Genomic DNA, 70994 nt, shown 5'->3' with positions numbered 1-70994 from the left:
TCCAAGACAGGAGGCCTCTTTAGAGGCTAGTACCTCCAGAAAAGCCAAGCAAAGTGAGTGAGCCTTACACTCACCCATGTGACAATCCAAAAGGAAGCAGTCTGAGATCTCAAACATGAGCTCCTCCAAGGCCAAGTTCAACAGGCAAAATCCCCCTCACAGGAAGTTACCATCATATTTAAAAGATAGTTCTTTGTGTGACTTCCTGTGTCCACCATCCAGTTCTATGTGGACAAATGGCAACTTTAACCTTCCTTTGGATTGCCCAGGGGGCAGTGAGTTGTTTTTGATTTGTCACTCACTAGCACATGTGGGTCATAGACCTCCCCCCTCACCACTTAATCCTGAGTGGGATGAGGTGTACACATTCCTGATGACTAAAGTCTAAAGAATAAATAGGGGAGAGCTAATTCCATCTTTGAACCATCCACAAACTTCAGGTCAGGTGGAGCATATGAATAGGGAACTCAAGACTATGGTGGGAAAGTTTGTGCTGAAACTCATCAAAAATGGCCAGATATCCTTCCCATAGCTTTGTTTTTCCTGTGTATAAGACCAAGAGTAGATTTGCATATATCATCTTATGAAATGCTATCTGAGTCATCTGTCCATGAGAACCTCTTCCTGGCTTCCCTGTCCTGTTTATCTGCCAAACTCAATACCTTTGTTACCATCCAAGAGGGGTTTGGGTTAGAGGAGTTTATTTATATTAAAGACTGGGTCTTCATGTTAGATAGGTAAGGCCCAGTGTAGCTCAATCTTTCTGAAGGCTTCCCATGAGGGAACAACTGTAGATTTGTGGGGGAGGGCTAGGTAGTGAATATTAGATAAGGTTATCTAAATTCCCTTTCCTACCTTCCCTTACTTTAATAAACCAAACTGTCCCTGTTTTTGTTACCTCTGCCTGGACTGCATCTGGTAGCCTGTCACCTACATTCTGTTGGCCTTCCCAAAACTGTGTTATCTGGTCATGAGTAATCATTTAGACCTATTCCCTGAACCCACCAATATCCCACCCTGGCATTTCTGGCAGTACCAGATTTTAAACTGGCCAGAAAGTGATCTTAAACTGCTCTATAAAGCAGTAATCCTCAAAATCGTCTGATACTGGTAAGGGGTAAAATAGTAAAGGGTTGGACTAAATTTATGAGTGTGGTCACCAGAAATTATTACTCAAGTCAGAATGACTTTTTATGGTAGTTTATTTACAAAATGAGAAAGAGTGAAAATGAGGAAATCAGAGAGAGTATAGATCAGGGGTCGGCAACGTATGGCTCTGGAGCCATATCAGGCTCTACCTCCCAACAGGCCAGTCCGGACAGAGCCCCAGGATGTGCCCCAGGGGACCCTTCAGCTCCCGCCCCATATTCCAGCTCCTTCTGCCTCCATCCTCCTCCTTCCCCAGGCGTTTATGGCTCTCACTTCCAAAAAGGTTGCTGACAATTGGGATAGATAATTACTCTGGCTTGGTCTAAAAACAGGCAAGGCTAGAGTTAATCCTATCTTCACATACTGGCTAAGAAATAGAAGGGTGGGTAAATGGAATAAATTGGGAGGAAATGACCTCAGCAATCTAGTGTTTGATAAACACAAAGACCCCAGCTTTTGGTATGAGAACTCACTACTTGACAAAAACTGCTGGGTGAATTGGAAAATAATATGGCAAAAATTATGTATAGAACAATATCTCAGCCTCTATATCAAGATAAGGTCAAAATGGATATATGACAGGCATAATGGGTGATAGTATGTATAAATTAGGGGACCATAGAATAATTTACATGTCAGATCTATGGAGAAGGGAAGAATTAATTACCAAACAAAGGATAGTGAATATTACAAAATGTAAAATGAATAACTTTGGTTAAATTAAATTAAAAAGGTTTTATACAAACAAAACCAATACAACCAAGATTAGAAGGCGAACAACAAATTGGGGATTTTTTTTTGTTACAAATTTCTCTGATAAAAGTCTCATTTTACAAATATATAAAGAACTAAGTCAAATTTATGCAAATAAAAGCAATTCCCAAAATTACAAATGGACAAAGGATATGAATAAGCAATTTTCAAAGGAGAAAATCAAACTATCAATAATCACATGAAAAAAATGTTCTAAATCCCTCTTTATTAAATAAATGCACATTAAAACAGCTCTGAGGTACCACCTTGTGGGAAGCCATTAAGAGAATAGATAAAAATCTAAGACTCCTCTTTTGACCCCTTTTTGTAATCCTTGTAATTTCTTGTTGAAAAGTATTGTGGCCTTATTGAAAAACTTTAAGTTCCTAGCAAACCAGCATTTAAGAGGTTAGCATTCTTCCCCTTTGGTCAGAAATGCAGTCAAGGCTGAAACCTTAGTTTAGCTGGGGAATTTGCCCCTAAAAAAAGTATTCTAAGACTTGGCTTAGTGTTAACAAATATAGCTGAAAGTCCAGCCTGGTTCTTATCTTCACCTTCAAGCTTCTAAGCCTGTTGTATTGTCTATGTTAAAACTACAGCTCTGTGTAGTTGTGGGAAACTATCCTTGTGCTTTTGGGTGAAAGGGAGTTTGAATTTCTTACATAATAAACTTGTGATTCAATGGCACTTCAAAGAAGCAGCTATGAGTTAACAGTCAAGATCATCTCCTGTGTCCCGTTATTTCCTTATCAACTAAGCCATCCTCATCAGATTATTAGAGATGATAAATAGATCTCAAGGCCACCTCATACTTATCAGATTGGCCAATATGACAGTAAAGGAAAATGATAAATGTTGGAGGGGATGTGGAAAAATTTGGACACTCATGCCTTATTGGTGGAATTGTGAATTGATCAAACCATTCTGGGGAGCAATTTGGAATTATGCTCAAAGGGCTATAAAACAAGTCCTATCTTTTGATCCAATAATAACATGACTATGTTGATTTCCTAGAGAGATAAAAATAAGTTGGGGAAGGATCTATGTGCACAGAAATATTTATAGCTGCTCTTTTTGTAGTGACAAAGAATTGGAAATTAAGGGGATTTCCATGAATTGGAGAATGGCTGAACACATTTTGGTATAGGATGGTGATGGAATACTACTGTGTTGTAAGGCATGATAAACAGAATAATTTCAAAAAGGGCTAGGAAGACCTACATGAACTAATGCAAAGTAAAATAAGTAGAATCAGGAGAACATTGTACACAGTATCAGCAATGTTGTGGGATGATCAACTATGATAGGTTTAATTATTATTTGCAATACAATGATCAAGGACAATTCTCAGGCACTTATGAAAAAGAATGCTTTCCATCTCCAGAGAAAGAACTGTTGGATTAAAGAACTTATTAGGATTAATTAAGCCATAGGGCTAATGAGGACCATTTGGAGTAATTGAGATTTTAGCAGCTAAGGAAAGGGTACAAAATAGTGGGTAAGATTTCTTTAAGGTCAGACAGGATCTTGGGAAGGGTGCCTGTTGGAATTCTGCGTAGCCTGTGTCAGTTGGTTTTCCAACTGCCAACAGACTCCTGGAGGGTTTTTCCCTAGGAAGAGTGCTAGTGTTTCTCTTCCCTGGAACACTGAAAAACCCAGTGGCTGGTGAAGGGGGAGAATTGGTTAGAGTTTTTGGAATAAGTTTGTGTGGGAGAAATCAACAGAAAAGATAAAGAGAAAGACTGTTTTTCCTTTATTGTTTGTTGTTTGTTCCTTGACTGCTGAGAGGGACAAGCCATTTTGTGGTCTGCTTAGCCCAAAAAGACTTGCTAGGCCTGTAAGGCCTAGCGGTGGGCAGAGAGAGTGAATAACTGAACAGATCTAAAGCAAAAAGAGATCTAAAGTAATAGTAAACTTACTAATATATAACTGAGAGGATAAGTCATTAGCATAACTTCTTTAGTATAGACCCTGGGTTTTTCATGATAGTTTTAAGGAGGCTCGAGTTTCTCGAGCAAGAAGCAAGTTCTTGAGAACTAGAAGAGAGTGGGTAAAAGTTTAGATCCCCTTTAAAACTAGGGAATCAATCCTAATCCTCAAACCTTTTTCAATATTTATTAAATAGAGGTTTTTTACATCTTTCTCCAGCAGTTATCCTTGCATAGGCACAAACCAATTACAAGGAGCTTCAGTAGCCACAAGCTATTAGGTACCTGCCCAATCTATTACAAGCAGTAAAAGATACTATATTCAACCCCCTCCCCCACTCCCCTAACATTCCTATATTAACATTCCTAGATGTTTCTATTTGCAACATTTTTGGTGATAGATTACATTTAACACTATTATTGGCAATAAAATGATCCAGGACAATTCTGAGGCTTACAAAAAAAAATGCTATCCACCTATATGTATAAAAAAATGGAGTAGTATTTAAATATATAAGTATAAACTGAATTGCAGTTTGAAACAGATAGCAAAACTAGTAGTTGGGAATATTAATATATCTGTTTCAGACCTAGAGAAATCTAACAGCAATAACAAAGCCAGAAGAAAGTTATGCATCTGAGAGAATTTTAGAAAAGTCAAATATGATAGCACTCTGACAATTACTGAATGGGAATTGAAAAGAGTATATATCATTATTTTATCAACATACCCTTTTTTCTGAGCCATTTTATTTTGTAAAATTTTAATATATTTTACTTTCCCCAAAATTACATATAAAAGCAATTTTTAATATTATTAAAAACATTTTTTAATCTGAAATTCTCTTCCTCATTCTTTCCTCTTACTCCTCAGTGAGATGGTAAACAATCTGTTATGGATTTTACACAAACACGATACCCTTACAATGTGTTATGGCAAAAAAACCTTATAAACAAATATAGAAAACAGAAATATTAAATTCAACCTTTGTTGAGCACAACAGAATAAAAATTTTAACCAGTAAAGTGCTTTTGAAAAAGTATTCTGAATTTAAATAGGCTAAATAATTTAATCCTAAAACCATGTTGTGTCAATGAACAAATAGTAGGAATAATAGATAATTTTATTAAAGATAAAGTCATGTGGTGGGGTGGGGTACCTGGGTAGCTCAGTCGACTGAGAATCAGGCCTAGAGATTGGAGGTCCTAGGTTCAAATCTGGTCTCAGCCACTTCCCAGCTGTGTGACCTTGAGCAAGTCACTTAACCCCCATTGCCTAGTTCTTACCACTCTTCTGTTAATACACAGTATTGACTCCAAGACAGAAGGTAAGGGTTTAAAAAAATGAAAATAAATAAAAGATAGGGATAGAGTCAATATCTTAAAGATAAAGACAAAATTAAACAATATACCAAATCGTTGGGATGTAGCCAAAGAATTCCTTGAAGGAAACTTTATGCCTCTCAAAGACTTTTATCAATTAAAAGAGAAAAATAACATAATGAATTGAGTATTTGAATAAAAACAACAAATCAAAACTTCCTAACTAAACACTAAAAATTAACCCTTCTCTCAACTAAACCCAAAAATAGAAATTCTAATATAATAGACATCTAGACATGTCCTGAAATGGTATACCTCTCCATTTAGAAAATGACAGGGAGCTCTTCTAGAAAACTATGATGACATGCAAGGAAAACATTTTGGAAAAAAAAGACTGTGGAACACTTGAAAAAGAACTCTATCTCCAACAGGAGATAGATTAATTGGGAAGGAACAAGAAGGACTGAAAATGGAAAAACCAAACTACAAACCTCCCCAGGGCCAGTAAAGTACAACCCCTTGAAATTATAGAAAACCAAGTTCATTGAGTTATGAAAATGGTAGATAAGGTCTTAAATCTATACACTTCTAACTCCACCAACCTTTCTATGTCCCCCTCATGAGGATGGCCTTCTTGTCTTCTTAAGCCCTTCTTACCAGCTCCCTGATCTTATGTAGACCCCCAAACTATCTGACTACCTTATTTAACCTAAAATATTATAGATTGCCTCTAAAAGGCTAAGGATACAAGACTCATAGATAGACTGAGTCCTTACCCAAAGCCTGGGGTTGGCTTCCTAGGCAAACCCTAAGTTCCAGGTGAAAAATCCTTGGGTTTACCTTAACCAAGTTGTCTCAGCACTTCAGAGAAACACAGATCTCCTCCAAGGCAGTTCTCCAAATCCAGGAATTTCATAATTTTTCCACAAGATTACTCTGTTCCTAGGAGATGATAGAGCAAATGTCCTTCCTTCTAGCTCAGAGAGAAGCCAGGTAAGGAGTGACCATTAATCTCAGTTAATTCCCAAGATCATCCTCTCCCAAGCTTCTCCTTCCAGAATCTTCTCTCCCAGGGTTTGTGTCTAAATTCTCCTCCTTTCCTCTTAAAGACAAGTTGGTCCAATATATTTCTTCACAACTGAAGTTCCTGGAAGAACTCACTAATGGGTAAAAAGGAGTAACAGAGCAGAGAGAGGAGGCAGGTAAGTCATGATGGATTTGTTGACTGGAATGTTTAGTAAAATGGAATCAGAAGATCCATTCCTCTTTGCCAGCTTTTCACTAAGTTTTCTCTTAGTTATTTTTCCTGTTTTCTCTTGCAATCTTTCTTCAAGAGTTAGGGTTGAGAGAAGCAGATGAAAGCGTCACATTTCTCTGTTCCATGCTATTGGTTATTTGGGCCATTGCTAATAGAGTCATGTGTGAGGAAAGGCAATTAGATCAGTTAACCCTGTGATTGAATTAAGAACTACTCAAGATAAGGGGGATTTGCAATCTGAGGGATGACACCTGGCTTCTGGAAGACCTGTCCCTGATCTGGACTGAGGACAAAGCCTGCCTGATCAGAGGGACTCAGAAAAATGACATCACAAGAAGCATAAAATTCAATTGGAGAAGGAAAGTAATTCTCTTTTGCTGAAGAATCATGGTGAGAAGAGGTGGCTAGGTGAGCACTAGCTCACCCATAGACTGACTCTGGGTGTTTCTGAGGTAAGGGTGCCAGAATGGCTGAGGACCTCTGGGTAGGGGAGCCTTGTGACAGGAATAGTTAGTCACATGTGGAAGATCCCTTTTCTTTCTCAGATCTGTTTTTAAGATTAATTGATACATATACATTAAAATACAGTCTCCAGAGAATTTTAATCTTAACACATGTAAGTGTAAGAAGACTAGAAAATGATGAAGAATTTGGGTTATAAAGGACTTTAAAAGTCAAATGACTTTATCTAATCATTCTTAGGGAAAAAGAAACCATTGGAATGAACATGATGATTTCAGAAAGAGTTGGAAAGATCTACATAATCTGATACAGAGTGAAATAAGCAGAACTAGGAGAATATTGTACACAGTTACAGTAATATTGTGGAATGATCAAATGTGATAGCCTTAGTTCCTATTAGCAATACAATGATTCAGAACATTTCTGAGGAACTAATGAAAAAGAATGTTATCTACCTCCAGAGAAAGAACTATTGGAGTAGGAATGGAGTTGAAAGCATGTAATATTTCACTTGCTTATTTGGGATTTTGTTTGGGGGTTTGATTTTATAAGATTAATCACTTACAAAAATGAATAATAAGGAAATCTGTTTTGCCTGCCTGATAATACATGTGTCCCCTATGATTTTGGAACCCCCAAGTTTGCCCTGTCCCTTAGGAAATTGCCTTAAGGGATGTCCCAAATTGACCTTGTGTCAGACTGAACAATAAACATTAAAGTACCTAATGATCTCAGTTTAGGTAGAGTTGGAAAATCTAAAGTGTAAAAAGAGAAAAAGGAGGTTTTTGGTTGGAGTAAATATTTAAATGAGTGATTGCCAATAATTGAATAATTATCAATTCTAAAAATGAATTTTAGTAATTTATTTTTAAAATGTAGGAGATAGGGAAAGTAGAGAAATGAGAAGAAGGTAGAGTAAGAGATCTAGATTAATGAGCTAGACAATGTGCTCAATCCCTGAGTTTACTTTGGCAGGGAACCAGAGGTCCAAGCCAGAGAAACTAAAAGTCAATTAACAAGGGTTTTATCCACAATGGCCTTCCTCCCAATCAAGGGGCCCTAGGCGGCTAGTACCTCCAGGGAAGCTAAGGGAGTCAGCCTTTTTCACTCATTACATGTAGTTCTAAGGGAGAGATTTAAGAACAGTCTAACCAAGTCCAAGGTCCCAGCTAGAGATCCTCCAGTTCCAGTTCCCGTTCCAGGGTGAAGAGAGGAGCAGAACACCCACTTGAACTCCAGCTCCAGAAACTGGATTAGAACTGTCCTACAGGAAGTTGTCCCCCCCTTTTAAATGAGCTTCTTTTGCATCACTTCCTGTGCCTTCCTCTTAGTTTATGTGTCCAATCACAACAAACACTTTGCTAAGGACTGTCCAGGGGGGCAGTCAGTCAATTCTAATTCATCACCCACTTTCCCACAGTGGTTTACAGACTTCCCCACTCATGAATTAAGTGATGGTGTTTATACATTTGGTGATAAAATCTAAAAATGGGCAGGGTATGTTTAATCTCATTATTACATGAGTACCCTTTTGTAAAAGTTCAGAGTTAACTTAAAGAATCCCTCTCATGAGTTCATATGTTGCCTTAAGAACTTTTTATTCTATTTTGAAAATTGTATACAACCTTTAGAGAATTTAATGAGGGGCAGCTGGGTAGCTCAGTGTATTCAGAGCCAAGCCTAGAGACGGGAGGTCCTGGGTTCAAATCCGGCCTCAGACACTTCCCAGCTGTGTGACTCTGGGCAAGTCACTTGACCCCCATTGCCCACCCTTACCACTCTTGCACCTATAAGCCAATATACAGAAGTTAAGGGTTTAAATTTTAAAAAAAAGAATAAAAAAAAAAAGAATTTAATGAGCTAAATATCTCAATTGATTTTAAGGAGTCTTCAGAAGGAATTTTTAGATACCTAGTAGCATCCCTGCTTCTGAGTTGTTTGTAACAAGAGGTAAGGGTCCATTTGTAGTTGAAGAGAAGTGAAATGGTACTATATTATTTCCCATTTCTGCATTTGTTAAAAATATAATGCATGAGAAATCTAAAGTTATTTTCACGATTTAGTCCTTGGCTCCACGTGAAATGGGTGGGACATTTTGGAGACAGGTCTGTAAACTGTTACCGTCCCATACCAGAGGGAGTGAGGTGCCCAAGAGGCTTAGTTACCCTGTAATGGTTTTTAATCTCATCCAGGATGTATGAAGGATTTTATATTCATAATTCTTCAGCTAACTCTAGACCCCAAAATTTTTTCATCAGCTTTGTGTTTTTTTTGGGCTCCCTTGCCCCATTTGGATGATGGCAGTAATGGATTTTGTTAAAATTTCTCAGCCAAGGAGGCAGCTGGGTAGCTCAGTGGAATGAGAGCTTGACCTAGAGATGGTAGGTCCTAGGTTCAAATCTAGTCTCAGACACTTCCCAGCTGTGTGACCATGGGCAAGTCGCTTAACACCCATTGCTTAGCCCTTACTACTCTTCTGCCTTGGAGCCAATACACAGAATTGATTCTAAGATGGAAGGTAAGGGTTTTTTAAAAAGATCTCAGCCAAGATTGAAATATTTGCTATATGTAAAAAAATTTATTTCATACCCATCAGTTCATAGATTTTTAAAATATCACACAGCAAGGGGCTATATATAAACTTATGTGAATCCTATAAAATAATAGGTTTGTTTACTATTGTCATTAAATGTATTAATCTAATTCTGGGGAATTTTGGAACTTCTTTGGATGTGCATTACCTGTTTGTTATGCTACTGTTTTATAAAATTCTTTGTGAAAAATCATTTCCACTCACAGATGTTCGTGGCCAAGTTTTTTTTAAAACCCTTACCTTCCATCTTGGAGTCAATACTGTGTATTGGCTCCAAGGCAGAAGAGTGGTAAGGGCTAGGTAATGGGGGTTAAGTGACTTGCCCAGGATCACACAGCTGGGAAGTGTCTGAGGCCAAATTTGAACCTAGGACCTCCAGTCTCTAGGTTTGGCTCTCAATCCACTGAGCCACCCAGCTGTCCCATATGGCCAAGTTTTAAAAGGAAATGGATCTCATTTTTTGGTGAGAAACCTTTGTGTTCTGCCACTCTTTGGCTGAGACAGTGTGCCACTCATTCTAAGCTATATATTTTCTTGATTTTTAAAACATTCTTTTTATTATTCTTTTTCCTTGCATGTGCAATACAGTTTGGGGTTTCTTTTTTCTCTCATTTTTATACTTGAAACACATTATCTATATTAATCCTTTTCTGATTTTGCAGTAATATAAGTTTAATATAAATATATATTTGCTATAATATTATTGCTTACCCAAAAGCTTTAGACTATGGAAACCTGCCATTTATTGATAAAAATTATGGTAGTTTGCTTAATGATTCTGTCTGATTGCAGGAGAAGGAAATATAAAAAGAGCCACTGCACAGTGCCAAAGAAGCACAAATCTACCTGCATAGTATCAATCGAGCACAAGGTCAAAGAGACCAACCAATTCTAATGGGATCGATGTAATTTTCAGCTAAGATAAGAGAATTTGAACTTGTTTTAGTGTTTAAGGTTGTAGTTGTTTTGGCATTTGCCAGAGGCAGGTCTTCCTCTGAGCCCCATGAAGCATCTCACTTTGCCTGCTATTCTAGCTCCTATAATCTGGTCCCTTTTCTGTCTTTCATAGTGTGGCTAACTTTCTATAGTCCTGGCTATTGACTGGGTAAGTGGACAATTGCTGAAATTACTTTAGTTGGTCCCTCATTCAAGAACCTGCTATAAGTTTAATTTTTCTTTATTTACTTTTTACACAGAAGTCTTTGACATTTCATCCATAAGTTATTTTTTTCTCTTTAATTTCAATTTTTTGATGTTTTTGGATTCCTTTTGCCAATTGATTCATACACCCCCATAACTCAACAATGCATTCTTTTTTTAAAACATTTATTAATATTCGTTTTTAACATAGTTACATGATTCATGCTCCTACTTTCCCCTTCACCCCCTGCATTCCCCCCAATAGCCGACACACATTTCCACTGGTTTGATCATGTGTTGTTGATCAAAACCTATTTCCAAATTGTTGTTAGTTGCATTGGTGTGGTGGTTTCGAGTCTACATCCTCAATCATGTACACCCCAACCCATGCGTTCAAGCAGTTGTTTTTCCTTATATGTTTCCTCTCCTGCAGTCCTTCCTCTGAATGTGGGTAGCATTCTTTTCCATACATCCTTCAGAGCTGTCCTGTGTCATTGCATTACTGCTGGTACAGAAGTCCATTACATTCGATTTTACCATAGTATATCAGTCTCTGTGTACAATGTTCTTCTGGCTCTTCTCCTTTCATGCTGCATCAGTTCCCGGAGGTCTCTCCAGTTCACCTGGAACTCTTCCAGTTTATTATTCCTTTGAGCGCAATAATATTCCATCACCAGCATATACCACAATTTGTTCAGCCATTCCCCAATTGAAGGACATACCCTCCTTTTCCAGTTTTTTGCCACCACAAAAAGCTCAAATATAAAAATTTTCATACGAGTCTGTTTATGATCTCTTTGGGGTACAAACCCAACAATGGTATGGCTGGATCAAAGGGCAGGCATTTTTTATAGCCCTTTGAGCAGAGTTCCAAATTGCCAGCCAGAATGGTTGGATCAGTTCACAACTCCACGAGAAATGCATTAATGTCCTAATTTTGCCACATCCCCTCCAGCATTCATTACTCTCCCCTTCTTTCATTTTAGCCAATCTGCTAGGTGTGAGGTGATACCTCAGAGTTATTTTGATTTGCATTTCTCTAATTATTAGAGATTTAGAACACTTTCTCATGTGCTTATTGATATCTTTGATTTCTTTACCTGAAAATTGCCTATTCATGTCTCTTGCCCAGTTATCAATTGGGGAATGGCTTGATTTTTTATACAATTGCTTTAACTCCTTGTATATTTGAGTAATTAGACCCCTGTCAGAGTGTTTTGTTATAAAGATTTTTTCCCAATTTGTTGTTTCCCTTCTGATTTTGACTACATTGTTTTTGTTTGTACAAAAGCTTTTTAGTTTAATATAATAAAAACTATTTAATTTACATTTTGTAATTTTCTCTAACTCTTGCTTGGTTTTAAAATCTTTCCTTTCCCAGAGATCTGACAAGTATACTATTCTTTGTTCGCTTAACTTATTTATAGTTTCCCTCTTTATATTCAAGTCATTCACCTATTCTGAATTTATCTTGGTGTAGGGTGTGAGATGTTGATCTAAACCTAATCTCTCCCATATTGTTTTCCAAATTTCCCAGCAGTTTTTGTCAAATAGCGGATTCATGTCCCAAAAGTTGGGCTCTTTGGGTTTATCATACACTGTCTTACTGATGTCATTTACCCCAAGTCTATTCCACTGATCCTCCCTTCTGTCTCTTAGCCAGTACCATATTGTTTTGATGACTGCTGCTTTATAGTATAGTTTAATATCTGGTATTGCTAGGCCTCCTTCCTTCACATTTTTTTTTTCATTATTTCCCTTGATATTCTTGATCTTTTGTTATTCCAAATGAAATTTGTTATAGTTTTTTCTAATTCAGTAAAGAAGTTTTTTGGTAGTTTGATAGGTATGGATCTAAATATGTAAATTAATTTGGGTAGAATGGTCATTTTTATTACGTTAGCTTGTCCTACCCATGAGCAATCAATGGCTTTCCAATTGTTTAGATTCAGTTTTATTTGTTTGGAAAGTGTTTAGTTGTTTTCGTATAATTGCTGTGTTTGTTTTGGTAGATAGATTCCCAAGTATTTTATATTGTCTAGGGTGATTTTAAATGGTGTTTCTCTTTCTACCTCTTGCTGCTCTAATGTGTTGGAAATGTATAGAAATGCTGATGATTTCTGTGCATTTATTTTGTATCCTGCAACTTTGCTAAAGCTGTTGATTATTTCTACATGCTTCTTAGTAGATTCTCTAGGGTTTTTTAAGTAGACCATCATATCATCTGCAAAGAGTGATAGCTTAGTTTCCTCATTGCCTATTTTGATACCTTCAATTTCTTTTTCTTCTCTAATTGCTACTGCTAGTGTTTCTAGTACAATGTTAAATAATAGAGGAGATAATGGGCATCCTTGTTACACTCCTGATCTTATTGGAAAGGCTTCTAATTTATCCCCATTGCGTATAATGCTTGTTGATGGTTTTAGGTATATACTGTTTATTATTTTTAGGAAAGGTCCTTCTATTCCTATACTTTCCAGTGTTTTCAATAGGAATGGGTGCTGTATTTTGTCAAAGGCTTTTTCAGCATCTATTGAGATAATTATGTGGTTTTTGTTTGTTAGACTGTTGATATGGTCAATTATGTGAATGGTTTTCCTAATGTTGAACCATCCTTGCATTTCTGGTATAAATCCCACCGGATCATGGTGGATGATCTTCTTAATTACTTGCTGGAGTCTCTTTGCTAATATTCTATTTAAGATTTTTGCATCTATGTTCATTAGGGAGATTGGTCTGTAGTTTTCTTTCTCTGTTTTTGATCTCCCTGGCTATGGAATCAGTACCATGTTTGTGTCATAAAAGGAATTTGGTAGGATTCCTTCTTTGCTTATCATATCAAATAATTTGTATAGTATTGGGATTAGTTGCTCTTTGAATGTCTGATAGAATTCACTTGTGAATCCATCAGGCCCTGGCGATTTTTTCTTAGGGAGTTCTTTGATGGCTTGTTCAATTTCTTTTTCTGATATGGGATCATTTAGTTATTCTATTTCTTCTGCTGTTAATCTAGGCAATTTATATTTTTGTAAATATTCATCCATATCTCCTAAATTGTTATATTTATTGCCATATAATTGGGTGAAATAGTTTTTAATGATTGCCTTAATTTCCCCTTCATTAGAGGTGAGGTCTCCCTTTTCATCTTTGATGCTGTCAATTTGGTTTTCTTCTTTCCTTTTTTTATTAGATTGACTAGTTCTTTGTCTATTTTATCTGTTTTTTCAAAATACCAGCTTTTAGTCTTATTTATTAATTCAATAGTTCTTTTACTTTTAATTTTATTAATTTCTCCCTTGATTTTTAGTATTTCTAATTTAGTTTTCATCTGGGGATTTTTAATTCTCTCACTTTCTAATTTTTTGAGTTGCATGCCCAATTCATTAATCTCTGCTCTCCTTAATTTGTTAATATATGCACTCAAGGACATAAATTACCCCCTGAGTACTGCCTTGGCTGCATCCCACAGAGTTTGGTAGGATGTCTCATCATTGTCATTCTCTTCAATGAAATTGTTGATTGTTTCTATGATTTCTTCTTTGACTAATTGGTTTTGGAGAATCATAATATTTAATTTCCAATTAGTTTTTGATTTGCCTGTCCAGGTGCCCTTACTAATTATTATTTTTATCGCATTATGATCTGAGAAGGTTACATTTATTATATCTGCTCTTTTGCATTTGTTTGCAATATTTCTATGCCCTATAACATGGTCAATCTTTGTGAATGTACCATGTGCAGCTGAGAAGAAGGTGTATTCCTTTTTACCCCTATTTATTTTTCTCCACATATCAATTAAATCTAATTTTTCTAGAACTTTTTTCACCTCTCTTACCTCTTTCTTATTTATTTTTTGGTTTCATTTATGTAGATCTGAAAGAGGAATATTTAGATCTCCCACTATTATGGTTTTACTGTCTATTTCCTTCTTGAGCTCTGCCAGTTTCTCCTTTATGAATTTCGATGCTATGCCACTTGGTGCATACATATTGAGCAGTGTTATTTCCTCATTGTTTATACTGCCTTTAATTAGGATGTAATGACCTTAATGTCTTTTTTAATCATATCTATTTTTACTTTGGCTTTGTCAGAAATCACAATTGCCACTCCTGCCTTCTCATTTTTTTCATTTCATTCTCTTTTTCTCATTTGATGCCCAAAAGATTTTGCTCAAGCCCTGAACCTTAAACTTGTGTACGTCCACCCTTCTCATATGTGTTTCTTGTAGACAATATATGGTAGAGTTTTGGTTTCTGATCCACTCTGCTATTTGCTTCTGTTTTATGAGAGAGTTCATCCTATTCACATTCAGAGTTATAATTCTCAGTTGTGCATTCGCTGACATTTTCGTATCCTCCCCTTTTCCTACCCCTTTTTCTTAAACTATTTCCCTTTAAACCAGTGATTTGCTTTAAGCTGCTATCCCTTATCCCCTCCCTTGATTAACTTCCCTTTCTACCCACTCCCTTATTATTCCCCTATTTTTATTTTTAAATGCCTAATAAATTCCCTCCCTCTTCTTCTCCCCTCCCTTTTTTGACCTCCCCACTCCCCTCTTCCCCTTGGTTTATCCCTTCTGACTTTCTCAGTAGAGTTAGATAGAGTTTTATATCCCAATGGATAATATAGCTACTCTTCCCTCTCTGGGTTGATTACACTGAGAGTAAGGTTTAAATATTACCTCTTAATGCTCTCTTCCTCTCCTTCTTATGCTAGTATTTGTCTCCTCCCCTTCCCATGCCTTCTTTGTGTGTAATAGAATATCCTATTTTTCTCATTCTCTCAAGTTTCTCTTGGTGTCCCCTGCTATTCACCCCCTTCTTTACCACCCCCCATATCATCTTAGACCATTTAGTATTCCACCCGCTCCCTATGAATTATTCTTCTGATTACTATAATAGTGAATAGAGTTCACTACCGAGAATTATACATAGCATTTCTCTACATAGGAATACAGATAATTAGATCTTACTGAGGCCCTTAAAAAGGCAAATTTAAAAATTTTGAATTTTCTTACTTTCCCCTCTGTTTCTTATTTACCTTTTCATGTTTCTCTCGATTTTTGTGGTTGGATATCAAACTTTCCATTTAGCCCTGGTCTTTTCTGTGCAAATACTTGGAAATCTTCAATTTTGTTGAATTCCCATACTTTCCCCTGGAAGTATATAGTCAGTTTCGATGGGTAGTTGATCCATGGTTGCAGGCCCAGCTCTCTTGCCTTTCTGAATATTGTATTCCAAGTCTTGCGATCTTTTAGCGTGGAGGCTACCAGATCCTGTGTGATCCTGATTGGTGGTCCTTGATATTTGAATTGTCTCTTTCTGGCTTCTTGTAAGAGTTTTTCTTTTACTTGGAAGCTCTTGAATTTGGCTATTATATTCCTTGGTGTTGCCCTTTCTGGGTCTAGTGTAGAGGGTGATCTATGGATCCTTTCAATGTCTATATTGCCCTCTTTTTATAGAACTTCAGGACAATTTTGCTGAATAATTTATTTTAGTATCGAGTCCAAGTTTCTATTAATTTCTGTTTTTTCTGGAGGACCAATGATTCTCAAATTGTCTCTTCTAGACCGGTTTTCTTGGTCTGTCACTTTCTCATTGAGATATTTCATGTTTACTTCTATTTTATCTGTCCTTTGACTTTGTTTTATTTGTTCTTATTGTCTTGAGAGATTATTAGATTCTAATTGCTCAATTCTAGCGTTTAGGGACAGGTTTTCAGCTATAATCTTTTGGTTTCCGGCTATGATCTTTTGGTTTTCCTTTTAAATCTGGTCATTTCTGGTGTTCAATTTGCTTATCAGTTCATTTGATTTCTGAGCCTCACTTTCCAATTGCAAAATTCTGCCTTTTAAACTGTTATTTTCTTGCCTGATTTCCTTTTGAGCTATTTCCCATTTCTCTAGCCAAATCTTTTCCAACTTTTTCGTCATCTCATATTTGAACTCTTCCAGAGCTTGTGACCAGTTTTCTTTATTTTGGGAGGGTCCAGATGCTTGTTTGTTCTCCTCTTCTGTTTGCTCATTTGTCTGGATTTTCTCTGTGTAAAAGTTGTTGAGTGTTAAGGATTTCTTCTTGTTGTTAATCTTTCTCTTTTGGCCTTCCTGATTCTGGCTTGCCATTGTTAGCCCAGCCCGTTCTCAGGTTTATCCTCACGCTGACTCAGGTCTGGTTTTTCTCAAGGTCAAGCCCCCTGGTGGACCCCCTTGCTTGATCCTCTGCCAGAGGCTCCTTTACAAGTCTCAGGGCACTGCTTCCACAGTCGTATACCTGTCTGTACTGGTTCTCCACTCAGGGTTTCAGAGCCTTCGCTCACATGTGCCTGTGTGCGCCTGTGGTTTTGCCTGCGCTCTGTGTCCGTGCTCAAAGTCCGTGCACGTTCTTTAGCCTTTTGGGGTCCTAAGTCTTGCTGCTCTCAGGAACAGGCTCTGGAGCTGCCAATGACTCAATGGGTGCCCCAAACTTGCTCTATTCCTCTTGAGCTAGCTTTGGCGTTGTAGGTGGTGTGGTGTGTGTGTGTGTGTGGGGGGTTGCTCAGCCCGTGATTTAGTGAGAGCTGTTTCACCCCTTTATAGCATGGAAATGCCCCAATTCCATGAACCTTCCACACTGCGCCCTGTTGTGGGGTCCCTCTGTTCGTCTGGATTTGGTTTTATGTCCCCTTGAGGAGTCCTGTATGTTTCGGTTAAGAGAGGTTAAACGCTGCTTTTTACTCTGCCGCCATCTTAACCAGGAAGTCTGCAGCTCAACAATGTATTCTTAGCCAATCTGGGTGTTTGTCACTATCTTTCTCAGGGAGAAATGTGTTATTATTCTCCTGAAATGTGTTATTATTCTTCTCGGGGGGAATGCATTATTATCCTACAATAAATTCTTTTGAGAATAATTTCAGGATAAGAAACTTTCTACCTCTCCAAATCCAGAAGTGAACTGTTTGGAGAAGGTACCATGAAGATGCCTTCAGAAACCTGCACTGCTGCAAGAAGATCCAGAATAAACTTTAAGGTTCAGTTGGTTGAACTGTGGGGGAGTTTTGAATGCATTGTTTTGAATGTACACTCTTATGCCAAAGGGGACTGTCCCCAATGGGCTTTTTGTCAATGAGCCTAGAAATCATTGGTTTTGTCCTCTTTTCCTTTAATCCCCATATTATTGCAATCTAAAAGTTAGTTATGTTTACAACATCCATTGGAAAAACCAGTCTTCCTCTGGAACTCAGGAAGGAATGTGTTATTGGAAATTTTGTGCCTCTGAACTACATTTCCCATGAGACCACTGGCTTCCTGTCATTACACACTGTCAGAGACAGGGAAATATATTGTGAGGTCTTGGGTGCTGGGCCCTCTTTCCTTGCTATGGTAGCATGGTGAAGTGGGCTGTTTGAACAGCCAAAGCTAGCCATGGCATGTGGATTTATTTTCTAATGACTACTAATAATTCTTATAAAAACATAATATTTTAAAAGTTGTTGTTATATATTCATTTTAATATTTATAGGTAGTGGTTATGTGAGTGGAGATAAAGGGACATGGATAAGGGTTGTTGATGTAGATTTTTGGTGGTGGTGGTGGTGGTGTTTACTCTAGATTTGGGTCCTGGGGGTTTTTGTGAGGACTACGTTGTCAAGTGATGAATGACTAGATGTGAGAGTCAGGTCTGGGGTCAATTCCTGCTGTTACAGCTGAGGTGAGAGTGTCAGCTTACAAGGAAGCCAGCTCTAAGTGAGAGAGAGAGAGAGAGAGAGAGAGAGAGAGAGAGAGAGAGAGAGAGAGAGAAAGTAGGAGCCTTCATGCCTGAAGGTGAGAGGGCCTGAGCAAGAAGACCCAGAGTATAACTGAGAGTTATGGCTTCCATTTATTCAGAGTTTAGACTTACATTTTATAGTTTGCTCAAGCAATTGAAAAAGGGTGATAGTTGATTTGCTTAGAGTAACATCAGAGTTCACAGGAAACGAGGGAAGGGAGGTCTGGGTAATTCGGTTATGACATTACAAAGGCTTCTCTGGTCATTAAAATAAGGAATGGCTCAAGGTTTTCTTATGACCAAGTGGGAAGTTTTCAAGAGTTCTCCTTATCTGAGTTTTAGCCAGACAGAAACTTGTATTGAGATTGGCTAAGCAAAAAATCCCAGGCAGACTTACAGGCATATTTTTATGGTTGCTTTCCTCAGTGGGTCTAAATTGTCCTAAGTCCCCCCTACTTCACAAGGAGAAAGGTCTTATGGTGCCAAAAAGTTTGAAAATAGGAGATGACTTAGTACTGGCCAGATACTGAATAGAAGGGTATGGGATTATGTCAAGGAGTGGGGTAAAGTAAGGTAGAATAGTGAGGCATCACTACAGTAATCAGCCTGAGGATTAGAGAAAGGTCTAGTTTTTGTTTTCCTGGTCAGTTCAGAGACCAGTCAAATTTAAAGTTGACATCTCCCAACTCTTCCTGGTAGATATTATTAAATTCATCATTCTGCTCTTGTGAGAAGTGTTCCTTCCAGTTTCCTGTTACACCTAAAGGGAGAAAAGGACACTGAGTGGAATGCTGCAGAAATAATGATCCTTCTCCTCCCTGGTGAAGTCCTACAGGAATGCTCTAGGAAGGTGCATCCATCCTTACCTTTTCTAAAAAATTTCCCGTTGCTCTGGTCAAAAAATTTGGAAGAAGAATAATTGAGGGAGTAATTTTGACTCATGTAGGAAAAACTGCTGCAATGTAGGATGTTCTCCAGATCATTCGGTTCCAGCTTCAATCCCAGGAAGTTGGCCAGATTCTGGATAACCTGGCGAGGTTCCTTAGAAATGGGGAGCAGGAATGAGGCTGAGGGTTCACAGGACCCCAGGCTCCCTTCCCCCCCAGTAGAGGCATCTCTAGGATCCCTGCTGCTAAGTTAAGATTGGCAACCAGGGACCAAGGATGGATACTGAGGAGCAAGTGCTCATGACCAGTTTCAGTTGTTGACCATTTGCTTATGAGTATAAGTATACATGTGTATACATATACATTTTTGAGTGTGTGAAGGTCTATGTATCTGAGAGTATGTGTGATTCATTATATGTATTTTTGAATTATATGGACACTTGTGCCTGTGACAATGGATATGCATTTCTGATTATCTGGATGTTTGTGAGTATATATGTTCCTGTGAATATGTGTATGTTTTTGGAGATGTATGTATTTATGTGTGCTTGGGAATGTGTTTGTGTATGCATTTATGAATATATGACATATGCATCATGTATACCTCAAGCATCCAAAGCAAGGAATGTCCCTTTCACAAAAGAATACATTTCTGCCTTATACTTTGTCTTCTCAACTCTGTGTTTGTAAACTTATTGCTTTGGTTGGGTCTAGTGTTAATGATGCCACCTCACTCAGATGGGGGGTCCCATCCAGGACTGTGACATAGTGAGGGGCCCCAGTTCCCCATTTTTGGTATGGCTTAAGACATGCATCAGCAAAGTTTTACAGCTGTTGGTCTGGAAGGGAGGATTGGGTAATTCTGACTTACTTTTAAGCCTGAAAGGGGTTTCAGAGTCAAAAGTACTAAGACAGTGATGATTTGAGAATTTGGATTCTGCTACAAAAGGAATTTGTGGGTATAGAGGGCCTAACAAAAGGAGCATGAGGAGTCCTTCTCTGGATGTGAATATGTAAGATGTGTCACAAGTGAAGGATGAGTATGAGCCCAGAATATGCATTTTGAAGGGCCCCTGCCAGAAAGGTTGTGAAGCAAGTGTTTTGGTGTTGTGTACCTGTGCTAGAGATTTAGAAGAAAGGGAGAGAGGAAGGAGTTATCCAGGTTTGTTGAAATATTTACAGGATTGAAAACTGTGGCTAGATCACGGAATCTCTTAGATGGAGCTGGTGAGAATTTGCAAGGTTGAGTTAAGATATTTTCATTTTCTGGCATGGTTGAGACACCTTGATTTCAAGCCAGGTAGAAGAAGTCTGAGGGAGGATAAATGACTCTTTTTCTGGGTTGCAAGAAAGTGAGAGTGAGCAAGCCAGGTTGACCAGTTTTCAGAATATTTTGAATCAATGAATCCAAAGAAAAAATACAAAAACTGGAGAATATTCTGCCAACAGGAATTTGACAGAGCTATAGGAATCTTAATTCTAAGACAAACATTGAATGTCATAATGGGGAAAAGACACTCCACAAGCATCCAAAGCAGGTAATGTCCATTTTCTGAAAGAATAAACTGCTGTATTATACTTTGACCTCTCAACTCTTTGTTGGTGAACTCATTGCAGTGATGGGGGCAATGAAGGTGGGGAGAGATCCACCATTCATGAATTCTTCCCACTCGGGATTATATAAATATACACATATATTTTATATATATATACATATACATATATATATATGACAATGTGTATATGTAATTATGTGTGCGCATTTATAAGTGCATGATCTTGTTAACATTATTGTCCAGCATCCATCATTCCAATACTAGTTGCTTACTTTACTGTGAATTCTGAGCATCTGGGAAGATCCCAGAGGAGTTGATGGTCCAGCATGGAAGCTCCCCCATTGGAAAAAGCTGACGGCCATAGTCAGCAACCCTGGCCACTACTCAATTAACAGGGTTATCCCCAGGATTAGCTGGGGCCATGGAGGAGGAGACCCTTGAAAATAATGGGTGAAGGGGCTATGGAATCCAGCCCTGATGACTGAGCACAGAGAAATGTGGTGGAGAAATGTTGGTCTACCTGGAACAGGTCTTCATAGGTGATCAGAAAGGAATTCAGTTCATGGTAGACATCTAACCAACTCTTAGTGTGGTTAAACCAGGAACCATAATTCACTAGAGAGAAAGAGAAGGCAGAGAGAAAGTCAAGGACATCCTCCCAAGCCAAGTTCCGAGGCACTGAAGTTCTGACTATGGGAGCTGCTCAGCCCCCTCCCTATCCCATGGCCAAGGTGGGGCTCTCCCAGAGGGCATGGGGGCATCTGACTTGGGCTCAGAGGAAGAACATATACTATTTGATCTTTCTGAAATCAGCAGCAGTGACCTCAGGTCTTAGAAAACTTCCTAGTGGCATGGCACTGTGAAGATTTGACTGAGTTATTGAGATGAGACAGAGAAAGCTGGGCAGAAAAGAACCTTGGCTGACATCAGGAGGACCCAGGCAGAATCTATGGTGTACCACTTACCACCTGTGTGACCTGGGGAAAATCACTTAATCTTTGGGCCTCAATTTCCTTATCTGTCAAATTCTTTACAAAGATTATCTCATGTGATCTTTATGACAACTCTACAAGCCAAGTGCTTTAATTAGCTTCATTTTACACTTGAGGAAACTGAGGCAGACAGAGATAAAATGACTTATCCAAGGTCACATGTCACTAAGTATCTAAGGCAGAACTTAGACTGAAATCTTCCAAACTCCAACCCCAACCATCTCTTAGATGTTCCGTTTAGATAACTTCTGGCTCCAAATTGATCTATGATCTCTACAAGGGACAATGAACAAGGCCTGTTTCCTCATCCCTTTTGTTGGTTTTATCTATAGCTCTGCTCACATTCCATGGCAGGCCAGCGTCTTCTCTCATTTGACTGACCCATTAATGCTTATTTTAGACCAGAGGTCTACCACATGGCCCACAACACTCCTGAATATAAGCTGAACCTGATTAAAATATATTGGAAAATATTTAACAAAATAAATAAAAATATAATAAAACAGATAAAATTACATTTAAAAACTGTCAGTATGCAACACAGAGGGATCTGTATATACAGTTTAGTGGCCCGTGTTTCTATTTGAATTTGACATATTGTCTTAGATGTAAGTCTGTCATCTTCCCCTACTTAAAATAAGGCATACAGGTAAGGATAGAGCATGAAGAAGCTTATGATTCCCCGTAGTCATTCTACTGATCCTGTCCCATCAATGCTACTGGTGTCATGGGAAGGAGCACGAATCCCTTGAAAACTCTTTTCCCTTCACAGGGTTTGGAACACTTCTCCTCACTGTGAGGTTAGCGTTGCTACTGATAAAATCATAGAATTTCATAATTAGGAGGTATCTAGAAGCTCCTAGCATACAATAAGGAATCTCTCCTAAGTCCAGATTCTGCTTGAAGTCTTCCAGTGATGGGAAATTTGCTTCCTCTAGGAAGTTGAAGCCCTCAATTCCAGATTGAGCCCATTCCAATTTTGGACAATTCTGATTCATCAGATTAACCAGACATTGGATATTTTTTCCATGATGATATGTGTACAATGGGTATCGTATTTCTTGTCTTCTCAATGGAGGAGGGAGGGAGTAGAGGATTTAGAATTGAAAATTTAAAGAGGTTAATGAGACTTAAGAAATGGGGCTGACTTCAAAATAGAGCTCAAAGTCTAGCCATATTTTCCTCCCTATCAGTTTTGCCCCTGTTATCCTTGATCCCCAGGTATAGTAAACCTTTGCCTTCGACGAACTGATGAAAGAAGTCATCAAAGGAATTGAAATTTGGCAGAAACTTCGCGAACTTGTGGTAGTGATAATAGGAGACCAGAACATCTTTTGGGTTTCGTACCAAAAACACTACCTAAGGAGAAACAAAATGAAGAAAAGATAGTAACAATCCTGAGATTTTTGGGTAAAGTTCTAGAAATTGTTGTCTAGCCAATTTTCTTAGGGAATCTTCCTTATCCCCACTAACTTTCCCCCTCTATCTATCTCTCTTCATATGTCCATACACAATAATAAAATTCAAGATCATTTAAACTGAGATTATCTATTTATAGGATCATATATTGATTATCTATAGGATCAAAGGATGAGGAAAGGCTAGACGAGACCTTGGGAATCACATAATCCAACTTCCTTATTATATGGAAACTGAATATTGCAGAAGGAAGTCATAGAATCATAACTAGGAGAGGTCAAATGATGCTTTGTCCAAAGGCACTGAACTTTAGACAATGCTGAGAGAACTAGTATTACTTTGGCCTGCAGAAACGATTGAGCCTAACACTTTAGTAAGAACAATTCTTTATAAGTAGAAAACTACACAAGCCTTAGAATGATCTCTGTGCCTCCAAGTCCTTTTTTTAAAAATTAAATTGAATTTTTAATAGTTGTTTTCTGACATTTTGAAATCCATGTTTTCTCCCTCCCTCCTTTTCCTCCCCTCTCCCCAGGATGGCAGGTAATATGATATAGATTGTATATACAATGCAACACATATTTTCATATTGATAATGTTGTGAAATAAGACATATCACTTATATTAGAGAAAAAAATAAATGGAGGAAATAAAGTGAAGAATGGTATTCTTCAAGCTGCATTCACACTCAGTCAGTTTCTCTTATGGTGGTGGAAAGTCCCTTGGAGTTGTCCAGCATCCTTACACTGCTGATAATAGTTTAATCATTCACAGTTGATTATCATACATTAATGCTGTTACAGAGTATAACATTCTCCTAGTTATGCTCATTTCGCTCTCCATCATTTCATGCAAATCTTTCTAGGTTTTTTTTATAATTGTCCCATTCATCATTTCTTATGGGATGATACTATTCCATTACAATCACATACCACAACTTGTTCAGCAATTCTGCAAACAACTGATGGACAACCCTTCAGTTTTCAGTTCTTTAAAAGAGGTTCTATAATATTTTTGAACAAGTAAATCCTTTCCCCTATCTTTGATCTCTTTGCGATATAGCCCTGGCGTGAAAGGGAGATTTTAGGATGGAAACAGGATTGCAGAGTGAACAAAGCAGAGTGATATGGAATGGTGTGGAATAGTCCTGGCAGAGGCAAACCCTTTTAGAATCTTGAGGATAGAGAGGATGCTATGATTCTAACTGGTAGTTGCGGGGAACTGGTTCATGATTCTCTAACTTGATCCAGTGAGAAATCTAGCTGGATTGAGAAAATTGTTCGAACTGACTACTCTGCTGAAGCCATAAGAAGACCAAAACCAGAAAAGGAGCTGATTGAATTGTTAAGTTTGCTGGGGGGTGGATGTGGAGGGGCTTTAGCCTCTCTGGGGTGAACTCAATCATTCCTGACACCTGTCTTCATCTTTCATCAATGTACATTCTAGAGGCTACATTTCTGTGTGGGTTTAGCCTAGAACTAGATTAGGCAGAAGGGGATATTTAGGCAGAGTGTATTCAGAGAAGCCTTGACTTTGTTGAGGGATGAAGAGACTTTGATGAAAAGTCAGACTGGTGGGCCATAAGATAGAGACATTAGTGATAGGGAAGTACTCTAGAATCCACATTCCTCACCCCCATCTTCTGATACTTTTTTTAATAAACCTTGTTAATAAGAGACAGCAGTCAGATCAGTTTTGTACTGGCCTCAGATAGAGTGCAGTCATCTATTCTCTGTCCTTGAAGAGACCTCCCTGTCAGGCTAGGTCTGTCAATCCTAGCCACCCATTTAAACTATCTATACAGGGTCCTTCTTCATCTTAACACTTGTAGTGGTATTGCTAGGCCAAAGGATATGCACAGTTTTATAGCCCTTTGGGCATGGTTCCAGGATGGTGATATTAGTTCTCAGCTCCACTAATAGTGTGTTAGTGTCTCAATTTTCCCATATCCCCTCCAATATTTCTCATTTTCTTTTTTTGTCATATTAGTCAGTCTGATATGGGTAAGGTTGTATCTCAGAGTTGCTTTAATTTTTATTTCTCTAAATAATTGTAGTTTGCATCAATTAATCACATGACTAAAGACAGTTAATTTCTTCCTCTGAGAATTGCCTATATATTTGAGAAATGAGGCCTTTTTCAGAGACACTTGCTATAAAACTTTTCCTCCAGTTTTTGTTTCCCTTTTCATCTTGGTTACGTTCGTTTTGTTTGTGAAAAATCTTTCATCTAATATAACCAAAGTTACACATTTTATATTTTGTAATGTGCTTTATGTTATTTTTGGTTGTAAATTCTTCCCATATCCATAGATGTGACAGATAAACTCTTGTGCTCCTCTAATTTGCTTATATCACCCTTTATTTCTAAATCATTTATCCATTTTAACTTTACTTTGTTATATAGTTGGAGATCTATATCTATGCCTAATTTCTGCCACACTTTCACATTCTGCCATTTTCCCAAGAGGTTTTGCTCAATAATGAATTTTTCTAAAATCTTGGATCTTTAGGTTTGCCAAACACTTGTAATATAGGATTAATATTGCCATGTTTGCTTGGGGCAACCTGTCACTTGCCCTGGTTGGAATGTTGACTGTGGTATGAGCCACAGGGAAAGTACCAACTGCCAGTTGGACCCAGGGTATATAAAGCCCTAGAGACCCTGGTTCTGTTCTGTTCTTGCCCTACTTCTCTTCTCATCTTCACTTCTACTCCTTGGGGTTCCAGGGTGGCTGGGAGGAGGAACATAGGATCTTAGTTTCCTAGGCCAGATAGGTTTAGGAGAACTTTGCTGACCCAATAGGAACATCAATTAGATATACCCTATCAAGAGGTTGTTCTATTTTACCATCAAGAGATCATTTGTTTCTGTCCCAGGGCTGGTCCCTCGGAACAGCTGAAGATCATAGTAAGGAACATCATTCAACATCCTGAATTTAGATCAAGGAGGCAGTACTAGATTAGATTCATAGGCTTCCTAACCCACTCTCCAAACCCTTTTCCCTAATCAACCTCTCAAATAAAATCTTAGTTTAACTTATGAACTAGTGGTTCCTACCTTCAATTCTGATCTAAGTAGAATGCTGATCAAGATTCTAGGAGGGTGGCAGAGTAACTCCATTGCTGTTATACAGGAAGCATCACACTTCCCTTCCTGCCTAATCTCATTGTCATCCAATAGGAGTTACTTCCTCAGCCAGGTTAGAGGCTGAAGGGTAATCTTCTTGAAGGGGATTCAATCCTTGCGAAGGGAAATTACATCAATATCTTGGCTGGTTTAGGCACTGGGTGCTGGTCATTCTTACATCCAGCACCATCAGTAAACAGATTGAGGTTAAGACATACTTGTTTCCTGACTGCCTACAGCATTACCAACCTCCATAAACGATCTACCTCTTATACCCTCATTACACACTAGGTTACTATTGTTATTAACTACTGTATGTTACATACCTAAATAAAACAAACAAAAAGAATTTCTATAATATTTTTGGACAAGTAAATCCTTTCCCCCTATCTTTGATCTCTTTGGGATATAGACACAGTAGTGGTATTGCTGGGCCAAACAGTGTGCAGAACTTTATGCCCCTTTGGGTATGGTTCCAGATTGCTTCCCAAAATGGTGGTATCAGTACACAGCTCCACTGATATTGTATTACTGTCTCAATTTTCCCACATCCCCTCCAATATTTCTCATTTTCCTTTTTTGCCATATTAGCCAGTCTCATAAGTATGAGGTTGTATCTCAGAGTTGTTTTAATTTTTACTTCTCTAATTAATTGTGGTTTGGAGAATGGCCAGATAAACACTGAAGTAAATGAGGCAGCCGCAGGTAACTCGTGAAACCAAACACTTAGCAGGCTATCTAGTGGAGGGTTGCAGAAATTTGTGATTCATTAATCAGCTTGTAACTTAAAGCAAAAAGATCCTGATCATGACTGCTTGTATCTCAAACTGCTCATGACTTAAGGTGCTCGTGTATCAATGTCCAACAGTACCTTACTCCCACTATATACTCTTCCATCTAGTGACACTGGCCTCCTAGCTATTGTACAAACAAGAAACTCTGTCTTCTTGCTCTGGGCATTCTCCATTGCTATTCTCTATGTCTAGAATGATTTCCCTCTTCAGCTCTGAATACTGACCTCCTTGCCTTCTTTTAAGTCCCAAGTGACTTCCAACCTCCTACATTAACCTTTCCCTAACCCCTCTTAATTTTGGTGCCTTCTCTCTAGTATTTATTTCCTATTTATCCTGTATGTAGCTTGTTTTGTATATATTTAAATATACATACAAATATATGCATATTTGATCTTTATTTATTTACATATCTATATTATATATTTTGTATATATTTGTTTGCATGTTGTTTCCTCCATTGGACTATAGGCTTCTAGAGAGACTCTCTATTGCCTTTTTTTGTATTTCCAGGACTTAGTACAGTGTTCTGCACATAATAGATGTTTAATGAATGTTTATTGATTGATTGAGATGAGTTTAAAGAGAGCTGGGAAAACTAGGAGGTGGAGTATTCCAGACCTGCATGATGACCAATGAAAAGGAAGAGATTCATGAAGAGTGGGAACAATAAGGAGGTCAGCAGAGTTGAATTGTAGAGTTCTTGGAGAGGAGTATGGTGTAAGAAGCCAGGATAGATAGGAAGGAGCCATGTTGTGAAAGACTTTAAAGGCCACATAGAGGATTTTATATTTGTTTCTGGAGATAAGAGGGGGTAATATGTAAATATATCAAGATAATGTCATATACATATAAGATAAAATATAATATACAAATAAAATAAGAAGATAAGGAGCTGATTGAACAGGAAAGTGATATGATCATATCTGTGCTTGAGGAATATTTAGGAAGTCAAGTGTGAGGAGACTTGCTCTGTCCACCATTACTTTTGAAGTTGTATTCTGAGGCACATCATTTCAAAGGATCTTAGAATGAGACCTAAGAGGCCACTTAGTTCTATCCCTTCATTTTGCAGACTAAGAAACTGTGCTAAAGGTTAAGTGACTTGGTCAAGAGTATAAATGTCAGAGAAGGAATTGGAATCCAGGTGTTTTGGCTTCTTAGCACATCAACTTAACCAAGACTTCATGCCTTGACTACCTGATTGAGATAGTGTGAACTTAATAATTAGCCAGAGGTGAGCTAGGTGGTTCAGTGGATAGAACACCAGGTCTGGAGCCAGAAGGTCCTGAGTTCAAATATGGCCTCAGATACTTTCCAACTCTGTGACCCTGGGCAAGTCATTTGATCCTATTTGCATAGCTTTTATAACTCTTTTGCCTTGGAAACAATACTTAGTATTGATGTTGAGATGGAAGGTAAAGGTTTAAGAAAAATACATGGCTGGGATCTTAAACCTACACATGGTGTTCCTCCATTTTGAAAATGTTTTGCTACTACCGACTCCTGAGGGCAGGAGAAATGATATACACCAAGGACTAAAAGACAGAATAGGATATTGGGTGCTGACGCTTCTTACATGGCAAAGAAAATGTTGTATTTGTGGATGGTATACCACTAGTCATTCACTCCCTTCTGCTGATTGCTGGTTTAAGTCCTGAAAATCACTTCATCCCTTTCTTCAGTCTACCAAAGAATCAGTTTTAAAGCTAGTTGGAGGGGGCAGCTGGATAGCTCAGTGGATTGTGTAAGAGGGAGATTTTAGGTATTTATAGATATATAATTAAAGTGTGGCCCCCAAGAATCAACAATTCAGATTGATTCTGTAATTAAAATAGACCCAAGTCAGGATCGGATTTAAGGTAGTTTATTTACAATTAGGAAAGTAAAAGGTAGGGAAATAGAGAGAGGGAGAGGCTAGTCCAGGCCTTCAGAGGCCTGGACATAGAGAGAAGGTTAAAAGGCTAAATAAATGAGGCTACAAGCCACAAGACCTAGTTTAGAAACGCCAAGGTAGGCCAAGGAAGTCAGCCTAACTTACCCATGTGACCATTCAGAGTAGAAGCTGCCTGCTGTCTCATCCGAGATCCTTCAGCATCAAGTTCAAAGCAGGAACTCCCTTAGTCTGAAGTAACCAACATACTTGAAGGGATAGTGTCTTTCGTCACTTCCTGTGGGTCCACCTCTAATTCAAGTGGACAAATGGCAGCCTCTGCACTGATTTGGACTGCCCAAAGGGCAGTCCCTTGTTCTTGATTTGTTACTTATTGTCACGTGCGGGTAACTCCATTCCCCTCCCCACAAAGGGAGGTGGGGATGACATCATCTCAGGTAGGTAGAGTTTTGACTATGAATTGGCTAGAGCTAATTCTATTTACACAATTGAGAGTCAGGTCTAGAGATGGGAGGTCCTAGGTTCAGGTCTGGACTCAGACACTTCCCAGCTGTGTGACCCTGGGCAAGACACTTGACCCCATTGCCCACCCTTACCACTCTTCCACCAAGGAGCCAATACACAAAAGTTAAGGGTTTAAAAAAAAAGCTAGATGGGGATCATAGAGGCTGTTGAATACCAACCTCTTGTTTTACAGATGGAGAAACAGAGTGATAGAAAAGTTTCAGTGACTTACCCAAGATACACAGCACATGTCAGCAATAGGATTTGAACCCATGTCTTTGTGATTCCAAGTCCAATGCTCCATTCATTCTACCATACTCTTTCCTGTCAAGAATCTTGTTATATTCCACTGACATGTTGTTTTCCTCCATCTTGACTGTAAGCTCCCACTCCTAACATATGTAGAATAAGGCCCAAGGATCTGGTGCCTGAATCTAACTCTGGCTCCTTGCAGCCTGGACCTATGAATGCTGGGTTGGCTCCCTGTATGCTCTAAGATCAACCACTTTCTTTAAAAAAATTTATGCACACACATAAACTTTATATTATATATCATACATGTGTGTATATTTTGTATGTGTATAGGCCCCGTATATATTTTTCCAAATTTAATAAACACCAAATAAATGGGCATTTCCACATACATAAGAGCACAGAAAAAGTGATCATACATGAAACTCTGGCCTCAACTGCATAGAACTTGTTTTTCTTTTTAAGAGTATAATAAATTCAACAAGTAGATTTCAAAACTGTCCTATTTCTCCCTGCTTCTTCTTGGCTTTTCTCTTGGTCTCTTCTTGGCATTAAAAAAAATAGAGATGGTTCAGGAGCAGCTAGGTGGCAAAACTGATAGAGAGATAGGCCTGGAGTCAAGAAGATTTGAATTCAAACTTGCCTTCAGACACTTCCTAGCTGTGTGACTCTTGGTAAAGTCAATCAACCCCATTTGCTTAGCCCTTCCTCTTCTGTTTTATAGTTGTTACTAAGAGAGAATGTAAGGGTTAAAAATGCTTCAATGATCCTCTTTTCTTTCTTTTGTTTCTGTTTTTCCTGTTCTATGTTTATCTCTACTTACTGTCCTACCTGCTTGTTTTGCCGAAAGTTTCTGAGTTCATTTTCACTTACTCGAGTCTTGGAGTTCTTCAAGTTGATGAAAAAGTTGGCAGGGAGGTGACTAGCAAAGAGGCGTGGTGCAGGCATTTTGTCCCACTCTATCTTAAAGCTTGAAACTTCGACAAAGGGAACCCGAATATAGGTAGGCATGCTATTTTGGTTCTGGAAGTCCTTGTTGAGCATAAGGCTCAGAATATGCTGCATCCAGGTTGTACCTGGTAAAGAAAGGAAAGAGTTATGGTTTTGAAGGCCACAGTTTCACTCATTTCTCATTCCCCAGGAGTTAATGACCACCACCTCCATTGCTTGACCTCAAGTACAATTCAAATGGAGGCAAAGTTGGCCTTCAATATATCCCTATTTCTTCCTCCATCAAGCAATTTCTCTATTGTGTTTGCTGCCCCCAGCTGCCCAGAGTCCTGAACCCAGTGTCCCATTCAGTCCTATACTTTCAAGGTAGCACTGATACTCCAGGTCAAGAGAACAGGAAATGGTCCTTTCATTAGGGGAACACCAGAAATTTAACCAAGAGTATCCTCAGTGTAGATAAAGGCCCACTTGGCAATTCTCTATTTTATAAGTCAAGACCCCTGAAGAGGGAATTCCTCTCTCTATTTCTAGAAAGGATTGAATTTGAGTCCTCTCCATTCAAAGAATCCCATTTTGTTCAATTAGTCACTCAAATATGATTCTCTATAATGTATCTGTGGGAAGAACCACATTGATTCCTGGAGATGAGTGGTCAAGGAGGAAGGAGATAGAGATATGATTGGAATATTAATTTAAACTTGACAGTTAAATATCTTTTACCTGATTTGGGATAGGAAACCAGGAGGATATCTGTGTCTTGGAATTTGAATGTTCTAGCAAAGTGCAGGCTTTCTTTAGAATAAAATGGTAATGGCAAGATAATTCCCCCAAGAACTTCCATAACCTTAGTTTTTCCTTGGTAGTTAGTTCTCTGCAGGGAAAAGAAAGTTCAACATAAATATTAGTGAAATTATATTAGAGGATCCACTACTTGGGGAAGGTCTCTAAGGCTGGAAATTTTAACTCTCTAATTCCCTGGTAAGAAGATGAGTTCCAGAAGAGCCAGTCTTCTGGAAGAGAATAGCTCCCATCTTTGGGAGAAAGTGTTCTAAGCAGCCAGATGTATTCCTTGGGCTGCCCTCTCCTAAGTTGGAGATACTTAATCTTACTGCCATTGAAGTAAAGACTCTACACACAGTACTTCATATAGCCATGCCTTATTTGGGAGTAGAGTTGGTAAAAGGATATGTTTAACAAGAAATTGCAGAGAAAGTGCTGACTTTGGTTCCAAGTGGAGAGATTCTTCTCTAGTCTCCATTTCAGGTCAGTGTCCAGGTCAGTATCTCATCATTTCCTAACCAACTGTGTCATTTACATCTCTCCATTATACTACCTTTAATCTCATCATCAGGAAAATCACACCAACTTTGATACTCTTACCTCATCATTAACTTCTCTCCCAGGAACTCCTTGATTATTAGATTCAAACTTCCATTTTAGAAGGGCACCTAGGCTAGCCATCACTTCATTTCCTACCCAGATGCATTCCTTTGGACCTATCTCCATCTATCCCCACCCCCCTCCCCCATTAGATACCTTCCCTTCTCACCCTCCAATTTTCAGTTTCCCCTATTGCATGGTCTTCTTCTATTAGACTATCAACTCCTTGAGGCCAAGGGACTTTCTTTTTCATGTTTATATTCCCAGAGTTTATCCCTGTGCCTCAAACAGAATGGGCACTTAATAAATGTTTATTAACGGATGAATCTTCAGGTCTAACTTCTCTGTCCTCCTAGAGATAGGATGGGAAGAGATTAGGGGAGAATCACAGAGAGCTGAAACTCTGAATAGGGAAAGGATAAGAAGAAAGGAAGAAAATATATATTTATTAAATATTTACTATGTGCCAGGTCCTTTGCTAAAGACTTTATAAATATCATCTCATTTAATCCTCACAATCATTCTAAGGCAGGAGATTCTATTATCATCCCCCTTTTTAGGTGAGAAAACTGTTAGTATACAGAAGTGAAGAGACAAGGTCATGATATTGATGAAATGAGATAATTGGAGTGAAAATGTATTGAAACCCAAAGAGAGGATGTGAGCAGATAGGAGAGATAGTGCATTAATCACTGAACTTTGGTGTCAAAAAGACTCAAGTTGGAATCCAATTTTAGACACTTAGCTCTTTGCTCTGGGGACAATGAACATTTCTCAGCCTCAATTTCTTCATGTATATAATGGGAATAATAAATAGTACTTCAGCAAAAGTCTCCAGTGACATTCCCTCAAAGACTATCTTCAGAAGACAATCCACAGAAGACAATCTCCTCCACCACAGACCTCCTCCACAAGACCTGACCCAAGCCGAAAAATTCCGGGGTTTTTATGGTGACCTCTTATCCTGTCCCCTCTTCACAGGGGCCAAGCACAGTCTAGCACTGCCCACAGGGCAGAGTCTGTGAGATCCACTTCTTGCCCTCTTTGCAGATGATATGATATATACTTAAAGAATCCTAGAAAATCAAAGCTAGTATAAATAATTAATAATTTTATCAAAGTTGCCGGATACAAAATAAACCCACATAAGTCATCATCATTTCTATATATTACCAACAAAGGCCAGCAGCAAAATTTGGAAAGAGAAAGTCCATTTAAAATCACTCTAGAAAATATAAAATATTTAGGAATCTATCTGCCAAGACAAGCAAAGGAATTAAATGAACACAATTATGAAATGCTTTTCACACTAATAAAACTAGGAAAAACATTAATTGCTAATGGGTAGGCCAAGATAAGATAATGAAATTGACAATCCTATCTAAATTCATTTACTTATTCATTGCCATACCAAATACATTACCAAAAAACTCTTTTATAGAATTAGAAAAAATAATAACATAATTCATCTGGAAGAAAAAAAGATCAAGAATATCAAGGGAACTAACAAAAAAGCATGTGATGGATGGTGGCCTAGTAGTACCAGATCTTAAACTGTAGTATAAAAGAGTGATCATCAAAACAACCTAGTACTGACTAAGAGATAGAAGATCAATGGAATAGATTAGGAGTAAATTATCAATCTACTGTTTGAAAAACCCAAAGATCCCAGCATGTGGGATAAAAACTCATTATTTGACAACAACTACTGGGAAAATTAGAAAAGAATATGGCAGAAATTAGCATTAGACCAATATCTTACATCCTACACCAAGATACATTCAAAATTGGTATATGACTTAAACATATAGATATTATAAGCAAATTACAGAGAATAATTTACCTGTCAGATTCATGGAGAAGGGAAAAATTTAAGAGCAAACAAGAGATAGAGAACATTAATTACAAGATGTGAAATGAATAATTTTGACTATGTTAAATTAAAAAGGTTTTATACAAACAAAACCAAACAACCAAGATTAGAAGGGAAGTAACAAAATGGGAAAATTTTTTATAACATGCTTCTCTGATAAAGGTCTCATTTCTCATGTATGTAAACAACTAAGTAAACTTTATAAGAAACCAAGTCACTCCCCAATTGACAAATAGAAAAGGGATATGAATAGGCAGATTCAGATGAAGAAATATAAACAATCAATAATCATATAAGAAAATTTTAAATCATCCTTGAATAGAGAAAGGCAAAAGAACTCTGAGGCACCACCTTACACATAGCAAATTGGGGTCAATCTGTCAGTAAAGGAATATGATGAATGTTGAAAGGGATGTGGCAAAGTTGGAATACTAATTCATTGCTAGTGGAGTTGTGAATTGATATAGAAGATTCTGAAAGGCAATTTGGAATTATGTCTAAAGGACTTTAAAAGAATGCCTGCCTCTTGATCCAGCAATACCAGTACATGGTCTGTATCCCAAAGAGATAAAAAATTTGGAATGGACCTGTTGATACAAAAATGTTTATAACTGTGCCTTTTGTGGCAGCAAAGAATTGGAAACTATGGGGATGTTGCTCTTTTGGGAAATGGCTGAACAAATTGTGGTATATGACGGTGATGGAATACTATTTTGCCCTAAGCAATGATGAACTAGATGATTTCAGAAAGAACTGAAAAGACCTCCACAAACTGATGCAGAGTGAAATAAGCAGAACCAGAAGATTATACACAGTAACTGAAACATTGTGGGATGACCAAATTTAATAGATTTTGCTACTAACAGGAATACAATGATCCAGGATAATTCTGAGGGACTTAAGAAAAAGAATGCTGTCCACATCTAGAGAAAGAACTTTTTGGAGTAGAAATGCAGATGAAACCATAGGATTTATCACTTGTTTATTTGGGGATATTTTATAAGATTACTCTCTTACAATGTGAATAATATGGTACTGGGTTTTGAGTGGTAAAGCATTTATAACCCAGTGGAATAGCTTGTCAGTTCTGGGAGGGGAGAGGAAATAAGGGAGGGAGACAAAGTGAATCATGTAACTTTAGGGAAACTATGTATACATTTCTCTTATATTCTAAAACTAGAGGAAGAGAAATGGAAAGAATACATCAATCACCTTCTTTTTGAAAAATTTTTTTAAACCTTTATCTTCTGTGTATTGGCTCCTAGGTGTAAGAGTGGTAAGGGTGGGCAATGTGGGTCAAGTGACTTGCCCAGGGTCACACAGATGGGAAGTGTCTGAGGCTGGATTTGAACCTAGGACCTCCTGTCTGTAGGCCTGGCTCTCAATCCACTGAGCTACCCAGCTGCTCCACACCAATCACCTTCTGAAAGAGATGCTAAAAGGATAACTCCCAGGAACTTTGTAGCCAAATTCCAGAACTCCCAGGTTATAGACAAAATATTTAAGCTCCCAACATATAAAATATGATAGAGGGCTAAGCAGGATAATAACATCTAGCAGTTTCCAAATTAAAGGTTCAGAGGACAAGGAATATGATATTCCAGAGGGCAAAGGAGCTAGGACTTCAACCAAGAATCACTAAACCAGAAAAAATGAGCATAATTCTTTAGGAAAGAAAAATTGGTCTTCAATAAAATAGAGACCTTTTAAACATTCCTGTTGAAAAAAAATCAGAGCTCAAAGGAAATTTTGACTCTCAAATACAGGACTAATGAGAATCATAAAAAAAGGTAAAAAGGAAAGAGAAATCAAAAGACACTCAATAAAATTAAATTGTGTACAGAGGGAGATGATTCTTGAAACTCCAAAGAACTTTGTCAGTATTAGGGCAATTAAAAGGAGAATACATAGGCAGAGAGTGAGGGTGTAAGTTGAATATGATGGAATGATATTAAAAAATTACATTAAATTAAGGCTGAGAAAGAGGAATGCATTGGGAGGGGGTGGATAAAAATTATTTCACCTAAAAGAGGCATGAAAGAGCTTTTACAGTGGGAGGTGAAAAGAGGAGAGGTGGGGAGGAGAGTGTGTGAACTTTACTCTCATCAGAATTGGTTCAATGAGGGAAGAACATACACAATCAATTGGGTATAGAATGCTATCTTACCCTACAGGAAAGTAAGAGGAGAAGCAAAAAATAGAAGCAGGATGGGACTGATAGAATAAAGGGCAAATTGGGCAAGGTGGAGGTCAGAAACTAACAGGGTTAAAGAGGATGGAAAGTAATACACAGTAATTATAATGGTGCAAAATTGTTTTTACTAGTCTCTTGACTAAAGGTCTCATTTTCAAATACATAGAGAAATGAGGTGAATATATAAGAATATATAAAAATATATTGATAAATGGTCAAAGTATATGAACAGGCAGTTGTCAGTCAAAGTAATTACATTTTCCTGTAGTCATGCAAAAAAATGCTCTAAATCATTATTAATTAGAGAAATACACATGAAAGCAACTCTGAGATATCATCTCACACCTATCAGATTAGCTATTATGACAGAAAAGGAAAATGACCAAACTAATGAACTATTGGGGAAGTTGTCAACTGATTCAACCACTGAGGAGAGCAATTTGGACCTATGCCAAAAGGTCCTTTGACCCAGCATTATCATTACTAAGTTTGTGACCCAAAGAAATGAAAAACAAAAAGAGGAAGGACATATACATATACGTATACATATACAGATACATCTACATATACATACATATATATTTAATATATTTAAAGGAGATCTTTTTTTTGGAGAGGGACAAAGAATTGAAGAGTGAGGGGATATCCATCAATTGAAGAATGGTTGAGAAAGTTATAGTATATGATTGTAATGAATACTGTTGTGTTATACGAAGTGACAAGCAGGATAAACTCAGAAAAACCTAGAAAGACTTACACAAACTGAAGCAGAGTGAAATAAGCAGAACCAAGACAGTATTGTATAGTGACAAGAACACTTTACAATGAACAACTGTGAATAACAGCTATTCTCACAATACAATTATCCAAAACTATCTTAAAAGATTCATGATAAAAAAAGTCATCTGCTTCCAGAGAAAAAGAACTGATACAATATAAATCCAGACCAAAGTAAACATTTTTCACTTCATCAATTTTTACAATTTGATTTTCTTTCCACAAAATGATTAACTAATAGGATTAACTGTTTTAGATGATGGTATATGTAAAATCTATATAAGATTGCTTACCATCTCAATATGGGTGAGTTTAGGGGGAAGGGAGGGAAAAAGAGAATTCAAGATTCAATATTCTTTGAAAAATGTTGGAAATGGTTATTGCATGTAAATGGAGAAAAATAAAATAAAGTTTAATTTAGAAAAGAATAAATTGGAACTTAAGTTAAAAAAAGAGACACATACGAGGCAAATACAGTGGAGAAGATTGGGGGGCAGTAGCTAAGTTAGAACCTTACTCCCATTAGAACTAGCTCAAAATGGAAATAACACCCACACTTGGCCTATCTTACCCTATAGAGACTAGGAGGGTAGGGAGAATAAGGAAAGAGGATCCTGAGAGGGGGACACAGGTCATTGAAAACAAAACATCTGTGAAGGGAGCAGCTAGGCTCAGTGGATTGAGAGCCAAGCCTAGAGATTAGAGGTACTGGGTTCAGATTTGTTTTCAGAAACTTCCTAGTTGTGTAATCCTGCACAAGTCACTTAACCCCTTACCTAGCCCTTACCACTCTTCGGCCTCAGAACCAATACACAGTACTTCTTCTAAAATGGTAGGTATGTGTTTATTATTATTTTTTAAATCAGCTGTGAACAGGGAAAGGCTAAAATGAGAGAGAGAAAGAAGAGTAAGTTGGAAAGATAAAATGGAGGGATATATAATTAGTAATCATAACTGTGAATATAAGTGGGATGAACTCACCAATAAAGTGGAAAAGGATAGAAGAGTGAATTAAAAACCAATATCCCTCTATATGCCATCTATAAGAAAGACATCGAAAACAGGAAGATACAATAAATAAGAGGTTACAGCAGAAGCTATTTTGCCTCAGCTAAAGTAAAAAAAAAATCTATGGTAGCTATCATAATCTCTCAGGAAACAAAAGTAAAAATAGATCTAATCAAGAGAAAAGGAAGGAAATCACATCATGATAAAAGGCATGATAGACAATGAAAGTATCAATCTTAAACACCTATGCACCAAATGGTATTGCATCCATATTCCTAAAGGAAAAGTTACATGAGTTATAGAAAGAAATGATAGAAGAAGTTATTATTAGTGGGGGACCACAACCCTCCCCTCCCAGAAGTACATAAATCCAACCAGAAAATAAACAAGAAAGAAGTTTAGGAGATAAATAGAACTTTGGAAATATTGGATATGATAGACTTCTGTAGAAAAATGAATGGGAAAAGAAAGGAATATGCACCTTTATAAAAACTGACCACATAATAGGACATAAAATCCTCACATTCAAATGTAGATTAGCAGAAATATTGAATGGTATACTGTAAGATAGGACTGAATGATTGACGGTACAGTTCAATTAACAATATTTTCTCTAGGTCCCTGAACTGAGAAGCAGCAGGACAGGCTTCACAAAAAAAGGGACGGGTTAAAGTAAGGGAGTAGAATCTTCCTCCACCCCCACACAGGGAGCAGTTAAAATCAGTTACTGACATCTTCCAGTCAAGCAACGGAGACTAGATCTGGCTAGGTAAATTCAAGATTCAATCTGGTAACAGAAAAGACTAAATAAAACCTTTATGATAATATCTTTCTCTGTATGTATTATTTCCCCACAGGATAGAAATAGGTGAGGCTTGATTTCTTCAGGAGCAGCCCACTGGCTTTGAAGACAGGATCAACTTCAGAGCCACTAGAAAGTAGAAATTGTGGCTTATGGAAAGTGTGAATATCACCCCAAGCTTGACTCCAAACTAATTCCCTAAAATAGTCTTTTCCTAAGTCCTATGCAATGAAATTGAAGGTATATAGTTGGTTTTGTTCATCTACTAGAAGTCAGCTATGGAGATAACTCACTTCTGGCAGTCAGAGAAATACTCCCTCTTGCCCTTGAACCCACAGGGTGTGTTCCAAGAGAACCTCTGCCAGAGGGCTGACCTGGCTTTTATACCAGGTCTCCAACTGCCCCTAACTGCCCCTAACTGCTCCCTCCCTTGGAATTCTTGGGGGCAGTGTGGAATTCTGTGATGCAGCTTTATCCCCTCTCAGGGTCATGGATGTTACAATATTTTTCAGACCATAATACCAAAAAAAAAAATTACACTAAACAAAAGGCAGCAGAAATAAAGACAAAAAATGAATTGGAAATTAAATAATCCTATCCTAAAGAATGAATGGGTCAAAGAAAAAATTAGAAAAAATCAACAATTTCATTAAAGAAAATTACAATTAAGAGACTACATCAAAATCAACGGGATGTAACCAAACCAGTTCTTGAGGGGAAATTAATATCTACAAATACTTACATTAATAATATTGAGAAAATGCAGATCATTGAATTGGACATGCAATCAAAGATAACAGAAAAAGAATTAAATTAAAAACCTTTGATTAAACATTAAATTTGAAATCCTGACAATCAAGAGAGAAATGAATAAAACTGAAAGTAAAAGCCATTGAACTAATAAATAAAACAAAGAATTGGTTTTATGAAAAAATATGTCATTGATTGACTTGAATTAACTTAAAAAATTAAGTTTATTAAAAAATCCATATTACCATTAACAAAAATTAAACAGGTGACATCACAGCCAATATAGAAAAATTAAAGCAACCTCATCATAGAATCAGAAATTGAATAAGTCATCAAAGAACTCCCTTAGAAAAAGGCCCCAGGGCAAGAAGGATTCACAACTGAATTCTACCAAACATTCAAAGAACAACTAACTCCAAAACTATAGAAACTATGTAGAAAAATAGGGGAAGAGCAAATCCTTCTAAATTCTTTTTTTGACAAAAATATGGTATTGACACCTAAGCCAGGAAGAACTAAAACACAAAAACAAAAATTATAGACCAATCACACTCTAATGAGCATTGATGCAAAATTCTTAAATAAAATACTAGCAAGGAGATTACAAGGAGAAAAATTCACAAGAATCATACATTACTATCAGGTATGTTTTAAATCAAGAATGCAGGGATAATTTAGTTTCAAGAAGATCATCAGCATAATCAACTATATTAGTAAGAAAGCCAACAGCAACCACATGATTATTTCAATAGATGCAGAAAAAAATTCAACAAAATACAATACCCATTCCTTATAAAAATATTTGAGAACTTTGGAATGAATGAAACCTTCCTTAAAGTGATGAATGGCATCTATCTAAAAGCATTGACAATCATTATCTGTCATGGAAATAAACTGAAACCCTTCCCAAAAAGATCAGGGCTAAAACAAAGATGCCCAGTATTATCACTATTATTTATTGTACCAGAAGTGCCACCACCCTGAGCCAAAGAGCTGACTTTATTTTGTGGGCACAAAATACAGAGTCTGAAGTCTTCATACAACATCAAGAATGTGACATGGGACATCATATGTCCAGATGACAATGGGTTCTATGAGCTTTGAACAATTGGTTACCAGAAGTCATTAACAGGGAAAATAATCAGAATATCTTTGAAGTAATTTGGGGAACATTTTGCTGAATGGTTAAAACATTCTAGTAAGGTAGGATATATCTCAGTCACCTTTCATCTTTCTCCTTTCCCTTCTAGGGCCATTTGGTTATGACGGTATAGGACTAGGGTCCCAGTTTCCTCTTTACATGTCCTCTAGAGTGTATGGCAAGGTGAAAACAGGGGAAGTAGACAACACTTTCATCATTTCAGAGGCCCTTATAACATTCTTATTACCACTATATCTTATTTAAATCACACAGTTGCAGCTTTATCAAACTATTATAGTGGAATCCTTAAGTGATGAAAATTACTTAATTAGATTTCTTTTTATAATCCCCTCTGTGGCCCTAAAATTGGTATATTCAGTGATGGACAATACTAAATATCATATACATATACATACTTGTGTATATGTATATGACTAAATACTAAATAAATATAGAGGGTATTCATCTCTGGGCAAGCATGGTCCCGAGGGCACATTCCCTTACTGAGGCACATAGATGACAATCAAAGGAGAAGAGAGAAAAAGGTAAACATATAGCAATGAAATATAACAAAATTGTAAGTCAGGCAAAGATTTGTAAGATTTTCAGGAGGGAAGCAGTCTCCTCTTGTAATATAAATGCAAAATGAGGCAAAGTTTTTAAAATAAACTTAAGTATTTTAAAAGAGCATATTTCTAAAGATTTCTAGATGTGAGCTAAAGATTTAACTCATGATTAAAATTTTGGGATTTTATCAATTTATGTTGTATGGTCACAAATATCAGATAGTGACACATGATTATCAATTTTACAAATATATTAATTTGACACTGACAAACTCTCTCCTGAGACACAGGCAGGATGCACAATGTTGGACTTCCTGTGAATAGGCAGCAGCTGCCATTGAGACACCAGCAGCAATTTGAGCTGAGTTGGAAGAAGCGAGGGAGCAGTTGCTGTTGGTGGTCCAGACTAGCCAGGGATGTCCAGGAGGGGAAATTCATTGGCAAAGTTCTTCAAGCACAGTGTTCTCAAGTGTAGCTCTTGATGAGAAATGATGATGATTAACTGGATACCTTGGAGTCACAAGATGTTAAATAGAGAGGTCTCTCATTAGTCTGATCTATTAAGAATATGGTTACCTTTATAGAACCAACTCTCTTACTTCTATAGTCAGAAGTGTGAGAAGTTTTGCCTTTCAAGATCTGCAAGGATCCTGACTCCAAAGCCTTTTGCTTATGTCCTTACAATGTGGGCTGGCGGTGGGTAAGAAGGGGTAGTAATAGGAATGGGCCCCTCATACTCTGAAATCTTGCATTTCTCACTAGTTAATCATCAACTGCAACTCTTATAATTTCAGCATTAATCAAGCATGAATTGTAGATTGTCCAGTTATCCACTCTGTGTACCAGGATCTCTAACATTCTATGCTAGACATCAGCTTTGTATCTTCTCTGTTTTATTAATTGCTTATATTGTTCTTGGAAATAATTAGTGACCTATAATGGTCCCCCCAATGTACCATATCCCCTCCTCAAGTTCCCACAATGGAAGGGCATGGAGACCTCTCCCTGACAAATGATAACAAGTTGGACAATGAAAGAACATGGAACCTGAGCACTGGGGACTCTGGTATCACAGAAGAATCCCTCAATCTTGTGCATGTTCCTTTCTGCCTATGGCAACAAACCCTAAAACATACCTCCACCTGAGTTTGGAAAGGGACATGCTAAGTGATAAGACCCCAGTAAATATGCCAACCTTGATCCACAGGGTGTGGAAACTGCCACTCTATGGTGGAAACTGCTACTCTATGGTGGAAGTTGGCACTCCTTGGTGGAAGCTGTCATTCTACAATGGAAGGTAAGGGGGAAGCTTCACTCCATTGAGGAAACTGCCACCCCATAGAAGAACTATTACTCCACTCTATCAGCTTCAAAATCACTACTCTACTAAGCCCTGGGCTTATCCACAGGTCCTAAGGCTTCCTGATTAGCCCAGGCTATTCCACTAATTATTATACCACAATAAATCACTCCTTCAAATAAAATTCTTTTCTTACTTCTGGACTGAATGGAGTCAGTCTCCTAATCTTGGGATAAGACGATACTACCACCCTGGTTGTGTTTCTTCCACATCACTTAGATGGGGTGACTTGTAGTGCTCACTGAGGTCAAATGTATGGAGTGAAGATTGCTTCTGAAAATGTCCAAAGTTTTAGAGCACAGGTCTTCATCATGGGCAAGGGAGTAAAATGGAAAACATGAGTTGAGTCCATGAGTTTCCAGTAAAGAACTGACTCACTAGTGGCAGGGAAATTTTTAAATTTAAGAAAAATGTTCACTTTCAGATTTAAAAATCGTAGTGAATTAACAGAGGACATTCACAAGGAGGAATTCCTTTAACAGTGACTCTAACAATTGACTTAGGATTTAGGGAAGGTGATAGGGTTTCTAAGTAAAGTCTAAATTGAGAATAGCAAAGTAGAAAGAAGAAAATGACTTTGCCAACTTGACAAAGAATTCATTTCAAAATGTAAACATTTTTAACATTTCAAATTTAAAAGGTCACCCAGGCCATAACAGACATAGAAGCACTGACATCATTTATCTTGACCAAGACATCAAGCTTGAATAAGGAAAATAGGTACAGTTGCTCAGCGATGGCTCTTTCTGTTAGGAATAACAAAAGGAGGAAGTAGATGATAGTTCAAAAGGACCAGACTGGAGGTATCCTTCGAAAAGATTCAAATTAAAGAAAAAACATTTAGTCATCACAAAAAGAAAAAGCAGAAAGAAAATTTCATCCCACAGATTCCCCTCTTGTGAGGAGGAGAGACTAGAAAGATCTTCTCCTCACACACGGGCAAGGGACAGTGAGACAGAGTAGAGAGAAGGTAAGAGACATATGATAGAAGCCTGTAGGTATCTTAATGAAGAAAATATGCCCTTTTAGGAAAAGCAATTCAAAGTAGAGTGAATTACAAAACATGTGTGTTATTAAGGGTACAACGGAGCATTGATGTGGACTAAAAAAAGTGCATTTGCTAAATGAGAAGGAAAAAGGAGTTACAAATAAGTTCCTGATGCTCAGGTAGATGTTAGAGAGAGACCAAAGAAGGACAGTGTGACAGTCTAGCCCAGATGTGATGGACTTATTTGAACCTCTGAATCATGGAGGGTCTTACATCAGGATTCCCAAATAGTAGCATCCTCTGACTCTCCTCAGGGCCAGGTAAATAGTGATGGGAGCAATTTATCCAGAAATCATTCACTTTGATGAGTAGTTTGACAGTCTCATAAGGACTATCCTTGTTACTGACTCTTAACATCTACAATAGTTGTGATTTTGGCTTAAAATAAAATCCGGTTCCAAAAAAGAAAAAATTTAAAAAGTCTCAGAAGCAACTTGACATTCATGCCTGAAAAGAAGACCTTAGAAGAAGAACTTCCAAGTAAATCCTCAGTATTCAGTCTCAAATAGGAAAGCCTTGTTTGGTAAATGTAAACTACCTGAGTTTCACCAATAATGTAGGTAGTCACTATAGATTTAGTTCTATTTTTGTGTAAGTGCTAGAAATAATAGTAATTATGTCCTTAATTCTAGTCAAATAAGTGTGAGAAAATGGGGAAGTAGTTGAGGTGAGGGAGATTGGAAGTATAAGAAATGGGTATTAAATAAAATAAGTGGGGATTTGAGACAGTAGTAGCAGTATAGTTGCAGATAAGACAAAAGTGAAATAAATAGAATTTAATAAAGTGGCAATCTACAATAATTTAAGCAAAAGGAAATCTAAGATTTAAGCTGAGAATTATTATGCTCAGATTGAGAGACATACTAGTTCTTCAAAATGAGTCACTTAAGAATTGAGTTCTGTAAGGACAGACTAGAAAAAAGTTCAGTACAACCATCTGAGGAAGTTCTAAAGAGATTCACAAAGGAAAAAAAAGTAAATAATTATTACTCTTTTTTAAAAGGCAACCAATGGCAGGTTTTCCCTTAAATTGTGGTAAATTTTATAAATTTCTTTTGTCAATCTAATCTCTGATCAGCAGCCTGGTCTATTTACTAAGATTCAAATTAGTGATTAATTTTTAGAAAATAAGGAAAACACAGGTCAAGTCTCATTTTGTTTTACCAGGATGAAAGCTATTCATGATAACAATCTGAAAACCTTTTAAATGTTGTAGCTCACACTATGATTTTTTAAGGTTAAATGAGAGGATTTCTGCATTTCAATTCATTCAACCAATTTAATTAGCTATTCAAAAATTCAATTAAAAATTTCAGTATTCTTAATAATGAAAAGTATGCCTTACAACACAAAACAAGACACTTATTTTGTAGGGATAAGAGTACAGGATATATTTATAATCTTTATATGAGAAGTTAAAGAAATTTCAAAGACTTTACCTTTCATTTAACTTTTTTTACTATTCATTCTTAAACCTTCAAAAATACAAACTTGAATCTTTCTCTACCTGATTTTCGCATTCACAGCCCAAGATCTACTGTTAGGAGACCGATAAACATTCAAGGATTCCAGAGGGGTGAGGATAATGTGATGTGCTGAGGAGGATGACACACATCAGGAGGGCCACTGAAGATGGTCAATCAGAGGCAAAGTTTATTTCATCACAGCTAGTATTTTATAGGGTCATGTTACATAAGCTAAAGGATTAGGTAATTCATTTACATAGATAATGGTTAATAATGATTTGCAATCTGAGTACAATGACTCACTGAAGCTTAGACAGAGTTTTCTATGGCATGATAAATCATTAAGCCAATGTGTAACCATCTAAAAATGTTTCTCAAAATTCTTGCACCAGTGATTGTTTGGAAGGACAATAGTATTTGGGAAGAAATTGGATTAAGTTCTCATGCTGAGGGGGAAGCTACATGTCTGACTACTTTTAGGTTATGACTGTCATTTTACAGGGGCCTATTCTCACTTTTGTGGGCTACTATCTACCATATGAAGAAACTGTCATTTCAATCTTTTTATGTGATCAGACATATACATTTTCTTTACAGTTTCATTTATAAGTGTGCTGAATTGTATGTTTATAATAAAAGAGTAAATAGGAGAATGATGTAGCTATAATGTTCAGGCTTATACAAAAATTTTGCAATAGTGCAAATGACTTTATTGCACTGCAGTATATAATTCAGAAGTCCCTCAAGTCCAAAGAAAATTAACAGAAAAACTTACTTCTAAATTACATAAAGATAGAAATTTCAACATAGTGATGACCTGCCAAAAATGGACAGAGATTTGAAATATAACCAAAGAACCATCACACTTAGGAATAGGGAAACAAGCATTATGGTTTATATACATAGATAGTGCCTTAGCAGCACAGAAAGCTGAAACTGCTTTGAGAATCTTCTCAAATCAATCTCAAAATAGTGCCTCAAAACAAATACTGGAAACACAGAACCAACAAGTGGAGGGAGTGAAGTAACTCTTCTGCAGAAAACAACTTGAAAGGTATGCCAAGAGGGTGTATTTCACCAGGTAATAGGGGCACCAGATATAAAACTACACACAGAGGAGTGCGAGTGTTTACCTCAACCTACTGAGCTGGGTTCTAAATCTAGGAATAAGCCAATTCAAGACTCCAGGATCTTGCCCATGCCAACAGCAAAGCATCTCACACCCACCCCTTGAAGTTCCAAGTCCAGGCACAAGACAGCAATGAGGCACCAAGTCCATGGATCTGGGACCATTCAAGCTTGTGATGAAACCACTAACCCAGTGGTTCCCAAACTTTTTTGGCCTATCGCCCCCTTTCCAGAAAAAATATTACTTAGCCCGCTGGAAATTAATTTTTAAAAAATTTTAATAGCAATTAATAGGAAAGATAAATGCACCTGTGGCCATCACCACCCTCCTGGATTGCTGCAGTATGCACCAGAGGGTGGTAGTGCCCACTTTGGGAATCACCGCCCTAACCCCAGGGCAAAATAGCTCATAGTGCTCTGAGTTCTGCAAACCATCAGAAGTCCCTAGAGAAGACTGAATCAGCAGCTTCCAGAGATCTCACTGCACAAAGGACATAGTTAATTTTGGTGAGTAGGTGATTCTTCATTATAAACAAAGTTGCCTTGCCTTCTTGAATATCATATTCCAAGCCTTCAAGTTTTTAATGTACAAGTTTCTAAATCCTGTGTAATCCTGACTGGAGCTCCATGATATTTGGATTATTTCTTTTTGGCTACATGCTGTATTTTCTCCTAAGCCTCAGAGCTCTTCAACTTGATTACAATATTTCTGGGAGTGGTCATTTGGGGATTTATTTCAGGAGGTGATCTGTGGATTCCTTTAATTTCTATTTTCACTCTTGTTCAAGATTATCAGGGCAGTTTTCTTTGATAATTTTTTGTAATATGATATATAGTCTTTTGTTTTGGTCTTGACTTTCAGGTACTCTAATAATTCTTAAATTGTCTCTCCTTAATATATTTTACAGATCAATTGTTTTTTCAGTGAAATATTTCAAAATTTCTTCTATTTTTTTCATTCTTTTTATTTTATTTTATTTTTCCTTGATGTCTCATGAAGCCATTAGTTTTTATTTCTCCAATTCTATTTTTTCTTTCTTCATTCCACTTATTTATCTATTTATTAAAAAAATTTCACTCATAGTTACATGATTCTTGTGATATCCCTCCTGTCTTCCATTTGCCCTCCTTGATCTAACAACCCTTTTATACATATATTATCACTCAATTACAATTTACATATTATTCTTTTTTTGTAATAATCTTCAAAACCCCAAATCATATACCCATAGAAATAAGAGACAAATTATATATTTTCTTCTGGATTTCTACTCCCACAGTTTTTTCTCTAGATGTGAATATCATTGATATTCATAAATCTCTTACAGTTGTCCTGGATCTTGAATGGCCCAATTCTAATTTTTAAAGAGTGAATTTGTTCCAAGACCTTTTGATCCTCCTTTTCCATTTGGTATATTCTACTGTTCATGGAAATTTTTTCTTCATTGGACTTTTTTGCCTCTTTTCCCAATAAGTCAATTCTGCTTTTTTTAAATTCTTTTTCTCATTGCACTTTTGTGCCTCTTTTTCCAGTTGGGGTAGGCAGGGTCCCAGGATCTCAAGGTTGGCCTATGCCCAGGCTCACCTGGTGCAGTAGGAGGGAGGTAGTTGCCCAGTACTCCTCTGTGTGCAGTTTTACTTCCAGTTAGCCCTTATCCCATGTGAATGGGCTAAAAAGAATGGGCACTCAGTGCTACCCCCTCAAAATAAAAATAAAAACAAAACATCTGGAGTCAGAAAATGAGAATAAAGAAAAGTAGTTGCTTGTTTCTTTTCCTCATGAGAAAGACAGAGGCCCTAATGGCAAATGCAATACCTTGATACAAAAAGAGACATTTTATAGGTTCTTAACATTATATTCTCCTTTCTCTCCCCCTGTCCAGCCCCTGCCTGAGGCCTGAACTTATAATATAAACCCAATTTAGCTTAGAGTGTAGTGTATTCCATTTAGTGTATTCCAACTTGGTTCAGGGTATGGTGAGGTATAAAAAAACTGTTACTTTAACATTTCTAGGAGATAAGGAACCATCTAAGTTGTTTATTGCCTTTGAATCAGGGGCTTTTGTCTTTTATCAATTTCTTTACCAGGTTTGTCCTGATAGTCTTTAGATAAACAATCAGTAAAAGGCCCTTGACATTTAAAACAAACCAGTCATCCTTGTCTCAATTGGGTTCATTAACCAGTGCTTTTTCCTTGAGGATATTGGGGGTAAAGGCCAAATATTTCACTTTCAGAATCACACACTTTCATTTCAGTCATGAGAAAATTGACTCTCTCTGCTTACCTTTCACATTGTTTTTCTCAATAGATCCCCCTTTCTCCATCTTATTCCTGGTTTTTGACTCCTGTCATTTTGTGGTGCTTTTAAAGGATTGGTCTGAAAGGATTGGGTGGTTTCAGCTCTTGCTGCTACTGAGCCATTATAATGTCTCTGCCCTCTCTCCTGATATTACTTGATTTCTGGTCTTGGACTCATCTGGTACTCCTCTAGGGAGTGTAACTTAGGAAAACATGGGGAAATTAGTTATAATTTTTTTAAAGTGAGAGGTGAATTTATTATACATCACAGCTTTTAAGGCAGAGGAACCAATCAAGGGGAAGCTTGGTGTTGTAGTGGATAGAGCACCAGGCCTAGAGTGAGAGAGATTCATCTTCGTGAATTCAAATGTGACATCTAACAATAACTGTGTGACCCAGGGTAAGCCACTTAACTGTGCTTTCCTCACTTTCCTCACCTTTAAAATGATCTGGAGAAGGAAATAGAAAATCACTCTAGTATCTCTGAATAAGAAAACCCCAAACGGGTTCACAAAGAGTTGGAAGCAACTAAAAAATGATTGAACTGGACTAATCATAATATCAGATAGTAAAACTGTGCATGTTTGAAAGAAATAAATAGAGAAGCTACATTTTGCTTAAAAACACAATAGATAAATAAAATTATATCAATATTTGAGGCATACAAAATGGAGTAGTATTTAAATATATAAATATAAACTGAATTGTAGTTTGAAACAGATAGCATAACTAATAGTTGGGAATATTAATATAGTTATTTCAAACCTAGAGAAATCTAACAAAAATAACAAAGCCAGAAGGAAGTTATGGATCTGATAGAATTTTAGAAAAGTTAAATATGATAGCAATCTGGCAATTATTGAATGGGAATTCAAAAGAGTATATATCATTGTTTTATCATGACACCCTTTTTTTACTGAGCCATTTTATTTTTTACAATTTTAATATATTTTACTTTCCCCTTAATTACATGTAAAAGCAATTTCTAACATTCTTTTAAAAACATGAGTCCTAAATTCTCTTCCTCACTTTATCCTTTTACCCCTCATTGAGATGGTAAACAATCTGTCACGGATTTTACACATACATGACACCCTTACAATGTGTTAGGGCAGAAACCCCTTATAAACAAATTCAGAAAACAGAAATATTAAATTCAACCTTTGTTGAGCACAGCACAATAAATTTTTTAACCAGTAACATACCTTTGAAAAAGTATTTTGAATTTAAATAGGCTAAATAATTTAATCCTAAAAAATTGGTGGGTCAAAGAACAAATAGTAGTAAAAATAAATAATTTCATTAAAGATAAAGACAAAATTAAACAACATGCCAAATATTTGGGATGCAGTCAAGGAATTCCTGAAAAGAAACTTTATGCCTTTAAAGACTTTTATCAATTAAAGAGAAAAAGAACATAATAAATTGAGTATGCAAATAAAAACAACAAATCAAAACTCCCTAAACACTAAAAAATAACCTTTCTCTCAATTAAACACCAAAATAGAAATTCTAATATAATAGAGGTCTAGACATGTCCTGAAATGGTATCTCTCCATATTGAAAATTCCAGGGGGCTCTTCTGGAAAACTGTGATGACATGTGAGGGAAAAATTTTGGAAAGAAAGACTGTGGAGCACTCATAGGTGTTTTTTTTAAACCCTAATATCTTTTATATATATCATTCTATATTAATTTTTTTTATTTCTTACAGGGCTAGGCAATGGGGGTTAAGTGACTTGCCCAGGGTCACACAGCCGGGAAGTGTCTGAGGTCAGATTTGAACCTAGGACCTCCCGTCTCTAGGCCTAGCTCTCAATCCACTGAGCCATGCAGCTGCCCCCTCATAGATGTTTTGTAACTGGTTCTGGTTGACCAACTATATTAGAGAAGCTCTTAGGCTGTGGAGGCATTCCCAAAGTCCTGCCAGTTTTAGTTAAGTTTTTAAAAAAAGAACTCAGTCTCTCTTGGCATCTTATCATTATAGAACCTTGAGTTTCACAGCAAGGAAAGACCTGGAAACAAGGAGTGACTTTTGGTGTGTTAAAAGCTGATTGGGAAACTAGGACCACACAAGGGAATACACACTCTGGGGCACACACACAGACTCAGCTAGGGAAAGGATGTAATAAATAAAACTAAATGAAACTCACAGGGGATTTGGGAAATGGGTAGGGGAATGAGAGAGAATCTGTTCAACTTGGGTAACAGACAGTTTAACTGAAATCCAAACTAGTCAGGGAAACAATAAGCTCTGTGGGTTCTTGATGGTTTCGAGGAGAGAGCACCAGGAAATGTATACAAATTAGTTTAATGTTTAAACAGGGCAGGTAATGAAGGGAAAATGGGCCATCTGACACTTTCAAACTATTGGCAAAGACAAGGGCTTGAGGGTTGGAAATTACTACTCTAGTGTAAGACTTATAGCAGACAGTCTGCACAAAGACTGGCTGGTCAAAGGGAAAAGGGTTTCTCACTAAGATGTCCTTTGACTGTTTCAGAGATGTATCAGCTTGACTCAGGAACACAGGTAACTCAGCAAGGTAAATCCACTGGGTAAAGTCAGGGAGTTGAGTATTTCTGTATGTCCACAGTACAAGACAATGCTTCAATTCTCAACCTGTGCTTCTTGACTTGCTAGATGAACTTGTAGATAGAGATAACCCACTTTCCCAGGCTCTTCATTCAGACAGTTTTAGTCTCAGCCACTGAAACCCTTTAATACTCATCTCTTCCATCTACAATGAGCGCTCAAGGAGCAGAGTTACTGGGATTGACTCATGCTCTCCAATTATCTAAGAACAAGAGAGTGAATATTTTTATGACTTTAAGTATTCTTTTCGAGTAGTGCATCATTCTGGGAAACTCTGGAAAAACCATGGCTTTATAACATCCAATGGCAAGTAGATAGCATATGGCAATATAACAAATGAGGTAGTGCAGGCACTCCAATTGCCATCCCAAGTTTCTGTAAATCATTTCAAAGGCCATAGTAAAATCCAAGGTCCAATAGAATCAAGGAATAGAAGGGCAGACATTACAGCCAAATTCAAGGTGAGGTATGGACCAATTTCAGCCCTGAACTTGCCTTTGGTAGATGAAGTTGATCTGAAAAATGCCTACTCTCCAAAGGAAGTGAAGGATTGGAAGAAACATCTTGGTACATACTTAGGCAATGGAGTTTGGCTGGCAGCAAATGGAAAACCTATTTTGCCAAAATCCCTGTATTATACCTTTTGCAATGCTCTACATCAGAAAGGGCATTATGGGACTCTGGGATTGGATGATTCCATACAGAGATATTGGAATGCAAGAGGAATTATGGGAGTTGCAATGAAAGTTTGCCAGAGGTGAAGAATTTGTATGCAATACAACCAAGGTATTGCCAAAGTTCATAGCTTAGGAGGCAAACAACTAGCCTATACATCTTTTGAATGCATACAGATTGATTATATAACAATGCCCACAGGTATGCATTAGTAATCATTGACAGTTTTAGGAAGTGGCCAGAAGCTTTCCCAGCCAGACCCAATACAACAGCTTTTGTAGTGAAGATCCAGCTAAGGGAACTAATTTCAAGGTTCTCTACACTGCTACAAATTGCATCTGAGAGGGGTTCACACTTTGTACACTGTATTTTGACCAATGTAAAGATTGAAATTAATATTCAATGCCTCCAAAGTATGATATCTATAAGGATTTTTATTTAAAGCCCTGGGGAACAACCTAACTCACCCTTCACCACGGTGCCTTCTCTCCAAAAATTCCCCGGCACCACGCCCACCATGACCATATCAAAAACAGCCCGGGAAAACCACAACCAATAGGAAAAGGCTAAAGGAATTCTGGATATGGTCAAAAGGAGTTTGGGTAATGTAGTTTTAAAGGGGGTACAAGGTATTTTCAACTTCACATTCCCCCCTGTGATCCTTTGGGAGACAAGTCTCCCCAATGGATTATGAAAACATAATCAAATTAAAGTTTACAATAATTCAGAGATAAAAGGGAAATAAAAGGGAGAAAGAACAAAACCAATGTTTGATGCATTGACAATAAGCCATTTAGGGGGCAGTCCCCTTTTTCTGGCATAAAATGTCCATTCAAAATAAATACATTCAACCCCCCAAAGTTCAAATTCGCCATGTCTTGAAATTCACTCTGGATCTCTTGGAGCAGTGTGTGGTCTCTGCATGCATCTTCATGGCATCTTCTGGATTCTGGGAGGTAGTCTTCTGTTCTAAATTAGGGTCAAATTCAAGTCCAAATTTACAGAAGTAACATAGTCACCCAGAGGAGAACAACTTTACATTCCCCCCCTGAGGAAAATACAGGGATACACATGGGAATCACACAGGAATACGTGGTCAAGGCATAAGGTATGTGAATCAATTCTCAAAACACCCAAAAGTCCAAAGAAAAAATAAAAAGGAAAAACAGAAAAAGAAAGGAGAGAAAAAAAATAACCTCTGAGGAAAATACAGGATATTAAAAAAATGTGAAAGGAAAAAATTCTAGGAACAAGAAAAGGGAGAAAAGAAAAAAAATTCACAAGTCAAAGCAGGTTCCTGTAGCAATCCATATCCCATAATCTTTGCAACTACAATCACTCACTAACCCAATTTAGCAATTTACTGTACTGGACTACAGTAATCACTGTCACATCATAAAAGAAATGGAAAAGGGAGACTAGATCTCGAGACAAATGGGAAATAGCATTTTCCGGTGCAATACTTTTCTTCACATCAGAGATAATGGAGCCAGAACAATCGATGTTGAGTACTTGATATCAAGTGCGGTACAAGGAAGTCCTATGTCTTAACATATGCTAAGCGTCACAATCTCGAGTCTCACACAGGATCAAGTCTTTACATAGAATGTCATCAATCCCTGTAGGATTAGTTCAGTCTCTTTCTTTTATGTGCTCATTTGCACTTTTCAGGTCAAAAACTCTGTGCTCCTTTGTGGTCCGATTTTCCTTAGATTAGACATAATCATTGAGCAAAAGTCTCATAATAGTTAAATAACTAGTGGCAGGTTTCTCTAGTCCAAAACTTTTTGGGTATAAATTCATATGCTAGGCAAATGGGCATCTTAGCTTATTCTTATTGCAAAAATCAAAACAGTCAAGAGTCTATTTAATGCTGGTGATGTGCTCCAAATGTAAAAAATGAGAGAAAAGAGAAAAAAATCAAATACTGTATTGCACATATAGGAAGAAAAACCAATAACAACAAAAAAAATTGTGTAGTTTTTACACAATCACAGAGGTAAAGAATAGAGGTTAATTTTCAAGAGATAAGATTCATTCCCTCCTTAACTTGCCATGATCCACAGTGTGAATGCAAATGAGGTAGACAAAGTGATGTGGCTGCAAATGAGGCATATAAAGCAACTATACATCTGAGAAAGTACAAAAGGAATGACAAAAAGCATAAAACGTTTTGAAAGGCACATCAGGTCAATATAGGTCACTAATACAGATATTATGTTGTTAGGTAGTATATATATCGTTCAAATACAAGGATCAATCAAATAAAGTGCAACAAAATAGTGCAAAATCCAGCAATAGAGCATTCTCATCACAATAGGCAAATACAATCAATAGTCAAATATAATAGGTGCAGGTAATAATACTTAGTACAGAGAATTATTCATTATCAATAGGGGGTACTCGTTTCACAAGACTGCAATGAATCCATGAGTCCCTCTCCCCAATTTTAATAGCTGTAAGTGTAGTTAATAGGACCTGGAATGGTCCATCATAAGCAGGTTCAGTTGACCCAGTACGTTTGAAATTCTTTATGTACACACTATCACCTGGGTTCAAATCATGAAGTGAGAAGTCTAAGGGGCTTGCTTGAACAGCAGCTCCAGAGTCATGGAGTTCTCGCAGTTTTGTTTGTAATTGTCTGATATAAGTGTCAACGGTTGTATCCCCTCCTAACAACGAAGTATAGGCAGGATTGAATGGTTGTGCCTGAATAGGTGGATGTCCAAATAGTATCTCAAATGGTGAGACGTGTAAATCACCTCTGGGTCTGCTTTTGAGATAAAATAAAGCCAGAGGTAGAATTTCAGGCCATTTCAAATGAGTCTCCATGCATAATTTGCCTATCATAGGTTTTTTTTTTAAACTCTTGTACTTCGGTGTATTGTCTCATAAGTGGAAGAGTGGTAAGGGTGGGCAATGGGGGTCAAGTGACCTGCCCAGGGTCACACAGCTGGGAAGTGGCTGAGGCCGGGTTTGAACCTAGGACCCCCTGTCTCTAGGCCTGACTCTCACTCCACCAAGCTACCCAGCTGCCCCCATGCCAATCATAGTTTTAAGTTCCTTATTCATCCTTTCAACTTGGCCAGAGCTCTGGGGATGATATGGTGTATGAAACTTAGGAGTTATTTCCAAACAGGAATAAATTTGTGATAAGACTGAGTCAGTAAAGTGAGTTCCTCTATCAGAATCAATACGTGCTGGCAGGCCAAAACGAGGAATAATCTCTTTCAAAAGGATTTTGGCAACAAAAGCCGCTGTGGCCTGAGCCATAGGAAAAGCTTCAGGCCACCTGGTCAGTTGATCGACTATGACCAGACAAAATTTATAGTGTCCAGCTTTTGGCATAGAGATAAAATCAATTTGCAAATGTTCAAATGGTGTGTAAGGTAGAGGACATCCACCAAAAGCTTTTTCTTGAAAAGTGTGCTGATTAAAGGCCTGGCAGGTGGGACAAGCTGTACATATTTTGGAAACAATTGTAGTTATTCCAGGTGCTATCCATACTCTTTTAACAGAGTCTACAATGCCTTGGGTGCCAAAATGACCATGTTTATGGATGGAATGACAAATTTGATTATAGAAAGCCCTAGGGAGCAGGGGCTTGCCTTCAGATGACACCCATACTCCTTTTATCTGTTTTGCTTTAAATCTCTGCTTCCTTTTTCCCACTTCCTTGTCATTATAGGAAAGGGATAGATCCAAATTTTCAGTAATTGTTAGTGGCGTAATTGACTCAGGTCCTTCTAAGGCTGCTAGTTTGGCTGCAGCATCTGCTCGATCATTTCCCCTGGAGACAGGGTCAGTGCCACCTGTGTGTGCAGAGCAGTGAACAACAGCTATGGCTTCAGGGAGTTGGATGGTAGAAAGAAGTTCAGTGATAAGGTCTGCATTGGCAATACACTTTCCAGCTGATGTTAAGAATCCCCTTTGAAGCCATAACATGCTGACGGCATGACATATGCCAAATGCATAACAGGAGTCTGTGTAAATTGTGACCCTTTTGTTCTGTGCAATGATACAAGCCTGTTTTAAAGCTGTGAGTTCTGCACCTTGTGCACTCACGCGTGAGGGTAAAGAAGCTGACCATAGAGTCTCCAATTCTGTAACTACTGCAGCTCCTGTATAGTGCACACCCTCTCTCATAAAAGAAGAACCATCTGTAAATAATATTAAATCAGGATTGTCCAAAGGGGTGTCCAGTAAATCACTACGAGGTTTATCAACAGTGGACACCAAAGATGTACAATCATGTAAAGGTTCTCCGGAAATTGGCAAGTCAGAGAGCAAGGTTGCAGGATTAAGAGCTCCACAGCGTTTTAATGTGATATGTTCATTATTCAATAGGATTATCTCATATCTCGTAATCCTTTGATCAGTAAATGCTTAAGTTCTATGTCTTAATAACAATGCTTCTACCCCGTGTGGGCACATTATGGTCAGAGGGCATCCTAATACCAAATCAGTAGATTTTGTCACTAATAAAGCTGTGGCAGCTATCCTCTAAGGCATGGTGGTGCTCCTGCAGCTACTGGGTCCAGCTGGGCTGAATAATAGGCTACTGGGTGTTGATCAGGTCCCAAAAGTTGAGTTAGAACACCTGAGGCTACTCCTTTCCTTTCATGGACATATAAAGTAAATGGATTGTCATAATTTGGGATACCGAGAGCAGGGGCAGACAGGGTAGCCCGTTTTAAATTTGAAAGAGCTGTTTGGTGTTCCTTTTCCAATTTAAGTGGTTCAGGGACTGTGTTTTTTGTGAGTGCTACAAGGGACTTAGTGATTTCTCCATAGCAGGGGATCCATTGCCGACAAAATTCTGTTGCTCCAAGTATTGCCCTCAATTGTTTTTTAGTGGTAGGATCACTTAAGTTTTGGATACTTTCAATACGTTGTGGAGAAATTAAACGGGACCCAGCAGTTAAGAGAAATCCTAAATATTGCACTTTTGGGAGACACCACTGAACCTTTTCTTTTCAGATTTTGTGGCCTCTTTTATGTAATTCTAAAAGAAGATGTTTACTATCTTCTTGACATGTTGTGGCATATGGTGAGGCCAAGAGTAAATCATCTACATATTTAATTAACTTGCTGTCTTTAAATATAATATTGTCTGTGTCTTGGCTCAAAATCTGTGCAAAAAGGGTTGGGCTTTCGACATACCCTTGGGGCAAACATGCCCATGTCCACTGAGAGCCTTTCCAGGTGAGAGCAAAGATATGTCTGGAGTCCTCATGTATAGGTATGGAAAAGAAGGCTGAGCACAAGTCTATTAAAGTATGTAGCTGTGGTAGGAATAGAAGAAATGATAGTATTTATATTGGAGACTACAGGGTGTCTCTTTATAACATGATTGTTTAGTGCCCTCAAATCCTGGACAAATCAATAGAGATGCTTGCCATCAGGCCCCAACTTTGGCTTTTTAACAGGCAGCATCGGAGTATTGTATTCAGATTTACAGGGAATTATGATGCCTTGGTCAATTAGTGAATTTATCACTGGGGTAATGCCCTCTATTGCCTCCTTCTAGAGAGGATACTGAGGAATGGAAGGAGGTGGGCTAGATTTTGTTTTAATTTGGACAGGGACAGCTGATTTAAGTATGCCAACATCAGAAGGTAATGTGGCCTAGAGAGACTCAGGTATATCTGTTGGGATTTCAAAAGTGGGAGACCCCTGTATCTCATGACTATTTGAAAGGAGCACAGGGAGCAAAGTTAAGGATTCCTCAGGTAATTCCAGTGACATAGAGCCATCTGGAGAGCAATTTATTGTGGCTCTAAGCTTGCATAAAAGATCTCTCTCCAGCAGGTTTATAGGGGAGCCAGGCATCAATAAGAAAGAGTGCTCCACATTTAGGGGCCCTATGGCTACCGTACTAGGGGAGAGCTTTGGTACCAGTTGGGGTTTTCCTGATACCCCCACCACACTTATTGCTCCTATGGAATTGCAATATGGGTCTGGTGTACTCTTCAATACAGATCTGGAAGCTCCAGTGTCCATAAGACAGTCATAATAGGCATTACCAACCTTTAATGTTACATAAGGCTCGTCAGTATGGGGGGGGGCAGTGGATGGGGACAACAGGCAGTAAGGCATCAGGGTCTGGAAAATCAAAGGTTGTATCCTTTGATCCCTGTGCCTCAAACCCTCCCCCCCTCCCCGTACATCTTCATAATCTTTGGGTGGGCCCATGGGCTCCTCCTCGAGGGGCAGTAGCACCCTGGGTGGTTCGGGGCTGAACTCCACTCAAGATATACTGCTCTGGAGTCATTTGGTATGAGTTATCAATTGTCTGATCCATATACCTAGATCTGTTACTAGTCCTAAAGTCACGATCCCTGAAATCATTGTTTCCATAATCATTATTATTTCTATAATTTCTATAATCATTATTTCTATAATTGTTATTTTTTCTATAATTATAATTATTTCTAAAGTTGTAATTTTTGAAGTTATTATTTCTAGATGCCTGATTCCAAATCCTACAGTTCATCATTATATGACCCCTTCTTCCACAAAATTGGCATAGAAGGGGCTGAAATTTAGATTCATGGAGAGGGGGCAATTGCCATTGGTCTAGTAGCAGACTCTTGTAGTCATTTTTCAGCTCTATCACTTACAACAGAGTCAGTCAAGGAGTCTAGTCTCTTATTAAACATGTCCATATTCTTTTTGAATATGTCCAATAAACTATTATTCTCTTCCTGTTTCTCTTTATGGTTGTTAAAGACATAAACAGCAATTCTCCTTAACTCATCAAGGTCCATTTTGGGCCATGTAGGGCAATTTGTTTTAAAATGATCTACAATCTCTTTACCAGAGTTATGGACAAATTGTTCCTTTATTTGCCTTACATCCTTTTCGACAGAAAGGTCAAGTTCCATGTATCTATTTCCCATTTCAATGAGCCTGTCCATGAATTGGGAGGGTGTTTCATCATCAGATTGTGTAATACTTTTAAATTTGGGCCAGGCCTGAGGTTTCTCAGCATATGCTCGCATTGCTGTTAGAAGGGTACCCCTAGCAAGACGTAAGTCTGAGTAGTCTTTGCGATCATTATACTGCCAGTTAGGATCTTCAGATGGCCAGCGTACTGCATTACATCCTCGGGGTTTGTTAGCATGGGTGAGAATTTTAGTCCTCTCCCATTCTGTTAGGAAAGTCCAGAGCAATTTTTCTGTGTCTTTATACGTGGGCTCATAATCATAGAAAATATCCTCAAATATTTTTATTACTGTTAAAGGTTCTTCCGTGAAGGACGGGCAATTTTCTTTGAAATCTTTTATGTCCTGGCTCGTGAAAGGCTTATATTGTTTCATTGTGACCACATTCCCATCGGGTGCTATTGTGGATACTTCCCGTAAGGGAAAAAGCCCTGCACAGGAATCATTTACTGACTGGGGGTAGGCCATGTTAGCCAGAAGTTGCAGAGCATGAGCAAATTGGTTTAGAGTGCGAGAAAAGAGTTTCTGTACCTGAGATATAGTAGAGGGACCTGGTATTCCTATGTTAGAGGAAACAGATATGCAAAAATCAGGCCTGTTTTGGGAAGAATCCTCTTCTGTCATTTTAGCTTGTAAGGGATACACTATCTGGTTCATTTGAACTTGCATATTGGCTTGCATTTTCCTCATTTGTGACCATCCAACCCAGAATAAAAATAAACCTTCAAGCCACATAGAAACAAGGAGGTAATCAGGAACTCTATAAGTTCCTAATTGGGCAAAAAATGCAAAGGTTTCTTGTAGGGTGGCATTTATACTGCTGAACATTGTGATAATAAAAAAAACAGATTAAAGGGAAGTGGAAAATGGAATAAGTTTTAATGTATATATTGATTTGTTTATTTATTTAATTTGGAGTTAGGGGCAAACTAAAGGGTATTGTATATTATTATTATTTTTAATAGTTTTGTTTTAAGAAATTAATTATAATTTATTCATGTATATCAAATATTATAATTTGTTTATAGTATATAGTTTATAATTATATTAAATTTGTAAAAAACTTTTTTAATATTAATTTAATTTTTTTGATTAAAAAGAATTTTTAATGCCTTTATTTATTTATATACTTATTTGGTGTTGTTACTCAGCAGGAAGAAGGGGGGAGAAACAGAGAAAAGGAAAACAATATATATTAAAAAAAAATTTTTTTGCTCTCTATTGACCTCTAGTGGTTAAATGGTCACACTACAGTAGAGAAGGGTAGGAGTGCCAGAAACCAAAATGGAGGATATGGCTACAAAACAGGGCATATTTGCTCTAAAGCCTTCACAGTCAGAAATTGGGGGTTGAAGTAATTATCTTGCTTATTTTTAAACCCCAGTTGGACAGGGAAGCCAGAAAGCAGGCTGGGGTGGATGAAAAAAATCAGGACCTCCCCACACCAAGGCAAAAAGCCAAGTAGAGGTTAGGGGTTTTTGCAAGGTAAAAAGGCTCTTTCTCACGCAGGGGCTAGAGGCTGCGGGGTGTTTTGAAGCTTACCAGTCACAGGCGTAGTAGGCAGGTCAGCTGGAGAGTCTCCAGACAGTCCGTAGGAGCAAGAAACCCCAATAGTAAATAAAGCAGCTTAAGTCTAGTGCTGGCTGCTGCTTGGGGCTGAAAACAGTGGTAGGTTTAAAAAAACCCTGCTCAGCCAGGGGTGGGAAAAGTGCTTGGAAGCCACCAGGAGGCTGCAGCGGTCTGAGGAACCAGCACAAAGGTGGAGTGGGTGAGGAAGGTGTGTGAAAGACGCCTGGGTGGGAAAATGCATGGATTGGGAAAAAAAATGGGAGGCAGCCGCTCAGCAAAAGCCACAGAAAGCTCTGCCACGGTGGGGGGGGAGGGTGCGGGGAGGGAGGCGCAGCTGGGAACTATTTTTACTAGAAGTTCGAAAGTCCCTTCATTTAAGTCGCCAACTGTAAAAATTGAAATTAATATTCAATGCCTCCAAAGTATGATATTTATAAGGATTTTTATTTAAAGGTGTTGTATTTTGTCAAAGGCTTTTTCAGCATCTATTGAGATAATCATGTGATTTTTGTTTGTTAGATTGTTGATATGGTCAATTATGTGGATGGTTTTCCTAATGTTGAAACTTCCTTGCATTCCTGGTATAAATCCCACCTGATCATGGTGTATAATCCTCTTGATCACTTGCTGGAGTCTCTTTGCTAGTATTCTATTTAAGATTTTTGCATCTATATTCATTAGGGAGATTGTTCTGTAGTTTTCTTTCTCTGTTTTTGATCTACCTGGCTTTGGAATCAGTACCATATTTGTGTCATAAAAGGAATTTGGTAGGAGTCCTTCTTTGCTTATTATATCAAATAATTTGTATAGTATTAGGATTAGTTGCTTTTTGAATGTCTGATAGAATTCACATGTGAATCCATGAGGCCCTGGTGATTTTTTCTAAGGGAGTTTTTGGATGGCCTGTTCAATTTCTTTTTCTGATATGGGATTACTTAGATATCCTATTTCTTCTGCTGTTAATCTAAGGAATTTGTATTTTTGTAAATATTGATCCATATCTCCTAGATTGCTATATTTATTGCAATATAATTGGGCAAAATAGTTTTTAATGATTGCCTTAATTTCCCCTTCATTAGAGGTGAGGTCTCCCTTTTCATCTTTGATACTGTCAATTTGGTTTTCTTCTTTCTTTTTTTATTAGTTTGACCAGTACTTTGTCTATTTTATCTGTAGTGTATAAAATCTTGCAACCATGCTTTCATGGGTGCAAGCCGGCAGTTGCCTGTTCTTATGGGGAAAACCAGGGGGAGTTAACTTAAATATTTATCTGGGTTCAGAAGGGTGAGTAGGAGACAGTAATGGAGAAATAGTCTGGGACCAAACAAGCCAGGGAAACTAGGGTTAGCTGTTTGGGGAAATGACAGTTGACAGAAGTGACAGTTAAGTCATAACTGTCACCCTGCTCCACATAGACAGGGAGTCTGTGAAACGAGAAAGTAAATGACAAGATGGCTTATAAACAAATTTAATTTAAGGAAACTATAGTCTAAAGAAAGGAGAAGGAGTTTCTATTCTACCAGCCTATGGGCAAGCCGCAGGGAGAGGGAATGGACTTACCTACTCTATGCTAAAACTATAGCAGGGCAGGGCACAATGGAGATCAGGATGGAAAGCGGGATCCTCATTGCTGAGTCCTGTCAAAATCCAGCAATGGTACAACTTTCCCAGGTCTTCAGCCAGTACTCCTTCAGGAGGGTAGATCTGGGAGCTAACCTAGCCCAAGTTAACCAGCAACACAGGTTAGGTTTAATAGTCTCAACCAAAAATCTCCCACAAGCAGATGACAGTCTTCCTTCCGGATCCCAGGAAATCAGGTTACAAACTCCACTTCCTCTGAGGTCTCTCCAGGATCAGTTACAACTTGTCCCCAACCACCATGGAGTCCATCCCCAAAATAGAAGCACACTTCCTGCTTTCCCATTCCATTTAAAATCCTTCTGCCCTGCCTGCTAAGTCTCCTAAATAATAATTTATTAATCTACCTTACAACACCATTTAGAACACAGAACCTGGCATGAGACCCAGATGGGGGTCAGGATGGCAGTTTGAATTGAGGGTATAAAAGAAGGATCTCAGACCCCTGATGGGAGTTCACTGCTACTTCTTTTTCTGGGCTAAACTGAGGGAGAGGGAGGAGGAATGTGGGACTGGGCCCCAGAGTGGTTTGGGTTTAGATTTCCTTAGGCAGGTAGGCACAACTACCATTGCTGGTCAAATACCAACAGTTCATTGGCAAACACAATAACACTTATAGGAAACAAGAGTTTATTTCTATCCTCAACTGGCCCAGGGCTTCATAGCCCTGGGTCAGCAACCAAGAGTTTCAGAGTTAAGTGTGCCCCTAAGGCACTCTTTTCTTTTGCACCTTAAGATGACCTTCTATATTTCTCAGAGTAGTTAATTAAAGTTAGTCATCTCAAGATCTTAGCTCACCTTACCCATTTACCATACCCTCTTACCTAATTCAATTCATCACCAATAAACATCTTTGACTTATGAGCTTAAAAATCTTGAAGTCATTGCCTTACCTTAACCAAAGGCCAAGTAAACTGTCACTTGTCTGAGAATTCTTTAGGCTACAGTTGGGAAACTCTATTAAGCAGTTAGATCCGGGAAGTACCAACCTCCTTCCTGCTTGACCTCTCCTATTGTCCAATAAGATTACTTCCATTTCTCAGGGCTGGGCCATAGAATCCTGAGCTTAAAGGGGCTAGGCTTTGCTGGTGCCTTCTCTCTGGTATTTATTTCCTATTCATCCTGTATGTAGCTTGTTTTGTATATATTTACATATACATACAAATATATGTATATTCGATCTTTATTTATTTACATATGTATATTATATATTTTGTATATATTTCTTTTGTATATATTTGTTTGCATGTTGTTTCCTCCATTGAAGTATAAGATTCTAAAGAGAATCTCTATTGCCTTTTTTTGTATTTCCAGGACTTAGTACAGTGTTTTGCACATAATAGGTGTTTAATGAATGTTTATTGATTGACTGAGATGAGTTTGAAGAGAGCTAGGAAAACTAGGAGGTGGAGTATTCCAGACCTGCATGATGGCCAATGAAAAGGAAGAGATTCCTGAAGAGTGGGAACAATAAGGAGGTCAGCAGAGTTGAAATGTAGAGTTCATGGAGAGGAGTATGATGTAAGAAGCCAGGACAGATAGGAAGGAACCATGTTGTGAAAGACTTTAAAATCCAAGTAGAGGATTTTATATTTGTTTCTGGAGATGAGGGGATAATATGTAAATATATCAAGATAATATCATATAAATATAAGATAAAATACACTATAACATAATAAATAAATAAAATAAGAAAATAAGGAGTTTATTGAACAGGAAAGTGATGTGATCATATCTGTGCATGAGGAATATTTAGGAAGTCAAGTGACATCATTTCATAGGATCCTAGAATGAGACCTAAGAGGCCACTTAGTTCTATCCCTTCATTTTGCAGATTACAAAACTCTGGTAAAGTTTAAATGACTTGGTCAAGAGTATAAATGTCAGGGAGGAATTTGAATCCAGGTGCTTTGGCTTCTTAGCACAACATCAACTTAAGCAGGACTTCCATAACCTTAGTTTTGTTCTTGCTAGTTGCTTCTCTGCAGGGAAAAGAAATCCCAATATAAATGTTAGTGAAATTATATTAAAGGATCCACTACTTATGGAAGGTCTCTAAGGCTGGCAATTCTAACTCTCTAATTCCCTGGTAAGAAGATCAGTTCCAGAAGAGCCAGTCTTCTGGAAGAGAACAGGTCTCAGTTCTTTTGGAAAGTGTTCTCAGCAGCCAGATGTATTCCTTGGCCTGCCCTCTGCTGAGTTAGAGATTTTCAGTCTTGCTGCCCTTGAAGTAAAGGCTCTATACACATTACTTAGCATGCCTCACTTGGGAGTAGAGTTGGGAAAAGGATGTGTTTGACAAGAATTTGCAGAGAAAGCAGTGCTGAATCCAGTGCTAAGTGGAGAGATCCTCCTCCAGCCTCCATTTAAGGACAATGCCCAGGTCAGCCATCTTTTCATTTCCTCCACAACTGTGTTAATTTACATCTCTTCATTATACTATCTTTAACCTCCTCATCAGGCAAAATCACACCAACTTTGATACTCTCACCTCATCATTACCTTCTCCCCCTGGGAACTCCTTGATTATTAGCTTCAAACTTCCATTTTAGAAGGGCACCTAGGCCAGCCATGACTTCATTTCCTACCCAGTTGCATTCCTTTGAACCTTTCTATCTCCATCCATTCCCCCTCATTAGATACCTTCCCTTCTCACCCTCAAATTTTCAGTTTCCCCTATTGTATGATGTTCCTCTATTAGACTATCAACTCCTTGAGGCCAAGGGACTTTCTTTTTCATGTTTATATTCCCAGAGTTTAGCACTGTGCCTCAAACAGAATGGGCACTTAATAAATGTTTATTCATGGATGAATCTTCAGGTCTTACCTCTCTGTCCTCCTCCAGATAGGATGGGAAGGGATTGGGGGAGAATCACACAGAGCTGAAACTCTGAATAGGGGAAGGATAAGAAGAAAAGAATAAAATATGTATTTATTAAATATTTACTATGTGCCAGGTCCTATGTTAAAGGCTTTATAAATATCATCTCATTTAATCCTTACAATCATTCTGAGGCAGGAGATTCTATTATCATCTCCCTTTTTAGGTGAGGAAACTGTAGGTATACAGAGGTGAAGAGACAAGGTCACAATATTGATGAAATGAGATAATTGGAATGAAAACCCAATGAAACCCAGAGAAAGGATGTGAGCAGGTAGGTGAGATAATGCCTAAAATACTGAAATTGGGGTAAAAAAAGACTCAAGTTGAAATCCTATTTCAGACACTTAGCTATTGGCTCTGGGGACAGTTAACCCTTCTTGCCTCAATTTCTTCATGTATAAAATTGGAATATTAAACAGCACTTACATAGGTTTGTCATAAGGGCTAAGTGAAGAAGCATTTTTAGCATTTACTATGTATCAGGTCATATGTTAAGATCAGAGAATGTAAAGAAATGCAATATATATATAAATCCTTCAGGTGCTCATACAGAAACCAGACAAAGAAGATACATACAAAATAAACTGGAGGTAATGACTCAAAAGTATAAAAAGCTCTGCAAACATTGTCATTATCGTCATTAGAACCAGTCAGGAAATCCAGAATTCAAATGGTGGGGCCAAGATAACCAAGTGAAGCCAGCATTTTTACTGAGTTATCCTAATATATCCCTTCTTCAACAACTTTAAAAACACACCAGACTGAATTCTTCTAAGTGGAAAAGTAAATAACAAAATCACAGTGAGTCACTTATTCCAGCCCAGGGAAGCTTAGGAAGATAGATAGGTCTGTAGACACTGAGGTGGGTACTGATTGGGAATACGGCCCAAGGAAAGCAGAAACTGCCTGTGGAGCAAATGCAATGCCCAGGGACTGTGTGGGGACTGAACAACCAAGTCAGGAAGAGATTCCAAGGGATTCCTGGACTATCCAAAGGCACAAGGCCAAGCAACATTTGGAAGCTCTGTTGCCCATTGCTCAATTCCAGTTTGCAATTCAAGGATTGAAAGAAATGGTCAAAGTCATAAGGGAGCAGGGAATCACTTGAGTGAGGTCTAGAGCACAGACTAGGAGGGCAGTGATCCAACCTCTCCCTTTATAATACTATATTGAAAGTACTGAAAACTTATAAGCCCCTATATCAAGCTGTGAAAGCAACAAAAAGACATAAAATACAGAAGCTTTGGTCAGACATCCACCTTCACACACACACACACACACACACACACACACACACACACACACACACACACACACAAACTACTTGGTGATCAGAGTCCAACTCTAACATAAAATTCAAAGTACAGAAATAGACCATAAAAAAGAGCAATTAACAACAAAAAATCTAATCCTTAAAAAACTGCTATGGTTATAGGGAAGGTCAGAACACAACTTCAGAAGGAGATAGCAGAAAAAAACAACACATTTATGAACAAAGCTTCTAAGAAAGATGTAGACTTTTCCCAACAAGAATTCTTAGAAAAGCTAAAGAAAAAAAATTTTTTATATGTCCATTCCTGAAAAATTGCCAGTCCCCTTTCCAGACACATTCCAGTCCTGAGTGAACATTCCCATTTCACCAATACTCTGGAGTTGCTCTGCCTTCCTGGAAAGGCATGCAGAATGATTCCTGAAGCTTGGGTGGGCAGCAGAGATGGCCTCGATGTTTCCCTTTTTCATCAGGGGAAAATATAAGACAGGGCACTGTGATTCTTCCCTTGGGTGTTATTTTGAAACAGGAGGCCCATACACTTAAATTCTCCTCATGGCTGTCCATTCCTGGTGGCAATGGGACTCTGTGTGTAGTGGGTTGGCCAGAAGCACAAGCATAACAATTGCTTTTCATGAAGGATTTGAACACTGTGCTTTATCTACTTTTTTTTTTTTAAAGCCTTTTAGTTTTAGAATAGACAAGAGGGCAGATTAACCTCACTACCACCATCATTGTCCCAATGCTGGTTCTGCTGCTTCTGCTACTCCTGCCCTTGCTCTTCTCAGTGACCCAGATTTTGGTAAGATTGCCCATGATAAGTAGCTACTCAAAATAGCTGAGTAGCCAGTCCTGATCCACTGAAGCCCAAAGAGTGGAGCAACAAGTCTTCCCTACCCAAGGCTCACAGGACCTCACTTGGTGAGCTGGGTTTTTAACAACAATCAGCCTATCCAGCAGCCCTTTACAATCGGGGTGTTGGAGAGAATAACCTGGTACTGGCATCTCACAGCAAGCATACCAAGACAGTTGGCCAGTGTTTTTGTTTTTGTTTTTTTTTGGCTTTGCTCACCCCTCTGGTCCCAAGTGGCTCCCCAATGGGGCAGGAACCCAATTTAATCTCTTGCTAAGACAGCTCCCTATGGAGCATCTCAAAAGGAAAAAATCCCAGCAAGGGTCCCAGGTCCCTGCCCTGCTTTGGGGGCTTCCAAGCCTTGCAGTAACCAGCAACCTACAAACTTGCCTGGCTCAGACTGCAGAATGTTGTGGCACTGCTTGGGGTTTCAGGTTTGGGGATTAGGCACTGGTGACTGAAGGCTGGGAAGTTGGGTTTGCACACAGTTTTTTTTGTTTGTTTTTTTTTGGGGGGCGTGGGGGTGTTCTTTTTATCCCTTTCCAGCTCATGCACATGTGCAAAAGCCTTCCAAAACCAGCTCTTGTGCATGCCCCACTGCCTCCTCAGTCCCCAACCCCTAGTTCTAGGAGAACCTGCCCTCTTGCCAGTACACACCAGTAAAGTGCCATCTACAGGCAAGAAGTAAAACAGGCAATTTAAAAAATATATTAAATAAAATTAAATATAATCTAATAAATCAAACTGAACTGAATCAAAGTGAATAAAATTAAATAAAATAATTATTAATAAATTAAAATTAATAATATTTAATTATTCTGAATAAAAGAAAACCAAATTAGTGAAACTGAATAAAATGAAATCAAGCCAAACTAATTCAAAGCAATGTTAATTAGTTGAATATACTAATTCAGTGATTTATTATTTGAAACAATATTTTACAGCATTATAATAATAATCATGATTATTATAAATACACATTGATTATTGGTACTATTGCCTTGCATCAATTTCTATTGCTTTACATTGATTTCTTATTGAATCCTAATCTAGTTTCATTGCTTTCTACAATAATATTAAAGGAAGGTGTGCCTCAGAACTTTTTTTAAAGTTTTGGGATCCTTTCATTGTTTGAATTCCTCAGAAGCAATTGTTAGAACAGCTTCTTACTGAAAGGGAATTCTTTATTCTTTTTATCTATATTGAATTAAACAACAAAAAATTTAAAAACACCCTTACTTCACACTAAGTAAGGGAGTTCACAGTTACTTAGTTGGAGAGCTCTACCCTTTTAACTCAGTCAGAAACTTGTGAATCCTTTGATAAGAGGTTACACCTTCAGAGGATAAGAGGTATGGATCCCAATCTTGTGAATCCTATGATCAGAGTTGACACCTTCAGAGGTCTTTGATAAAAGTTGATGTCTTCAGAGGATGAGAGGTTTGAATCCCACAGACACTGCCCCCTTGGCAGTGCTAGACAATTTGGAAACTGTGATTGGCCCCTGTGAAGAGGGGAAGGGACAAAAAATCACCATTTAAGTAAGCCCTGAAACTTCCTCAGAGCATATTGTCTTTGAGGAGATAGTCTGAAGAGATTATCTTCTGAAGATAGTCTTCTTACTGGGGGGAGTCATTGAGGGAGTTTTGCTTGAGTGGCTTGGATTGTGGGCCTCAAGCTTGGCTTCTACTTAGACTCTGACTCCTGGACTACTTCATTGGGTGAATGAAAAACTGACTCTTTTCCTAGTTTCCTAAGACACTAGCTTCCATCTTGGAGGAGTCCCTGTGGTTACTCACCACCAGCCTTCCTAGTTGAGAGCTAATTAATTTCTGCCTGGATTAAGCAGACCCAAAGTTAACATTTAGTTTTATAGTATAGATAACCTCTCTAACTTCTTCACATTTCTCTACTTTATTGTTTCCTCTTCATTTTGTAAATATTTGTAAATAAATTTCTGACAAGATATAATAAGTATTAGAGACCACATAATTTTATAAAAATGTTGTCCAACCATTAATTTTCACCTTTACATTACTGAGCACTGGTAGTGATAGACTTGTACCACAGCTACTGAACTCTTCAATAACAATAGCTAGAGAAATCTCACTCAGAAGGGGGAAAAACGACCAGGAATTTTCCTAACCAGATTAGGAAAGAAAGGCTAGAATTTGTTTTTTACTAAATTCAGGGTCAAAATATTGCAACAAATCAGAGGGAATAAGACAAGATTCCTCCAGGTTCACCCTTGCATAAACTATTGAGCTCTTGGAAGGATCCCAATTTTCTAAAAGAAGATGGTATGCCAAAGAAGGAAGCAATGAGATTGTTTAAAGCATGAGCAGTATAATCCTTTAGTTGACCAAGATTTGGTTTATTTGACTTTAAAGTTTTGAAAGAACTAAAACTGACCATTGGCCATAAAAATTCTAAAGAATACTCCTATTGGCTCCTTTGGGCACACCTCCTTGACGATTCTACCAAAGCTACTAACCCTGACAATAGTTTGGTTGACTCTTAAAACCCTGACACACTGCCTTCATTGTCCTCTAGTTAGGGGGCTATTCCTTCTTTAGATCCAGACCATTGTGACATGACTCCTTCAGTTCCTCCTGCTAAACCATTACTTAAATCTAGCAAGAAAGACACCCTGTCATCTTCCCACCTTCCCTATGAGGGGGCTCCTCCTCCTTCTCTTGATCCAGGCCAGGACTTGACCATTTGGCCCCTCCCCCATCAGACCCCGCTCACCCCTCACTCTTCTCATTTCCTTTCCTCCCAGCCTACCTCTCTACCCTACCCTACCATCTGACCCTTACCCCACCTACCCCTGTACTTGTTGCACCCAATCTTTGCCTTGCCCTGCCCATTTTCTCTCTTACCTTGCCCAATTTCTCCCTCCCCTCTACCCAACCTCCACACACCTCCCCCCCAACTCTCCTTCTCTTTTCCCTTTCCCACTCTCCACCTCCTTCCCCTCCCTTGTCTCCTTCTTTTGGCCTTCCATTCTCATACAAGCCCTTCCCATTCTACCCAATCTCTTCCTCTCCCCCCACCCTCAATCAGTCTTCCTTTTCCCTGACCATGACTAACCCCTTCCAACCCACCCAGCATCCACCTCTCCTTTCCACCCCCACTCCTACTCAGTACCCTTTAGCCCTGTCTCCCTCCCTCCCTCCTGATCAGCTCTCCCTCCACACTCAATCTCTCCTTCCCCTTCCCTCACCTACTCAACTCTAACCTGAACAACAAGTCAGACTCCAGTAATCACAGACAACTCAAATACAGGCTTGTTCCCTCAAAGGAATGTTACCACTTATGATAAATGAGGAAACAGTCAATATTAAATATCATACACCTTTTTCACCACAAGATGGTGAAAGATTCAAGGAAAAGACCCCTTCCTTTGAGGATGAACCCATAATAGCAATGAAAAAGTTTGAAAGCATTTATAGAATTTACAATCCAAGATGGGTAGGCATTAATGATTTCCTCCATGTCCTGCTATAGGAAAGAGAAATGAATAAAGTCCTTTCTCTTATCATCCAGGCCCAGGGAGAGGGTACAATTCATTGGCTAATTGAAAAGCTAAATTGGGACCTGAATTCAGCCAACCTTACAAACATCTATGTCACGCTAGAAATGCAATACTAAAAACAATTAGAGATTGTTCTGACAGGCTTAGTAACTGGACTAAATTTGAAGATTTGAAACAAGGTGAAAATTCGAAACCGTCTCAGTTCATGGATAGACTTGGTGAACTAGAATGCAGATATCTTGACTTAGATCTTTCTATGGGAAATGATGTTAGGCACATAAGGCACATATTTTGTAAATAACTGCTCCAGAGATATAGAGGGATATTTTATGACAAATTGCCTTGACTGGACCTATGGATTCTAGGTTGGCTCCCTGTATGCTTTAGGATCAATCACTTTCTTTAAAAAATATATACACACACATGAACTATATATGCATGTATCATATATATGTGTATATTTTGTATATGTACATGTATAGGCATATATATTTTTTCTGAATTTAATAAAC

The 70994-nt window shown here is 38.0% G+C and overlaps 2 protein-coding genes across 2 annotated transcripts in view; both read right to left on the bottom strand.

Moving 5' to 3' along the window:
• LOC123233235 (sulfotransferase 2A1-like) overlaps positions 1 to 982 on the bottom strand; it is a 72493-nt gene extending 71511 nt beyond the window's left edge. Inside the window, exon 1 of the mRNA XM_044659385.1 lies at positions 899 to 982. Within this exon, the coding sequence (XP_044515320.1) occupies positions 899 to 982 (84 nt within the window). The remainder of the gene's footprint in view (positions 1 to 898) is intronic.
• Positions 983 to 18440: 17458 nt separating this feature from the next.
• On the bottom strand, positions 18441 to 45353 carry LOC123236759 (sulfotransferase 2A1-like). Its single transcript, XM_044663165.1, has 7 exons — positions 45130 to 45353; positions 31444 to 31594; positions 30646 to 30848; positions 23016 to 23142; positions 21312 to 21406; positions 19215 to 19389; positions 18441 to 19108 (listed from the first exon to the last, which is right to left on the bottom strand). The coding sequence occupies exons 2-7, from the start codon at positions 31562 to 31564 to the stop codon at positions 18993 to 18995; spliced, it is 837 nt and encodes a 278-aa protein (XP_044519100.1). The 5' UTR covers positions 31565 to 31594; positions 45130 to 45353; the 3' UTR covers positions 18441 to 18992.
• Between the last annotated feature and the right edge of the window lie 25641 nt (positions 45354 to 70994).

This window comes from Gracilinanus agilis, chromosome 2 (genome assembly GCF_016433145.1).
Source record: "Gracilinanus agilis isolate LMUSP501 chromosome 2, AgileGrace, whole genome shotgun sequence".
NCBI lineage: Eukaryota > Metazoa > Chordata > Mammalia > Didelphimorphia > Didelphidae > Gracilinanus > Gracilinanus agilis.
This window is presented reverse-complemented; position numbering and strand designations above follow the sequence as displayed.

Coding starts and splice junctions, on each gene's coding strand:
- LOC123236759 (XM_044663165.1), bottom strand. CDS start 31,564: ATGGAAGTTCTTGGGGGAATTATCTTGCCATTACCATTTTATTCTAAA. Junction 30,849..31,443: donor GGTTTCCTATCCCAAATCAG/GTAAAAGATATT, acceptor TTTCTTTACCAG/GTACAACCTGGATGCAGCAT. Junction 19,390..21,311: donor CCTATGAAGACCTGTTCCAG/GTAGACCAACAT, acceptor CCCATTTCTAAG/GAACCTCGCCAGGTTATCCA.